The sequence below is a fragment of the Odontesthes bonariensis genome, chromosome 4 (assembly GCF_027942865.1).
Source record: "Odontesthes bonariensis isolate fOdoBon6 chromosome 4, fOdoBon6.hap1, whole genome shotgun sequence".
NCBI classification, from domain to species: Eukaryota; Metazoa; Chordata; class Actinopteri; order Atheriniformes; family Atherinopsidae; genus Odontesthes; species Odontesthes bonariensis.
In genome coordinates this window covers 28070941-28142043 of record NC_134509.1, presented here as the reverse complement: position 1 = coordinate 28142043, position 71103 = coordinate 28070941, and the positions used below count along the sequence as shown (strand labels likewise).

The following is a 71103-nucleotide window of genomic DNA, read 5'->3' as shown; positions in this document are numbered from 1 at the left end:
TGTCGCTCCCATGAGCGCTCTCCACACCTCTCTCCTGCAGCTGATGCACCACGCCCCCTCCACAAGAACGTTATCACACAATTGTTTATTTACCGCGCAAATAACGGTTTTTAGCCCGGCCCGATTGAAATAATAAAAGTAGGGCCCCGAACCCGCCCGAACCCGCGGGTCCCGTCGGGTCCCGTCGGGTACGGGCAAATATTCCCAGCTCTACCTGCAAGTCTTTTGCATAAATGACTGTTGCATAAATGTAAATGTGAAAGCTGGGTCTCTAACTGAAAAAGACACTGTTAAAGTACAACATACATCATTAGAAAACCATTGTGTATCACACAAGAGCAGCAGAATCTCAGGCCAAATAAAATTGTGGCAAAAGCTGAAGAGAAACTTTTATTCTTTCAAGCAGCATGTTTATCTCCCTTGATATGGAGGAAAGTTGGTTTTGATCTCATCTTTTTCTTACAAAAAAATGTGTACTTCCTAAAGAGGGGAAGTCTGTGACATGTCACAGACTTCCTCAAACAGAATCCCTGATCCAAATCAGTCTGGCTTTAAGAGTAGCTGTTTAACTGGATGGCTGTCTGTGACACAGTCACGCAGCATAGTCCTCAGTTCTTGCTAGACCTCTCAGCAGTCTTTCATAAGGTAAATCATGTCATCTTACTATCAGCGTTCTTGAGATGGAGATGTCAGGCAAGCCACACTCTTGGTTCGAATAACTGGCCATGCAAAGACAAATGTCAACGTCCTATTACCTCAATATCAAAGTGACCCAAAACTGTCATGAAGGATGACAAGCTATCCAAGCTATCCATGTCTTCTCTTTCTCTTGATCACGTCGCTTTGCACACTTTGCAATCAAGCTGTATTTGACTCAGCATGCTTTGTTCAGGCCCTAGATGGCTCCCGCCCTGACTTCTCAGTACTCAAACTGAGTACTCTTTGGACTCACGGTGAACTCACAACAATTGGTCCAGAAGGCAGCAGCATGTCTGGTGTTTGTTCAACCAAAAAAAGGCACGTCCCTCCACTACTCATTGAACCCTACTGGTTAATTAAGATTACTTGAATAAAATCTTCAGTTTTAACTCCATTTTGTTTAAGAGTACCTGCACAACACTGTGGATAGCTATGAAAGAATGAACAATCACATATATCTTTTATGTTTCTGCTCAGTTTCTAGTTCCCATATCTTTAGCTTTCAGGGTCTCTTTTCTGCATGAGACAGGAACAAAATCACACCTGAATTCTTTATCTTGCGGACTCAGTGATGATCTAAATATGTCACACAAAGGACCTCAACCACTTTACAGATCCTACAGTGCAATTTAAATACCTGTCTAGCCTACCACAAACAGACCACAGTAATCTTTGGTATTCTAAGTTACTAACTAACTTACAAGTTACTATTTTCTCCCATTCTTTGTTTCCCCCTCACCTTTGTCACAAGGACAGCTGGGGAATATCATTTACAGACAAAGAGGAAGAGAAGGTTGAATGGGGAACCACAATAAGAGTCATGGCCACCAGCCAAATAAAACGAGCCTGTGAGAGTTCCTCAAGCTTGATTGAGGTCACCTATATTTTGTCTTTTTTCCTACAACTGATGACTGTAAGTAGATTTTGGGAATATTCCAAGATTAGTAACCTACTTAGTTTTTCTAAACTTATATTACTGCTGGTTGCTTGTTGAAGACTGATTTTTTATTTATTTTTTGGCTTGTACAGGTATGTCTTTTATTGCATTTGAACAGAGCAGATCAACAGTGCTTTCCCTAATTTGGGCTGAGCAGGCACAGAACACCTCCACCCACCCAGGCATCCTATTTTGTCCCTCCCTTAAATACTTCTACACATGTGACACTGCCAGCCTGTTAACCAATCACAGGCAGTCAAAGAAAAAAAAAGGAAGATCAAGGAGGCTGTACGCTTCTTGAAAACCAGCGACACATGACAAGCTCTTAGAGAGCTCTCTCAGACACACACCCATAGCCTCTCCATCATTTTGCTGCCACTGAACTTCTTATGCAGCAACTGACCCGTCTTTCTACTACCTACTCAGAATTTTCTGATGCAGTGTATTCTGCACACATCTGCCAAAATGTGCTTTCTGACAGCTGCCCTGCTCTTTATTGCACTTGGTGAGTATTTTTTTCAATCATTTGTTAATTTAATTATAGATTGGTTTAAGCTATCTAATGTTCAATTTGGGGTTTTTAAGTTTGTGCCATGGAGAGAGAATGTAGAGCTTTTCACCACTCTGGTTACTGATTAAGAGTACATTTTTCCTTGGGTTGGAAAGAACACCTGCACGCTTTCATTTTTCAACAGCACATGATGAAATACTTCTAGTTTAAGTGTTAACCAATCTTCATGATGTTTCATTTGTTCTTAGACCAATGCAGTATTTACTTCAGCTGCTTAGGTTTATTGACGAAAGCTGAGAAGGTTACATCTCCCCTCAAACATGTTAAGAAGAGGCTTCAAAATAATTATGTGTCACAGTAATAAGAACTACTGGTATGAAATTTTCAGCATGCAACAGCTGCTTTTACAGAGATTTTCTATTGTCACAGCCCGGCTCTAAGGCTGTAACAACAATGGGAGACAGACGAAAGCTTCCAAATTTCAAACAAATTTTATTAACAAAACAATCTAAACTAAGGAAACGTGGAAGTCAGTTGTCAGTCGTGTATGCATGCCTGAGTGTGTGAATGTGTAAGCGATCAAAAACAACAAAACAGCCGCCGCCCTGCAAGTCAAAAGCAAGTCAGGAGGGGTCGAAACTTAGCCTGGGCGAAAGCCGACTGTTGACTCTGTCAAACAGTCTGGGAAAACCCAAGAGGAATCCGTTTCCATGGAGGGCGGGACCTTCCCCAGCAACTTAAATTCATTGGAGTAACGGAGTTCCCTTAACCAATCATAATGTTTAGAAATGACGTTGGTTATGCGCCGAGGTTCATGCTTACTCTCGCGAGGCTCTAGCTCGCGAATCACGCTTCCCACATCCGCTTTCATTATACCGGTACCATTTGATAAATCAAACTTTTCCCAAAGCCAGTTGGAAGGAGAGCTACGACATCCTTGCCACTAACAAAATTGACGAGGCATTCCTCTTGCTCTCGTTTTAATTGTGTAATGATCTCCAGAGTTGAGACAACTTCATGGATAGCTTCTAGCGTTCTTCCGTCGCCATGTTTATTTCCGCTGCGGTTGAACTACAATCATATGGACTACAATGGACTCCGCGGGTGAGTTCTGCGTCACCACTCGCAACTGTTTGCTGATTGGCAAAACACTGAGCGAACCGAGGTAGGGGGATTTGGCCAGACTATGTGCGGAGCCAAAATCTTTGGGCGGAAGTACGTAGGATGGCGTCGCCAGGCTAGTCGAAACTGGCAAGAGAGAAGCTTTTGAAGCACAGGCTCCAGGTGTGCCCAATCAGTCTGACGAGCACTCCGTACTCTCTGTAGAAGGGACAAGGCACTGAAGAGAACCGGGACATCTAGTGGAGCGGAGGGGTCGTCACACCCCCCCCCATAAAAACAAAGTTCCCCCCTGGAACTAAAAGAGGGCACATGCACCATACTGCAAACCCCAGTCAGCCAAGCAACCCGCCCTCTCTGCAACCCAGCAACTCCGGCGCCTGAAGAAGCGAGACACAGTGATGAGGAAGCCTGAAAAACCAAAGTAAACCATAATGGCACAGTACACATTTAAATGCAAGGTGCTCTGGATAGAGCGTCAGCCACAATGTTATCCGAGCCTTTAATGTGGCGTATATTCAAACAATAAGACTGCAAAAATAACACCCATCGCATCAATCTGCGGTTTGGACACTGTAATGAATGCAGGAAAGTTATGGGATCATGGTCTGTAAAGACCACCAGAGGAACACTGCCAGAATCTAGGTACACTTCAAAGTGCTGCAAAGCCCAGATGAGCGCAAGTGTCTCTTTTTCGATAACAGAGTAGTTCAATTGAAACCGATTAAACTTTTTGGAGTAAAAACTCACAGGTCGTTTAACACCATAATCATCACACTGAAATAACACCGCACCTGCACCTACGTCACTCGCATCCACCTGCAGTTGGAAAGGTTGGTCCATGCGTGGAGCTGCAAGCACAGGAGGAGAACAAAGGACGGATTTCACATTGTCAAAAGCTTGCTGACATGAAGGTGACCAGATGTATTTTGCTTTATCCTTTAACAAGTCTGTTAGGGGAGCTACCACAGTGGAAAAGTTTTTACAAAAACTGCAGTAGTACCCCACAAGACCCAGAAACCGTTGGAGTTCTTTTTTCGTTGCTGGTACTGGATACTGCACGATTGCAGTCACCTTTGCCTGCACAGGCCGCACATTCCCCTGCCCCACTACCTTACCCAGGTATGTGACGGTGGCTTTAGCAAACTCACACTTTGCCAGGTTAATGGTTAAGCGTGCGTCAGCTAAACGATCAAACAGTTTTTTAATACGGACCAGATGTTCTTCCCACGTATTACTGTAGATCGCCACATCGTCGAGATAGACGGCACAACCCTCCAATCCAGACAACCATATTCATAAGGCGCTGGAACGTCGCTGGTGCCTTCCGCAACCCAAAACTCATAACTGAGTAAGAGAAAAGACCCGAGGGAGTTATAAAAGCAGAGATCTCCCTGGCTCTCTTGGACAGTGGAACTTGCCAGTAACCCTTTAATAAATCGAACTTGCTCACAAACTGAGCTGAGCCGACCTGATCTACGCAGTCTTCCATTCGCGGTAAGGGATAAGCATCTGGTTTTGTAACCCCATTTACTTTCCGGTAGTCCGTGCAAAACCTGGGACTCTTGTCAGACTTGTCTACCAACAAACAAGGTGATGTCCAGCTAGATGCAGAGGGTTCAGCAATACCATTAACAAGCATGTACTGTATTTCCCTGTCCATGACCTTGCGCTTCTCTTCCGACACCCGGTAGAAACGTTGGCGGATTGGCTGCGTTTCACCAACATCAATATCATGTTCAATTAGGTGAGTTCGACTTGGTACGTCACCAAACAAACACAGATACTCATTTATCAGAGCAAACAGCTCAGAGCTCCCTACCTCAGACAAGTGTCCAAACAGAAGTTTCATTTTTTTCAGAGTTTCAGAATTGTTTAACCTCCCACGTAACAAACTTTCATCAGGTTGGATAACCCCGTCAACCTCTGGTACAGACAAAAACCTCAAACCTCCTACTGCAGCAGCCACAGCCTTACCTGTCCTTGTCTGTTCCTCACCTTTGGATGTGTCGACCTGCCGAGTATAATAAGGTTTCAATAAATTGACATGACAAAGTTGTGTGGACTTCCTACGGCCCGGTGTTGACAGCAAATAATTCTGGTCTGACAGCTGGCGTAACACTGTAAACGGGCCAGTAAACTTTGCCTGGAAAGGGGAGCTGAAAACTGGCAACAACGCAAATACCTGATCACCAGGGCTAAACTGCCGCTGCTCAGCTTTACGGTCATACAGACGCTTCATTTTCTCCTGGGAAGAGGTCAACTTCTCTCTAGCCATCTCCCCCCCCAGCATACAACCGGTGGCGAAAACCATTTACATAATCAACCAAATTACTAGGCGGTTCCGACAGCCCCACAGCATCATGCAATAATGTGAGTGGCCCACGCACTGTGTGTCCAAAACTAGCTCATTTGGACTAAACCCGGTGCTCTCCTGCAGCACTTCTCGAGCAGCCAACAGAAGCCAAGGCAGCCCATCCTCCCAGTCCTGGTTTAGTTCAACACAGTAGCCACGCAACAGAGATTTCAGGGTCTGGTGAAATCTTTCCAGAGCCCCTTGACTCTGAGCATGGTACGCAGAAGCCTGATTATGCTTTACATTCAGTTGTTTCAAAACCTGAGCGAACAAATGAGAGGAAAAGTTTGATCCCTGATCACTCTGGATTACTTTTGGAATGCCAAAGATGGAAATGAACTGCGTCAGAGCCTTTACCACAGACCTAGCAGTAATGGTGCGAAGCGGGTACGCAACTGGATACCTTGTGCTCTGACACATTACTGTCAGCAAATAATTACTACCACCCTTGGAACGAGGCAAAGGACCGACACAATCAATAATCAAATGTTCAAATGGCTGTAATATTGCTGGGATAGGATACAGAGGAACCGGTTTAATACTCTGGTTTGGCTTACCGGTCATCTGACATGTATGGCATGTTCTAATGTACCTTGACACATCCTTTTTTAACCAAGGCCAGAAAAAGTACCGCAGAATATAATTATAAGTCTTATGGACACCCAGACTGATCATGGGAAGCCTTCAGCACCTCACTGCGAAATTTAGAAGGAACAACAATCTGCCAGACCGGGTCACCAACAAAGTTTTCCCCATGAAGCAGCCAATTCCGCACCAACAACTCATCCTTCAACACGTACCCACTTGCAACACTCTCTGCCTCCTTAACAGTGAGAACCTGATCAAACAACTGACTCAGAGAGGGATCTGCTCTCTGCTCCGCCAGCAGGTCACTGCGAGAAACAGACAAAAGAGACTCAGGGATGTCTACGGAGAAAAGCTCACTTTCTCCTGCTCTCTCATCCTCCAGGTCAGTATTAGACTCCGACTCAACACGGCACATAGCTCGTGTCACCGCACAGGCCGTGAAAACTCCAGGAAAACACTGAGCACTCTCATCTGGCTTTCCTGTAACAACAGGTGAAGATGTTACTATGGGTGGAGGTGGCAGACCATCAGCCCACACATGTCTCCCAGCAAGATCATTACCAAGAATAATATCCACCCCCTTAAGGGGAAGTGCAGGACGCACCCCCATGGTAACCTCACCCTGAACCAACCCACAGTGCAGCATCAGTTTATGCAGCGGAACTGGCAACACCATTAGCCCCATTCCCTGCATCAAAGGGATGCTGGGAGTCTCCAGTATTTGTTTCCTCAGAAAAAGGCAACACAGAACTCACAATATACGAGTCAAAAGCCCCCGTATCTCCCAGAATTTTTACCGGCACAGTAGCATCACTCCCAACCAGTGACACATAGCCATCCGAGACAAAAGCTGAGAAATCAGCCTTATCCAAATTGCACGTACCTCCAGCTTCCACCTGCTGGGAGGAGGAAATGATAGGATTAACACGTTTATCAGAGGCAGCAAGAGCAACAGATTTAACCTGGGGACCACTATTCCTACATTTAGGACAATCATCCTTCCAATGCCCCCTGCCTTTGCAATAATGGCATGTTTTAGTTGAGTCAAACTGTACTTGACCATATGCAACCCGTTCTGGTCTGCTGTTACACAGATGACCAATTCCTTCATCTCCCTTCACATGACTTGCCCCACGTTTACCACCTCCCCGGTAACCAAAATCATCCCGAGAGTGGTACTCACGGCCACCCCTGTGTGTAAGCACATACTCATCTGCCAGCTTAGTGGCCTTGGCAGCAGTCTTCACTTTATGTTCACTAATGTACACAGCGATGTGACTGGGAATAGAGTTCTTAAACTGCTCTAGAACAACCAAATTACAAAGGTCACCAAAAGTGCTGACCTCCAAGGAAGCACACCACCGACTGAAATGAGTCTCCAGCTCCCTGGCAAACTCAACATGAGTCTGCTTCCCAGACTTCTCCCAGCTCCTAAACCTTTGTCGGTACGCCTCCGGCACCAACTCATAAGCGGTCAAAACAGCCTCCTTCACAGTGATGTAAACTTTACTCTCAGCTACCGTGAGAGCAGCGTACGCTTCCTGCGCTTTACCTGTTAACACACACTGTAGCAACAGTGTTCGGTCTGAATCTGACCACCCCCTACTGTCAGCCACGCGCTCAAACAGGGAGAAAAATGTGTCTGGATCTCGCTCACCAAACTGAGGAACCAAACGCAGGTTACTGGCAACATCAAACGAGCCCCCATTTGTCACAGCCCGGCTCTAAGGCTGTAACAAAAATGGGAGACAGACGAAAGCTTCCAAATTTCAAACAACTTTTGTTAACAAAACAATCTAAACTAAGGAAACGTGGAAGTCAGTTGTCAGTCGTGTATGCATGCCTGAGTGTATGACTGTGAAAGCGATCAAAAACAACAAAACAGCCGCCGCCCTGCAAGTCAAAAGCAAGTCAGGAGGGGTCGAAACTGGCAAGAGAGAAGCTTTTGAAGCACAGGCTCCAGGTGTGCCCAATCAGTCTGACGAGCACTCCGTACTCTCTGTAGAAGGGAAAAGGCACTGAAGAGAACCGGGACATCTAGTGGAGCGGAGGGGTCGTCACACTATCCATTTAAAAATAATTTGTATCATATAAAGGCAAATGTGCAATGTAGTTTTAGAGCTGCTTAAATCTTATAATGTGATTATTTAGTTTTATTTTGCTTGCCTGATATACATTTTTGGCAATGCTATGTAAGTGGTTGGCATAAGTGCAAACTTCTTGTTCACGTGGTAACTTTCTGCGCAAGCTAGCATACAATAGCAAATCATCCACAGAGGAGCTGTTTGCACAAGACAAGTTGTTTGCACCATATAAGATTATAAATCGTTTGCACAAGTTAATCATTTGCAAAGATTATTACTAGTATTTTCTGCATTGTAAAATTAGAAACATGTTGCAATTTCTACCTTGGAACTTCACTTTGAGATGATGCATCATCTGTCACAACTATTTGGTTAGAGTTGAGCAACAGTTTCCAAGTATGGTTTAGACTAAAACCCTTGGTTAAGGTTTGCAAAAGACCCTGGTTTGGGTAAAAGGATTTTTCAAACAATGCCAACATTATAATACAATTATGCTGTTTTATTGCTTACCGTGGTGGTGTGTCAACATGAGATTCCTGCATGAATAAATGACCCAGTCTCAAACTTTCAAATTGATTATTGTGCTGCCACCACTGGCACCCAAGTTGGCTATTATGAGGCACTCACCAAAAGAAATTGGCTGACATTTTTCAAAAGGATTCTTGAAAACTGTTCTTTGAGCTTTTGACTCATTCAGAATTTCACTGTCATTGATGCAGCATTCTTAGGCCTAATTATTCATATTAGTTTGGCAGTTTTATATAATACCTTTCAAATTCATTCTGTAATCCTTGTTGTATGCTCTTATCCGACCTTTCCAATAAGCTCCATCTTGTTGTATTGCAGGTAGAGTTTGTTCTTACACCACACTAACTCGTACAACTATTTCTGCAATGACGCTTTAGATATTTCAGATATTTCACCCGCACAAACGTGAGACACATATTCAGCTGCTCAGAGGGTGTCTTCAGAGTTTTTTCTTTGTAGAGGTTTGGCAGTATGACACTTTCTGGATTTTTCACTTTATATCGTTGTAAAACCACAAAGGCCAAAAACAATCTATCACATTTGCTATCACAATGTAATTATTTGGATCGATCTATGATTAATAATTTAGTTATTAGCTCAGCTCAGAACGCAAACTACTCCCTTAAGTTTTGCAACAATAACAAACAACTATCTCTCACTAATGTTTGTATAACCATATGTCGTTTTTTGGATAATGTTTTTCATCACTATGTTTTGCTTCATTTAGAAGGAATTAAAATCAGCTGGAACATTTGTTTTTAGGTCAGATAGCCTAGTTGGTGTATGGATGACTGAAAGAGCCATAATCCGAAATGAAAATACAAAAATTTATAAATGTATACATCTATATGATGATAAATGCTCCTAAAATTAAATGAAAAATTTGACTACGCAAAATAACCACATATAATGTGATGTGTAATTTTAAACTGTATTCATTTAAGTTAATGTTGCCATTTGTTTACATTCTTTATTTGTTATTACTCTATTTATTTCTTTATGATATTCTTTTCCATTTTTCCTTTACAGTACCCTATTGATCTATTAATTTCCTTCAAAGGATTTATTGATTTAATTTTCATTTAATTACACATTTTTCCAATTTGATTTTTATATTTACTAAAGGAAATATTTCCTTGTCTCCATTTTACAATGCATTTCCACTTCATTATGCAAATTAGAGGGACAGTTTTTCAGATGATGAACGACAATTTAGGTCCTCCATAATTTGAGTATTATTTTGACACAAGAAAACTTTTTTTTACATTAATCTGCTGAGGAGAAAAAATTTGTTCCTCCTTTGTTTGAATGTCATTGTGAGACATGAGGGCATGTCTGGAACTTACACAAGACTGTTGTGGCAACTGAAAACTTCCTCTGCAGACATACTGAAATTGGACACATGTCATGAGTTAAACTTTTTAGATAACAGACATTTGGTACAGTGACATCTTGGTTCTTGTCGCCCTTTCCAGATTTAATTTCCTGCACACAATTTCTGGCACCTCTGAACATGGAAGGCGTCACAGGGCAAGTGCAGTTTGACTCTACCTCCCAGACAGCCCTTGTCAACGTGTCCGGTGCTGGATCGTGCGGTATAGTTAACGTTTCCCTCAGCGAGTTTCCTGTTATGTACGGCCACTTCGCTCAGCCCTGCTCTGAAGCAAATATTGGCTCCAGCATCTTCACCTTAACTACTGATCCTATGTCAAATTCCACCGTCAACATATCACGCCTCTTTGAACAACGATCAAATCTAGATGACCTCTCATTGTCTTTACAGACATGTAATGGGACTAAAGTATGCACAACTGTAAGTCAAGGTCAGACTCTCTTGACTCAGCAGGCCAGGTTCACAGAGTCTATTGTGGGTAACATCTATATACGTTTTAATCTAGGCAGTACCAACCCTAGGCTACTTGCAGACCTAAAGGCAGTTGGTCAGGTGAGCATCTCACAAACCAATGTCACTCTGTATGGGTCTAAAAGTACTGATACTAGCTGTGATATTCTACTTGAAAGCTTAGATCCATCAACTTTGGTAAATCTGGGTGTAATAAAGGTTGGACACCCTTTGCACCTTCAGAAATCCCGTCTGGACCTTACTAGCTTTAATACCGCATATAGTTTTCTTCTCCTCAAGATTGAATCAAAATATACATGTGCTCAGATATATAACATCTCTGAGAACCAGGTGACAGCTGTTGTGAACATGAGAGGAATAAAAGGATCTTTCAGCTTTCATCAAGCTTCCCCATTTGATGTGACAAAAATTAGAGTACAGCTGACAAACTTAGGGAGGAGAGTTGGCCCTTATCATGTCCATCAATATCCTGTCCCTTCAGTCGGATCAAGCCTGTGTTCAAATGATAATGTGGGTGGCCACTGGAATCCATTTAAAATAGACACAAAGGACTTAACATACCCAAAAGTGCCTGGGTCAACACATGACAGGTATGAAATGGGTGACCTCAGTACCAAGCATATGTCACTGGCAGATAAAGATATGGTAAATGTCAATTTCACAGACTTCAATCTCCCTCTGTTTGGACAGAACAGTATTGTAGGTCGCTCGGTTGTGATTCACGAATTAGATGGTTCCAGATATGTTTGTGCTAGCATCAACTATCCTGGAGAGGTGATGACGGGCAAAGCCATATTTCAGGGCCTTGTTGTTGGTGAGATCTGGTTCACTCAGCTGGTGAACAATCCTCTGTCAGATGTATCCATCTTTATGGATCTGTCATATGGAAATCCCACCATGTCAAAAACCAGAAACCACAACTGGCATGTGCACATTCACCCCATTAGCTCAGAGAGAGATGATGATGAAAAGCGCTGTATCACAACAGGAGGTCACTGGAACCCCTTTAACATCAACACCAGCGACACGAGCTATGTCCGCCACTGCAGCCCATCTGGTCCCCTATGCTGTGAGATAGGAGACTTCTCCAGCAAACACAGTACCATTAATCTTGACACTAGAGTAGGAGGAGTGGATGCAAAACATTTTTTCACTGACGTCACTTCCTGGTTACCTGTGCCAGGCATTATTGGTCGTTCTGTGGTCATCCATGATGCAGAAAAGGGAGGGCCAAGGATCGCTTGTGCCAATGTTACAATGGTACGGGCCTCAAAAGCTAGCATAAGTAGGTGGTTTGGTCCTGGGTTGTACACTGGTCAGGTGAAATTCTCCCAAGCTGTTCCAAAAGGCCCCACAACTATAGAAGTGTCCCTGAGAGACCTGCATTCCTCAGCTGGAGGCTACCATGTTCACATATTGCCCCTCAAACCTGGCAGTGCCGAGCCCTGCTCAGATGCAAACATTCTCGGCCACTTCAACCCACTAGCCTGTAATGTATCATTATCCCCCCCACCTACAACCGGCACTGTGGATCAATATGAGATAGGCGATATCAGTGGGAAGTTCGGCATGCTGACTGGACTAAACAGCTCCGAAGGAGTGTATGAGGACCCTGACATGCCACTTACTGGACCCTACAGCATCTTGGGAAGGTCTCTGGTACTTCACCACACCGATGGAAGAAGGTGAGAAGTGATATTGGTTCATATTTTTCTCGAGAGAGAAACCACAAAGTGTGAGAGCAAAAAGTTACATTATATATCTATTTCGCATAGAGGATGACCACAGGTTCCTGTATCTTAAGAAGCTACTGAAGCCACAACATTATGTCTCACACATTTTTGCTAAAATAAAGGAAGTATTTGCCATTCTAAATGGAAACTATGTAATTATGTAAGATAAAGAAGCTGCTTTGTAAAAATGCAACAACTGTTGAAATTGGAGTCTTTGAAGAAGAGTGTAAAATTAAAGCTTTGTCATCCTCTGCAGCCTCAGAGCTGCAGACTGTGCCAGTCTATTTAGGGCAACAGTGTGGGATGTCACAGAAACAGTAATACCCACCTCATTGTGTTATAAGACACAGATAATATTTCTCATTCTTAGAGAATGACTCAACAAAATACTGTGATGGAGAAAATCCTCAGGGTTTACGCAGTAGGATTTGGTTTTGGTTTGGCTCATCTTCTGTCCGTGTGTGTTTTATCTACAGAATGAGGTGTGCTGACATCTCAGCAGAAAGAAATGCAGATGGACAATGGACTACTGCTAAGGCTGATCTCCGTGGTGGGGTGACTGGGACGGTCAGACTGGTAAGACCAGGGACGACAATGACTTCCCAAAAATCTGTCCAATTTGTCGATCAAATGAAGGAATTAGTAACTACTACTGATCTACATGCCATGTTTATGGGCAATGTTTAAATAACATGTACACTTATTTTTCAAGGTGGAGATATGTAGTGCAGCTCACAACAGTAAGAAAATATCAAGGATCACAATCAAACGATTTCTTTCATAGAGAAACTGCACATAAAGAGTCTTTGTTGATAACGCATTTGGAGCCAAGCTGCCACAAAAACATGACATAGTATTTCTGCTGCGCTAGACAGACATTATGTCTGTGATGGCAAAGGGAAGCAGGGGCGCAATCATTAGCTTAGCTTAGCATCCATCTGCCGGCTCCCTGAACCGAGACTCACCATAGGAACAGCTGTCTTTGTCAGCTGCCCTCCAGAGGCCCCATACTGAGCCCTGCACTACATGTATGGATGAGAGCTCGTGTAACCTTTAAAGAGATATCAGGGAGAAATAAATAGTAACTTATATTAATTTAACAATATCAACTGGTTTGATCAGAAGATAAAGAATCATAAAGTTAGACTCCCTGAACAGTTAGTTAAATTTCATGTATAAAGTACCAACAAATGTTCCGATGTCCATTTTAACTTGCTTATATATTTTAGCAAAGTATACTCTCAATTTTGTTTAAATCATTTTGCTAGAATAACAGTTTTACAGCAAACTTTCAGCTCAGTCTGTCTCATCTTCTACTAATATTCCTCACTTTTATTTTTAATGCTCCCAGCACCAGCAAATGTTTCCTGATGGGAGTAGCAGTGATGTTACATTAGAGGTGGACCTTCAGTCGTTTGATAGTCGAGAAGTAAGTACATCTTCAAACAGCACAATGTAAGAATGTAAATACTCTTACTCTGGTTAATTATCTTCACAAGCCTCAGAAGCCTATTAAAAAATTAAAATAAGTATATTTACAACAACTGCAAATCCAAATGCATTTCCATGTGGCACCATTACTCTAATAAACTTTAAGCCTCCATAGAAAATCCTGAGAAAAAAAAAAAAACGACTAAAAAAAACTGTTATTTGATAGATGACACACCTCACTGGTCAAGAGTGCATTGTCAGGGAGAATGATATAATATAGAATGATATGGGAAATGTGTGAGAAATAAGAACGCACCTTGATTCAGTGCTACACAGAAACAGAGCACTGGAGGTGAGATTTACATCCATTTTATGACAGCAAGTAAAGATACCTCTTAACTAAACTGCAAAAAAACAGAGAAAATATTGACAAAGTGTGTGGCCTGTATTTGTTTTTGTGTGTGACGCCTTGAGTGCATGAGGTTGTGTATCACCACACAAAGAGGATAATTAATGTGGTACAAACCCATTTAAGTACACAGATATTCAATAGTGTCAACATGGTTAATTACTTGAAAGCACCAGGATCAGGATAGTAAATAAGGATAGTAAATCTATTTTGCATTCTTCATTAATATGAGTCATTGTTTCTTAGCATTTCTGTGTGGGAAACATCAATATTGACAGGTTACATGAAAAACATTCATGCTCACTATATATTGTATATTATATTGTGTGCTGACTTGCAGACATCTGTGCTGTCCTTGTTCATCACAAACAACCGCATGGAAGCCAACGACAGCCTTTGCAATGGTGTGGGAAGCACATTTAATCCCTTCAACTTGAAATCATTGGTGAGACCGGTTTAATATGTTTTTTTTCATGTTTTTGTTGAATATATTTATGTCAGCAGCCTATCCTAAAGCTAGATCAAATAGAAACTAATTGAGACAAATTGAGAAAATGAAAGCTGATTTGATTGTAAGAGCTTAAATAAATGGATTTAATTCATAAAAGGAGCTACTTCCCATTATAGTCTAATTTTTTGGGTCTCAATTCTCAGTTATTCCAGAATTAAATAACATTAATCTTAAATTTAGCAGCTGTCCTCTTCCTGTAGTTACGTTTCACTTTTGTTAGATATATAAACAGAATGCATTCACTTTGTGCTTTTGTTGTTTTATCAACCATTCAATCATTCACACAGTTTTGAGTCTTATTCAGTACTAAGAGTATAGTTTTCACAATGATAACCACACTCATCATCTGTTTAGTATCTTGACAGGTTCATCATTCCTGATTGACAGTCTAGCCACAATCTTACAAAATCAGTTCCATCATTAGCTTGTTTCTTCCCACTCTCAATGGAAACGTTTAGGGTCCATCCTGATCCCAAACAGAGGTGTGGCGTTAAAAAGAGAAAACACTGTCAGAACTGAAAGTTTTACAACACGTAGGATGACTGAAGATACCTATTTGTAGCTATAAAGGAGACCATCTTTATTTACAGTAGATCCTGAAAGCCCTTAATGTGACCAACGCTACTTTACACTTCTAATACAATGAGAAATGACTGAAAGTCATGGGGGGGTGGGGGTCTCTATACATCTGCCATGAATCATCACAGGCCAGAGGGGTCAGGCACCAGGTAGTTACTCAAAATAACAAAATAAAACAAAAAGTACGGAAACTGATAAACAAGATGGGGATAGATAACTGACAGTAATTAACTAGAATACAAAACATAACATGACATAGAAACCAATAAAGCAAAACACAACCATGACATGTAACATTAAACTTTTGAAAGGTTCGACAGTAGATCTCATCCTTCAAATTTCGTGCTGACCTTTTGCATTGGTGAAAGTGAGATCAAGCAAAAACCTGACACAATAACCTTTGTTTAAATAATGTCATAGGTGTTGTAATACAGCAAATTATCTAAATCATTCTTAAAAACTGTATCTTCTTTCATAGTCTTATCTTTTATAGTTTGAAAATATGATGCGACTGGCTTACTTTTTATTTGCTTCTTGGTTGTTTCGATTTTTAGTTTTTTACTTCGTTGTGTGTCTGTATAACTTACTGAAGTTAATATCTGCAAAGCGCTAAAACCTTTATATCAGCTCGTCAACACCTCCACAAAGATCATAGAAAGTCTGGATTATTTAACTGACCTCAAACACCCTCAGTAAATGCATGAATCAAAACATATTCTCAAATAACCATGATAAATGATCTTAAATGAAATATCTATTTCTGTAACTGTATAAGCAAGCCCATTGAATGCCAGATGACATGCATAAGCAATCATTAATTTGAGACCTGGTGTGCTTGTGTTGGGAATATGTAACTAACTTCTGTCTTTCTCTTCCTCTTTCAGAGTTCCAGCTGCTCATTAGAAAACCCCCTGAGCTGCGTGGTAGGGGAAATATCTGCAAGACAAGGCAACGTCACGGTGAATGAGAGGCAGCTCTACACTGACAGCATCATCCAGCTCTCTGGAGACTACACAGGTAATTACAGGTGTATGACAGTGGGAACGATCAAAGTTTAAAGTTTACCAGAGATGCTGATCCCCACTCTCTTTCTCTGCCAAACAAAAGGAATGCATGTCTCACTTTATTAGTTTATAGCTAATTTTTTTTTCATGGTTTTAGTTGTTCACAGATCTCTGGTGTTGAAGAATGGCGACCGCATCATCGCATGTGCCCCCATCCTCCCAGAATCCCCATCAGCGCAACAGGTCTTTCCCAATGTGACTGACTTCAGCCGGTGAGTGTCATGAAAACATGCTGTGCAATGGTTTACAGCAGAATTTGATCTTAAATCTCTGATCAGACTGACATTGGTTACCTGAAAGCTTTTGAAAAGACTTTTTGCGGAGCTGTTGTACCTGTACATACAGCGCTGAAGTTTTGACGTTTCATCTTCAACCCTCCGTTTTGTGGGCATAGAAAACAGGCATACAAATCTTTGCAGGTGGACCCATATTATTTTATATAATTCTTGTCAGCTGCGATGTCATTGAACATTTAAATGCAAAAATTCAAAGTACTGACTCCTCTACCACAAAATCTCAAAGTGAAACTTTACCTTTAATCAAATGTTGTCAGATACTTGAGCCCCTTTCAGACAACCATTACTTTGCCTAAACTGGAGGCCAAACAAGTTATCTGACAACAGCAGCGATAGTGGAGGCGGTGTCACAAGCATTGACCTGACTGTTTAATGAACTTAAACATGCAGAAAAGAGATGTTTTTAGCTGCCTCCACCCACCAAATTTCTGCTTTCAACAATCACTGCAATTGGCACACTTTATAAAGCCAAGCAGAAAGTGACAAATGTTTGTTATAATGTGATGTGTTCATACGTAACCAAGGCACACAGTGAAATGACAAAAGAGGCAGGAAAAATGTAATAAAGTTAAGTATCCGGCAGTTCAGAAAAATGCTTTATGTTGCGAAAAAGTTCTGTCAAAGTTAAGTGTTGAACTTTTCCAAAATTCACGTCTGTGTGTCGGAACGAGCCTGTTTGTTTCTTCATGACAGAATTCACAGACTTACCATCCATTGAATGTAACTTTTAGTTTGTGAACCTATTGGCATTTGGTAGGAGGAAATGTTCTCAAATAATGATGTCAGGTCTTCCCTTAGATTTAAATCTATTTGTTAGCAACAGTTAAAATTCTCATTAAAACTACTCACACTCACTCTATTATCTAAGCAAGAGTTTCCATAAGGGCATTAACATTACTGACACAGTACTTTAGCTCGATCTATCTGTGGAAGGGCAGGTTCGTGGATTTTTTTCCACACTTATTAACCACGGCTCTGCATGCACTGACTGACATTGTTGATGTGCTTCCCTTGCATCCAGTTATGTGTAATGACAAGAATCAGGCCATGTGTGACAGACTGCAGAGTGTAGAGACAGGTGGAGATCAATTCACGTGTTATAGTGTTTTTATACCAGCAAAATGATATATAATGGTGTTCTAGAAAGTATAAGAGTTTGACTAGATTGACACGACTACAAATTCTAGGTTAAATCATTGCTTACTTTGGCTGACATTGGAAAAGCGGCAAGTTTTAAGCCACTTGGGAAATAGAAGAGCTGGCTCCTATTGCTGAGATGAGTCAAACAATCTTGAAATTTCCGTCATTGTTTTCTGATTTTGACTAATGTGCCCAGCAATAGATGATCATGTAACTACAATGGGAAGTTTTTGGGGGTTTTTTTATGTCCAGATTTGACTTTCGTCGGAGGGTTGCAGATGTCCTGCAGATGGAAACAGCAAGAGTAACCATTTTGGCCTTCAGTCCCGTTTCTGCCGCAGGTGGCCAGTGCCAGCAAGTCAACTTCATGGTGTCAGGTAAGGCAGAAAAAGATTGATCCAATATGAACATATTAAAACATTCTGTCTGTAACGCACGACTAAACAAGAAATATCAGAAGAAAAATAAACCTGAGGAAACGGGAATGCAAGCATCTACTCCTCTTTCTCAAATTATATTGGTTCCAGAAATAACTTACTATAAAATTATACAATCGCTAATTATATATCCACGTGCTATACATGTGCAGTGGCTAAAATACTACCCGCAGAGTTACTAGTGCAGAGTTATTGTGGGCGTTATGCACTGTGGGACACAGATTTGATCTATATCCTTGTAACAATTAAATTTGAGTGGCAGCATTTCCTTTGGTTAAGTGATGTAACTTTGCAGCCATGCGCTGACTCATCTTACCTCATAATACAAGTTCCTGTAGTCAGGTGGTACCTTAATAAACACTGTGTCCTTGTTAATAACAATAAATACTTTATCTCTGTATCCCTAAATCTTGTCTGAGAGGTCCGCGAGGACATGGATGAGTCAAATAGAAAATAGAAAAAAATGTGAAACTCCTGACAACTGACAAAAGTTCTGTTTTAAAAAAGGCGTCATGCAGGTTGATGTGTGAGGGTATGAGGGTTTTTGTGTGTGATCAAATCTAAATGTATCAAACTCTTAAGTTGTAAGTCCTTAAATGCCTCAGTCTTCTATCACTGAGCTCAGCAAGTTGTGAGTAAGGACATGAGGACAATGAACAATTAAAGGCATTGAAAATCTTTAGAAATCCTGAAAAATTGCTCAAGTAACCTGATGCTGGAGTTGAATGTCGGCGTGTCTCACTTTCTGTCCCTTACACTCTCCCAGGGGGTAACAGAGGGGTTTCTGTAGAGAGGTTTCACACAATATAACACAAGACAGGCAATTATACCCTCAGAAGTCTCCCACAAGGTGAAAAGTTTACTATTGCAATGATACCATAGAGGGTCCTGTTGGTGGGAAGAGCACAGGCAAGCAGACAGACAAAAGCAGAATATGTTTGATGTGTGTAGATTTACCTTCTTTATGGAAATTCTTCAGATTCACATGCTAACTAAAGCCGAAATAGTTGCTAAGCAACTGAACAGACACAGCAGGGGTCTGACCAAATGATGAAACAGTAATATTAGCCTTTCATCTCGCTACTGTAATTATCAAGTAGTACAAATAAACATTCTCTGAAAGTACTGTCTCAGTCTATATGCAATTAAACTATGCCACATTGTTTCTTAAAGGGGATGTCAGCACAGAACGGCTGAGATCTGTCAAAACCAGCGAGAAAATGGGCAAGTTCAGAGAGTCTGAGTCATGTACACGTAAGTACACTCACAAATGTGTTCAAATCAAGTACAATTGTTTATTTATAGGAGAACAATATTTAGGGTTTCTTTGGTATAAGATGTTTTGACTTGTATGAATAGTCAGACAACAGTTTTCTTAGATTGTTTTTTGATAGAGACCGAAAGTGTGCTGCAGGTAACTACCTCAGACTTTAATATATTCATTGTACATTACGGGGTTATTATGTGTGAGCATCTTGTTTTGTTTCACACACGCATAAAAACTATATGCCATTGCAAAACCACAAAATGTAGTATTCAGGATTCAATTATTTAGCAAGGTTAGTTGACTGATGTCAATGTTGAAGTAAAAAGGTGACCACTACAAATCAGTCATTTTAATTCAAACTATCATATATCACTGACTGTTACTACATAGTTTGTTGCATAAACCTAACCAACCAGTGACTGAAAAATCTAAAAGTAATGGTCTTACACAAGACTCAAGAGTCCAAATAACCCCTGAAGTGGTCTGCTTTGAAAAAAACGTTCTGAAGCCTAAGCATTCCTAAAACTGAGGTTTTTCAAAGCAACACTAGAGAAGTTTGTCAACCTTAAAACTATGTGCTCCTGATTTGTTTTGAAGTAGATTGAGATTCCCAGGCCCGAAACTGCCCAAGAGCATTCAGCTGTTAAGATAAAGTTCACAATATTTGTTTCTCAAATCAAATCTAATCAAATTTATTTATATAGCACATTTCATGTACAAACAATTCAAAGTGCTTTACATAAAATAAAAGCATTGCAGCAGGGAGTGGAAGAAGCATTAAAATACATAAAAGAATATAAAGAGAAACAAATAAAATCATTTTAATGAATTTAAAAACAAGCAAAAGTCTAGATAAGTTAAAAGATAGCGTGCAGATTTCATGCAGAGACACATGAGAAAAGAAATGTTTTTAACCTGGATTTAAAAATGTCTCCATTTTCTAGCCGCATAGCATGCTGTTTTTTCTTTGACATTTGACATTTTTTGTGCTTTTGATGTTGTCTTTGTGGCACCTTCCAACACATGATAATTAAAGAAAATATGTATTTAGCTGTATATTTGTAGGGCTCTCACAGAGATATAAGGGGGCAACAAAGAGCAAAAATAAAAATAAAAAGGACAGATTCTCTAGTGCACCTTTACCTGCACATTGACCCCACAGAGATGTTTTATTTGACAGCATTTCAGCCCAGCTTGGACCTTTGTCAGGTCAAAGATCGGAACAACAGAAAACATGCACATGTTTCTTTCTCATTCCCTTCAGCAGCCTCACAAACTCTTACAGACGTTATGTTTAAAATTCAAAGTTCAAAATACAAAATCACTGAGGAAATTAAATTCCAAATGATGTGAGGGGCTGCACCTTTTATTTCTCAGTCTCTGAAAAGAATTATAAATTTGAAAAACTATTTGATGATAACATTTGATAGTTTTTGTTATAAATTACTGACTTTGCCCTCATGTTTGTTAAAGTTTTGAAATAAAAATTAAAAAACATGTTTCTGGTATCTTGAATATCATGACAAATGTAAAAGGAGAAGCACGTAAAAATCTCTACAGATCTGGAGGGGGTTACAGCTGGATGAATTGTTGCATTCTGTCTTTTTGTGATTAACTAGGGCTAAGGTTAGTTGTTGAACTGAAGGCTCCTGAGTCAGATTTTTGTCTCTTATTACTTAAACTCCCATAAATCATTTTACGTTTAACACGTTTACTTTTCGGGTCCAGGCAAAGAAAACTTAGTCCTCCAGCCTAAACAACCTCATACATTGTTTGTTCATTACATTCATTTTGACCCATAAGAGCATCCAGTAACCTAACACCCTTTAGGCAGCAGAACATCTCAGATCTAAACAAACACAATGAAATAGATCTCATGGGAGCATTTACTAATTGAAGCTAACATCATTATGAAGTGTTTACTTCAATAAGCCACAAGTACTTACAAGGAGGATGGGGGTGAGGCAGATTGAGCAATTTTTGTTGTGGAACTCCAGTTGAAGACTACAGAACAACTGCTTTTGATTTCAAATGCCGTCAGTATGGATCCCTGCTATTTTGTGAAGGTTAAGTTAAAAAAAAGGATCTGGCCTAAAATGCTTTCCGTCACATTGTTATGTCACAGGAAGTGATCTCTATAAATCGCTTGTTTTTTACATGTAAATATTCAATTCCTGCTTACTATTCATTTTGTCCTCTTGTTAGATGGTGTCATGGGTGCAATTCTAAATGCAGCAAATTTAATGATGATAATATCAAAATGATCAATAAATAATGATAATACAGTCTGTTTGTTGTTCTCAGGAACACCTTTGGCAGCACCTTTTAATCATTCAATAGCTTCAGCAAGGGGTGTATGTGCATATCATTTTCCACAGAAAGGCAGAAATACCTTATATTCTGACGGAGATTCACTTTTTTTTCAAATAACCCGTGTACAACTCTCCGATTTGATTTCCTCAGGAAATGCAGGGATGCTGTTGGTGCCAGGAAGTTTCCTTCGTGGCTTGATGTTCGCTGCTGCTTGGCTGCTGCCATCCACAGCTAATTTATAGCTCAGAGATTCAGCCGCGCCGTGCACCATCACTGAATCCTCTTGTTGCAAAATTGTGAATATGTTTATGAAATGTTGCCCATCAAATGCTGTGGTGGTCATCAAGCAAATAATAACGTGTCTCTTTGGACAAATGTCATCGGAAAATGAAGATATTCTAGTTTGACATATCACTTTCTATAATAACCAATTTAGATGATTAGAATGTATTACTTGTTGGTTGTATGCTTTTTCTATAGATAATCCTTTTTTGTTTTGGTTACAGCTTTTCTTCTTATGTTTATTCATTTGGGGAGAAGTTATATACTCGACATCCTTTTTTTATACATGTATTATCTACACATATCATCACCTGAAATTATGTGTAAATACTTTGAAAATTGTGGACAAAAGGATTATCAATTGTATTCCAATCTGCTGGTTTTCAATTTGCTTTTAATCATTGTTATAAATCCTTTAAACAACTCATAACACCAGTGACACAGTGAACAGTCTTTTCTATAACTAGTAATTTAATCAAACACTTAAAAGGCTGATTTCCCCTGTGTAAGCAGTAATAGAAAAAACAGAATTCAGTGAATTGCAAATCATTAAACTATATGTTTGACGAAACAGTAAAACACATAATATAAACTGGGAAATTTTAAGCTTTTTAAATAAGAAAACTCGTTTTGAACGTGGTAATTTCATGCCTGCAATATGGAGCAAAATAAATGCAATTAGACTGCAAAAGCTGTGTAATACTGAAATTAAGCAACATTGGCATCAAGTCAGTAATGTGTGAAGAAGTAGTTCAATTCAAGACTAATCTTTCTTCAATAATTTATTGTGGAGATGAAGATAATAAAGATACAGTAAACAAGATTTAAGAAACAAACATACAGAAGTGTATTGCTGACTTATCAGCAAGACGATGTTAAAACACAATCACATATATAATAATACTGGTGCATGGCTCCATTGTTAAACAGTGTAAGTGCTAAACTGGTCTGCCTGTAATGCAGACCTCTCCCTAGAGGGAATATTTTGTACAAATTGAAACTCTAAGACATGAAGAAAGAGACCCCAAAACCACTGAGAAGCTGGAATAAGACTGTTTTTAAGTCTTATATAACATCCTGTCACTGAATTTTCTGCACTTTAATGATCATAAGACTGAGGTTATGGTGTTTGGGTCTACAGATAGCTCCACAGTACCTGTTGAGTTGGGCTTGTTAACTCAACATCTGACACCAGTTGCAACAAACCTCGGTGTAAGGCTGGACAGCAATCTCAAATTTGATGCACAGGTTAGCTCAGTGGTCAAGTCCAGCTTTTTTCAACTGAGACAACTTACTAAAGCTAAACCGTGTCTTTCTTTGCATCACTTTGATTTATTTTAATCTATGCTTTTATCATGACTCCTTTAGACTACTGCAATGCACTTTATTCTGGGCTAAATCAAGCATCACTTACTCGCCTACAGCTGGTTCAGAATGCTTCTGCTCAGCTCCTAACTGGTGCAAAAACACGTGAGAACATCACTCCAGTTCTGGCAACACTTCACTGGCTTCTAGTTAATCTTAGAGTTGATTTTAAAATTCTTCTTTTTGTTTTTAAATGTCTTCATGGCCTTGCCCCACAGTGTTTTTCTGATCTGCTTCAGTCGTACGCTCCTTCACGTTCTCTCAGGTCAGTTATTGTTAGTCATCCCGAAAACAAAGAGAAAACTTAGAGGGGGCCGTGCCTTCTCAGTCACTGCCCTAAAACTGAGGAATGAACTAAAAAACGTTCTGAAGCCTAAGCATTCCTAAAACTGAGGTTTTTCAAAGCAACACTAGAGAAGTTTGTCAAGCTTAAAACTATGTGCTCCAGATTTGTTTTGAAGTAGATTGAGATTCCCAGGCCCGAAACTGCCCAAGAGCATTCAGCTGTTAAGATAAAGTTCACAATATTTGTTTATCAAATCAAATCAAATTTATTTATATAGCACATTTCATGTACAAACAATTCAAAGTGCTTTACATAAAATAAAAGCATTGCAGCAGGGAGTGGAAAAAGCATTAAAATACATAAATGAATATAAAGAGAAACAAATAAAATCATTTAAATGAATTTAAAAACAAGCAACAGTCTAGATAAGTTCAAAGATAGCGTGCAGATTTCATGCATAGACACATGAGAAAAGAAATGTTTTTAACCTGGATTTAAAAATGTCTACATTTTCTAGCCGCATAGCATGCTGTTTTTTTCTTTGACATTTGACATTTTTTGTGCTTTTGATGGTGTCTTTGCGGCACCTTCCAACACATGATAATTAAAGAAAATATGTATTTAGCTGTATATTTGTAGGGCTCTCACAGAGATATAAGGGGGCAACAAAGAGCAAAAATAAAAATAAAAAGGACAGATTCTCTAGTGCACCTTTACCTGCACATTGACCCCACAGAGATGTTTTATTTGACAGCATTTCAGCCCAGCTTGGACCTTTGTCAGGTCAAAGATCGGAACAACAGAAAACATGCACATGTTTCTTTCTCATTCCCTTCAGCAGCCTCACAAACTCTTACAGACGTTATGTTTAAAATTCAAAGTTCAAAATACAAAATCACTGAGGAAATTAAATTCCAAATGATGTGAGGGGCTGCACCTTTTATTTCTCAGTCTCTGAAAAGAATTATAAATTTGAAAAACTATTTGATGATAACATTTGATAGTTTTTGTTATAAATTACTGACTTTGCCCTCATGTTTGTTAAAGTTTTGAAATAAAAATTAAAAAACATGTTTCTGGTATCTTGAATATCATGACAAATGTAAAAGGAGAAGCACGTAAAAATCTCTACAGATCTGGAGGGGGTTACAGCTGGATGAATTGTTGCATTCTGTCTTTTTGTGATTAACTAGGGCTAAGGTTAGTTGTTGAACTGAAGGCTCCTGAGTCAGATTTTTGTCTCTTATTACTTAAACTCCCATAAATCATTTTACGTTTAACACGTTTACTTTTCGGGTCCAGGCAAAGAAAACTTAGTCCTCCAGCCTAAACAACCTCATACATTGTTTGTTCATTACATTCATTTTGACCCATAAGAGCATCCAGTAACCTAACACCCTTTAGGCAGCAGAACATCTCAGATCTAAACAAACACAATGAAATAGATCTCATGGGAGCATTTACTAATTGAAGCTAACATCATTATGAAGTGTTTACTTCAATAAGCCACAAGTACTTACAAGGAGGATGGGGGTGAGGCAGATTGAGCATTTTTTGTTGTGGAACTCCAGTTGAAGACTACAGAACAACTGCTTTTGATTTCAAATGCCGTCAGTATGGATCCCTGCTATTTTGTGAAGGTTAAGTTAAAAAAAAGGATCTGGCCTAAAATGCTTTCCGTCACATTGTTATGTCACAGGAAGTGATCTCTATAAATCGCTTGTTTTTTACATGTAAATATTCAATTCCTGCTTACTATTCATTTTGTCCTCTTGTTAGATGGTGTCATGGGTGCAATTCTAAATGCAGCAAATTTAATGATGATAATATCAAAATGATCAATAAATAATGATAATACAGTCTGTTTGTTGTTCTCAGGAACACCTTTGGCAGCACCTTTTAATCATTCAATAGCTTCAGCAAGGGGTGTATGTGCATATCATTTTCCACAGAAAGGCAGAAATACCTTATATTCTGACGGAGATTCACTTCTTTTTCAAATAACCCGTGTACAACTCTCCGATTTGATTTCCTCAGGAAATGCAGGGATGCTGTTGGTGCCAGGAAGTTTCCTTCGTGGCTTGATGTTCGCTGCTGCTTGGCTGCTGCCATCCACAGCTAATTTATAGCTCAGAGATTCAGCCGCGCCGTGCACCATCACTGAATCCTCTTGTTGCAAAATTGTGAATATGTTTATGAAATGTTGCCCATCAAATGCTGTGGTGGTCATCAAGCAAATAATAACGTGTCTCTTTGGACAAATGTCATCGGAAAATGAAGATATTCTAGTTTGACATATCACTTTCTATAATAACCAATTTAGATGATTAGAATGTATTACTTGTTGGTTGTATGCTTTTTCTATAGATAATCCTTTTTTGTTTTGGTTACAGCTTTTCTTCTTATGTTTATTCATTTGGGGAGAAGTTATATACTCGACTTCCTTTTTTTATACATGTATTATCTACACATATCATCACCTGAAATTATGTGTAAATACTTTGAAAATTGTGGACAAAAGGATTATCAATTGTATTCCAATCTGCTGGTTTTCAATTTGCTTTTAATCATTGTTATAAATCCTTTAAACAACTCATAACACCAGTGACACAGTGAACAGTCTTTTCTATAACTAGTAATTTAATCAAACACTTAAAAGGCTGATTTCCCCTGTGTAAGCAGTAATAGAAAAAACAGAATTCAGTGAATTGCAAATCATTAAACTATATGTTTGACGAAACAGTAAAACACATAATATAAACTGGGAAATTTGAAGCTTTTTAAATAAGAAAACTCGTTTTGAACGTGGTAATTTCATGCCTGCAATATGGAGCAAAATAAATGCAATTAGACTGCAAAAGCTGTGTAATACTGAAATTAAGCAACATTGGCATCAAGTCAGTAATGTGTGAAGAAGTAGTTCAATTCAAGACTAATCTTTCTTCAATAATTTATTGTGGAGATGAAGATAATAAAGATACAGTAAACAAGATTTAAGAAACAAACATACAGAAGTGTATTGCTGACTTATCAGCAAGACGATGTTAAAACACAATCACATATATAATAATACTGGTGCATGGCTCCATTGTTAAACAGTGTAAGTGCTAAACTGGTCTGCCTGTAATGCAGACCTCTCCCTAGAGGGAATATTTTGTACAAATTGAAACTCTAAGACATGAAGAAAGAGACCCCAAAACCACTGAGAAGCTGGAATAAGACTGTTTTTAAGTCTTATATAACATCCTGTCACTGAATTTTCTGCACTTTAATGATCATAAGACTGAGGTTATGGTGTTTGGGTCTACAGATAGCTCCACAGTACCTGTTGAGTTGGGCTTGTTAACTCAACATCTGACACCAGTTGCAACAAACCTCGGTGTAAGGCTGGACAGCAATCTCAAATTTGATGCACAGGTTAGCTCAGTGGTCAAGTCCAGCTTTTTTCAACTGAGACAACTTACTAAAGCTAAACCGTGTCTTTCTTTGCATCACTTTGATTTATTTTAATCTATGCTTTTATCATGACTCCTTTAGACTACTGCAATGCACTTTATTCTGGGCTAAGTCAAGCATCACTTACTCGCCTACAGCTGGTTCAGAATGCTTCTGCTCAGCTCCTAACTGGTGCAAAAACACGTGAGAACATCACTCCAGTTCTGGCAACACTTCACTGGCTTCTAGTTAATCTTAGAGTTGATTTTAAAATTCTTCTTTTTGTTTTTAAATGTCTTCATGGCCTTGCCCCACAGTGTTTTTCTGATCTGCTTCAGTCGTACGCTCCTTCACGTTCTCTCAGGTCAGTTATTGTTAGTCATCCCGAAAACAAAGAGAAAACTTAGAGGGGGCCGTGCCTTCTCAGTCACTGCCCTAAAACTGAGGAATGAACTAAAAAACGTTCTGAAGCCTAAGCATTCCTAAAACTGAGGTTTTTCAAAGCAACACTAGAGAAGTTTGTCAAGCTTAAAACTATGTGCTCCAGATTTGTTTTGAAGTAGATTGAGATTCCCAGGCCCGAAACTGCCCAAGAGCATTCAGCTGTTAAGATAAAGTTCACAATATTTGTTTATCAAATCAAATCAAATTTATTTATATAGCACATTTCATGTACAAACAATTCAAAGTGCTTTACATAAAATAAAAGCATTGCAGCAGGGAGTGGAAAAAGCATTAAAATACATAAATGAATATAAAGAGAAACAAATAAAATCATTTAAATGAATTTAAAAACAAGCAACAGTCTAGATAAGTTCAAAGATAGCGTGCAGATTTCATGCATAGACACATGAGAAAAGAAATGTTTTTAACCTGGATTTAAAAATGTCTCCATTTTCTAGCCGCATAGCATGCTGTTTTTTTCTTTGACATTTGACATTTTTTGTGCTTTTGATGGTGTCTTTGCGGCACCTTCCAACACATGATAATTAAAGAAAATATGTATTTAGCTGTATATTTGTAGGGCTCTCACAGAGATATAAGGGGGCAACAAAGAGCAAAAATAAAAATAAAAAGGACAGATTCTCTAGTGCACCTTTACCTGCACATTGACCCCACAGAGATGTTTTATTTGACAGAAACTCTAAGACATGAAGAAAGAGACCCCAAAACCACTGAGAAGCTGGAATAAGACTGTTTTTAAGTCTCATATAACAACCTGTCACTGAATTTTCTGCACTTTAATGATCATAAGACTGAGGTTATGGTGTTTGGGTCTACAGATAGCTCCACAGTACCTGTTGAGTTGGGCTTGTTAACTCAACATCTGACACCAGTTGCAACAAACCTCGGTGTAAGGCTGGACAGCAATCTCAAATTTGATGCACAGGTTAGCTCAGTGGTCAAGTCCAGCTTTTTTCAACTGAGACAACTTACTAAAGCTAAACCGTGTCTTTCTTTGCATCACTTTGATTTATTTTAATCCATGCTCTTTGTTTTTAAATCTCTTCATGGCCTTGCCCCACAGTGTTTTTCTGATCTGCTTCAGTCGTACGCTCCTTCACGTTCTCTCAGGTCAGTTACTGTTAGTCATCCCGAAAACAAAGAGAAAACTTAGAGGGGGCCGTGCCTTCTCAGTCACTGCCCTAAAACTGAGGAATGAACTACCTTTGCACTTCAGCAAGGCTGACTCACTTGATGTTTTAAAGTCCTCTCTTAAAACACGTCTCATTGGCTTCTAATTCAGTCTGAGGTGTTGACTATTACTGTGGCTTTTTTTTATTATTGTTTCATTTTTAGTGTTTTTGCTTTGTTTTTATTTTCATGCTTTTTATGAAAACCCAGTCCACACAGGGCCCAAGCTAGAAAAATGAAAGCTGTTTCCATCTTGTGCTAATATAACAGGGGTCATGTACATCTAGTTCCAAATACATTTACAATATTAACAACAAATAACTTTTTTGGCATGAATTCATTACCTGATTGAGGCTTTATATCCCATCTGAACTTTTAAGAGATCCAAAACATATTCTTTAGAGAAATTGTGAGTAGACAAAAACAAACAAACAAAAAGAACAGAGGGACTCAAAATAAACTAGAATGAGCTCACTTTTAAATGTGCCAATAATAAGATGCATTCTCACATTGTATTTTGTCTGTGTGTGAACTCTTCTCTGAGGAAGAGGCGAGTCCGGATCTCTCTGCGTTTACTGGAAGAGACGGCAGTCATGTGACCACTGACGACAACAACGAAATGGCAGCCTCCTGTTTAGTAAATTGACACAAGGTCCAAGCTGGTAAACAAAAAGAGAGAAAAGAATAACCCAAGAATCACATCTTAAAGGCGGACGTGCGGGTGTGTATTCAGTATTTTCACTGGCTGTATGTGGGGATCCTTTATCGTTGGCTAGCGATGCTTTGGAGAGCAAACGTTTTGTCTTCCTACGGCTCATAGGAGCGAGTACCGACGGGTGTTGACTGTTTTCAAATGAGAGAGACGGTCGGTCTTCCCACGCCTGTCTCTGTAGCCTCCTGTCGGTTATTAAAGCTGTAAGAAACGCCTTAGGTCTGTAAAGCTGTGTGATAAGCGATTAACTTACCCTACTGGCTTACCGCCACACCCACTACTAAATTCAGCGACGACACCTTTAATTTGGCAATGTGTGTTATTGTTAGCCTGTTGATAAAAAGCCATGTTTCGTTGGAAAAAAAATCCCGCCCAAGCGCTGTGGTGTTGTTGATTTTTATTGAAAATATCACAATTATTCACTTAAATCTTGGCTTGTTAGTTTGCAAGTGATCACACCTCATTCATGTAATGCCAACTTGTAAACAACAATCGCATGCGGAGCTTTTAACCAATAGGAGAGTTCATCGATGCAGAATACTGCAACGTGATTGGTCAATATATGGAAGTTTTTTTTTCATCGAGTTATGCCAGCCTACAGTGGGTGAGGACAATGACACTGAGTCCACCACAGCGCACTATCTCCTGATAATTGTTTTATAAGGTTATTGCGGTGGAAATAAGTCACATAATATGCCGAGTTTAACCTGTGAGACTTTTCTTTTAATATTTAACCCTGACTGCTGTGACAGTTGCTTAGTCAACAGGTTAAAGAGTCAGGTGTTGGCTGTGACTTTGAGCTCCACGTATAGCCAGGTAGACTTTAGTCTGTCACTGGCTAGTTCTTGTCATCTGAATTCAGCATGGCTTCCCAAAATTCAGGTAATATGCTGATAATTAGTGTATGATTTCAAAACCTAGAGGAGAATAGGAACAATTGAGAGCTTTTTGATAAAGTTGTCAGATCATCAGAGTTTAAGATTTGTGTTTGTGGAGCTTAGATCGTTTCCTTTCACATTAGAATCACATCTGTTTGCAATTGTCATCAGAAATCTTTATCTTAACTGTTCATATATAACTGCTCTTGTATTTTCTAGCATACTGATGGCATTGCAGCTCCGAGGATGTGCATTACGTATTATCAGCCTGTTCAAACTTAATCATCTTTATGAAGCATGTCCGGTTCTTTGTCCATGTAGACATGTCTCCAAAGATCACAGGAGAGCTACTCCGGCTGCTTCGACAGGGGATGAAGAGTTGTAAATACTTCTCAGAGCCTATACATGCCTACATAATCCCATCTGGAGATGCACATCAGGTAGGTCAAACATACAAGAAACACATTAGACGTGTTTACACAATGAAAGCCACCTGTAAACACACACTTATCACATACATGCACAATCTCAGAAACAAAGCTGCTAGTTCTACCTATTTTTCTTTGTGCCTGTCTTCTCACTGTCTTGTTTGACCTTCCAGCACCTTTTCCAGCTGCATCTCTTTTTCTCTGTACAGGGTATGGTGTAAAAAGAGTAGCACAGGTGGCATTAAAAATGACGTCACACTGATTGAAAATGAAGCTGACCTCTCCCTCTCTGGGTGTTTTTTCTTTTTCCTCTGTCCATGTGTCTCAGAGTGAATACATTGCACCGTGTGACTGCAGACGTGAATTTATTTGTGGATTCAATGGCTCTGCAGGTATGCTTTCCCTGTATGTGTGTGAATGTGCAGGTGTTTTTTTTTTTAAAGTTCAGCAAAGAGATTTTGATTAAAAGTTTCTCTTGAGGAGTGTAGAAACCAAGAAATAAGATTAATTACCTTCCAAGAAAAGAAACTTGGAACAATGTTGTGCACAAACTGGTTGTGACATTCAGCTTTGATTCAGTTGAAATGTTCAGAAAAGCCCCCACATCTGGGACTGTATCATATCAAGTTTATTCAGTATAACAGATGATGTTACTTTTGGGTTATGTTTAAGGAGTTCTGCTTTTGTTGAGGTGAAACTCACCTTTCATCTTGATATCATCACATTTTGTCATTTGAGATCTCATTCATTCTAAGACTGTTTGTTTACTGCTATATTGCTTTCAGATGTACAGTCTAAACTGTATAATGTTGCACCTGAGAATTGAATGAACTGGGTTTGACCCAACATCTGATAACACATTAGAGATGTAACAGACCCAAAGTCATTAACTATTTTCTCACTTCATTGTTCAGGTACAGCCATTGTCACAGAACAGCACGCTGCAATGTGGACTGATGGCCGATATTTCCTTCAGGCCAGCCAGCAGATGGACAACAACTGGACTCTTATGAAGATGGGTAAAGTCCTCATTGATGTTTAATTTGTACATGATGTTTTTCTAACTTGTTTTTGAAATATAAAAGCTGCCCTAAACATTCTTCAACATAGTCCATTTTTACACACGACACAAACAATCATTTTCTTATCAAACATTGTTGAACACTGATAGTGAGGCATGCATCACCACTAGACTGCCAGTCAAAATGTTTTGAATGGAAAATGTTTCAGATTCCTCTTTTAGACACAATTTACATCTGCAGAGGTAAAGATAACTCCAAATTATAGCATGGTATGTTTCACAGTACTCAGTCAAAATCAAGTTGAGAGTAAATCACTGTCATCAGAATGTGATGGATTGTTTTCAATTATTACATAAAGGACTGAAGGAGACACCCTCTCAGGAGGACTGGCTGATCAGCGTCCTGCCAGAGAATTCCAAAGTGGGAGTAGATCCTTGGATCATTGCTGCTGGTAGGTTATGGAGTCTTTTTTCTCTCTCTGTGCTTCATATTTCATCTCAGTTTTACTGGAAACACCATACTCACCCAGCAATAGAAAACAAAATGTGAGTTATTATGAAGCCACATGCAGTGCATTTTGCAGTTTTCAGATCCACGTCGTAAAAATCCAAGTTGTCAAAAACAAATGTAACTGCCCTTTGTCATTGAGATATAGTAAATCCTGCACTTAGTTTGCTCACATTGTAAAGTAACTGAAAATAATCTGAGATCAATAAAGTTTTGTGTTTTTACCAGATTTTTTTTATCTTAACAAGTGCATATTTTTATATTTGGTGTGATGTTGTGTTTCAGACCAGTGGAAGAACATGTCGAAAGCGCTGTCCGGTGCTGGCCACTCGCTGGTGGCAGTGCAGGATAATCTGATCGATATTGTCTGGACGAACCGACCAGAAAGACCAAGCACACAGCTCCGCGCCCTGGGAATAGAATATACTGGTCAGTGCTCTACTGCACTGACCCCGGTTATTTAATAGCAGCTGAGAAAGGTTATGCTTTAGAAACATTAAAAAAAGCACTGGCATGTTAAGACCAAACAACAAAATCATTACCCTAATTTCAATCATTCTGTTTAATCTTTTGGCTTTATCTTTCTGATCTGCAATAATTCTAATAATAATTTGTCAAGACAACCATAATTTGCAGCTATCTGTGTCATGCCATGTTTGTTGCTGTCTACCTGTAGGTATTTCCTGGCAGGACAAGATCAAAATGCTGCGAGCCAAGATGACAGAGAGAAAGATCACCTGGTTTGTTGCCACAGCACTGGATGAGATTGCATGTATGTTAAGTCTTCAGAAATGCGTTTGGTTTTAGCAATTTTAGTTGCTGATGTGGCAGTAGCCATAGCTAAAATGGCATGAGTCAGTTTGATATTTAATCAAAATCCAAGGACCAAGGGATGCACAGCAGTCTCCCCTAGAGATGACTTTATGACCCCCCTGTTCAGTTTATCTAATGGGCATTTATTTCAGGTTGTTTTGGACTGAGGGTTTGCATTAATTAGAAAAATGCTAGCTTTGATTGTCTTCAGGCTGCATTTAGACGATATGAACAGGGATGTATTCAGGCATCCACAAAAGATAAAGATAACAGTTTGGCAGTTAGACCGATTCTTAAAGGTGGGCTATGAGCTCTTTGAAAAACGGTTCCTGCTAGCTATATTTTTGAAAATACACAACCTTGCCTCTCTCTTCAGCCCACCCCTCGAAACCACGCCTTCAAAACACATGAACGAGTCACGAGTCTGTGAACGCGCAGGGGGGAGGGGGGAGGGGGGCTGACGGTTGATTGCCGTGTCAGAATCCAATAGAAGTAACTCTCATCATTACTTCTATTGGTCAGACATTTCCTCTTGCTACACCCTCTACAATGGACTAAAATATTATTTTTTTCCCCCAAACATTCTATTTTAGTGGGTGCAATGGGGTCGTGAGGAGGTTTTCAGACAATATGATAAAAAATGCTCCAGAAAACATCTCATACCCCACCTTTAAAGCTAAACTATGTAACATTTCTACCTTAAAATAACAGCTTGAAAAAAATTGTACGGCTAGAATGAGTTTTAATATTACGATTGGCCTGTCTCCTATGCACTTCGGGGGTCTGAGTTGGAAAAACTGCGCTATGTAACTTTGCTGGAGCGGCCCGGTGGCGGCCCGGTAGCGGCCCGGGAGCTGAGCGGAAGTACTTCGACTTGCTTTCTGGCACACCTACCGCAAAAACAAATAGACCCCTCTCACGCTCCCAGGTACATTTGATTACTCTTACCTTCTCGGTCGACATAGCTTGCACCTTCTGACTCCTCGCCAGTTCGTCAACAAACGTGAAAGTGAAAGTGAAAGGGTGTTGTATTTACGACAGTGTAACTGTACATTACCTCCAAGCCTGTAGGGGGAGCTCCATAGTGGGCTTTTTGAGAAGTTACATTGTATTGCTTAAAGTCAACAAGTTTGCAATTAGGCTTCATATAAGGATGACGTGTGCCCAGAAGGAGCGAGTACCGACGGGTGTTGACTGTTTTCAAATGAGAGAGACGGTCGGTCTTCCCACGCCTGTCTCTGTAGCCTCCTGTCGGTTATTAAAGCTGTAAGAAACGCCTTAGGTCTGTAAAGCTGTGTGATAAGCGATTAACTTACCCTACTGGCTTACCGCCACACCCACTACTAAATTCAGCGACGATACCTTTAATTTGGCAATGTGTGTTATTGTTAGCCTGTTGATAAAAAGCCATGTTTGGTTGGGAAAAAAAATCCCGCCCAAGCGCTTTGGTGGTGTTGATTTTTATTCAAAATATCACAATTATTCACTTAAATCTTGGCTTGTTAGTTTGCAAGTGATCACACCTCATTCATGTAATGCCAACTTGTAAACAACAATCGCATGCGGAGCTTTTAGCCAATAGGAGAGTTCATCGATGCAGAATACTGCAACGTGATTGGTCAATATATGGAAGTTTTTTTTTCATCGAGTTATGCCAGCCTACAGTGGCTGAGGACAATGACATTGAGTCCACCACAGCGCACGATCTCCTGATAATTGTTTAAGGTTATTGGGGTGGAAATAAGTCACATAATATGCCGAGTTTAACCTGTGAGACTTTTCTTTTAATATTTAACCCTGACTGCTGTGACAGTTGCTTAGTCAACAGGTTAAAGAGTCAGGTGTTGGCTGTGACTTTGAGCTCCAGATCTTTGAAAAACGGTTCCTGCTAGCTATATTTTTGAAAATACACAACCTTGCCTCTCCCTTCAGCCCACCCCTCGAAACCACGCCTTCAAAACACATGAACGAGTCACGAGTCTGTGAACGCGCAGGGGGGAGGGGGGAGGGGGGCTGACGGTTGATTGCCGTGTCAGAATCCAATAGAAGTAACTCTCATCATTACTTCTATTGGTCAGACATTTCCTCTTGCTACACCCTCTACAATGGACTAAAATATTATTTTTTTCCCCCAAACATTCTATTTTAGTGGGTGCAATGGGGTCGTGAGGAGGTTTTCAGACAATATGATAAAAAATGTGTGCAATGTGTGTTATTGTTAGCCTGTTGATAAAAAGCCAGAAGGGTTTATTATATGTTGATGTATTATTATGTGACAAAAATGCATTTTTTTGCTTAGATTTTTTTTCATTTATAATTTTGAATATATTGTTCTGTCTTTTTTTTCAGGGCTTTTCAACCTCCGTGGTGCAGACATCGAGTACAACCCTGTTTTCTTTGCGTATGCCATTGTGGGGATGAACTCAATAAGGTAGTGGCATTCAGCGTGATGCAGTAGCATACTAGTTTGCAACAATTTTCTCCAAGTCTCATTGCCACAGATTGAAGTGAATGACAGTCCTGGCTGGTATGGATACAAAAATAAGGCATTTTTTTAGATTTAGAATTTTAATTCCTAACATTTACTGGATTTATCATCTGTAAACTAGACCAAAGTATCAAATAATATAGTAAAAGAACATAAAAGTAATGGCTTTGGTCTTTTCAACCAGCAAATAACTGCTGTGATTTACTAAACCTGTGAAAACGAACAACTTACTTGTTTGTCAAACTGGTGCTCAGTCACGATGCATTGATCCTCTTCAGGCAGTTTGGTGCTGTGGTTCCTGAAATGAACTGGTGTGTGAATGAGAACCCAAAAAGTTGTATGTTGGTCAAAATAAGGGGGACAGAGAGCCAAAAGCTTAGGTTTTAAAGTGCTTTTAGTGAAAAGTTTCCAAATATTTTGGCTACTTTTACAGATTTCTTTAGACAGCCCTCTGTGGTCGACAGCCATAGGCTCAATATATCTGAAGTACGGATGCTAAGATTTTAGTGCCCCCCTCTGCATGCTTCCACAACCCAGAAGAATCAGGAACTGAAATTAGTAAAGTCCAACAGATTGGTCTGTGCAAAAAGGAAACGTCCTGTTTGGTTGTTCAGACGGACCAAACGGGGCAGCGTAGCGCTGTTTCAATGTGCGCTTAAAGACAGCGAGCCTGCATGCTGGAATAAGCTCATTGACGTTGTCGTTGGGTAGGGGGCTGCGTTTCGGCTGTCCGTTACACACTCATTGATTCAGCTCTGTGACTCTCAACTTTGCTGGCTCAGAGGTGCATACACCCCTACCCCTACACTCACTATCTGGTCTCCCAACATTATAAACAGGAGGTTGCAGTGCTTTGACATGATGTGTGAAAAGGGCTTTATTTATACAGATAATGACATGTCAGACTGCGTACATTTTTACTGGTGAGTCATACAAAGTCACTTTACTTTCTGAGACTTGGCTTGTCTGTTAGTACAGTTCATTTGAACAAGTACCCTAGGGCGGACTGGGACATCTATAGAAACTAATGGAGCTTAGATATAAATGCAGCACAGACCAAAAACATTCAAAATGAACTTGATTTTATTTCATAGTGCTATGTTGCTTATTACAGTTTGGTAGAGGCATCAGAACCGTATTTATTTGTCATCTTTGCTTGTAAAAATATACGCACAGATCCAACAAGTGCATTCAGCCCAATATGCAGCATCATTTTTTAAGTTTGTAAGCATACTTACAAAATGAATGTCAGAAAAGCTGTGACATGAGTTAAAAAAAAAAATGCTGACATGAACATTAAAGAAAACCAGATCTAAATGTATACATGTCTGCTTTCTGTGAACACATCCTGATAATAGGATCCCTTTAACTATTATTACCTGGAAATTGGTTATTATAACTTGATCGTGGTTTATGTACTATCACATATTAATTGATGTGCCTATGAAATTATATATATATATATATATATATAAAAACTTTAGGAAAGAAACAACTACCTTTAGCCTATGCAATTATGCAATATGCAATTTTAAGTATAATCACTATTATTTACCAGAGAGGATGATTTGATCTTTTGGTTTTCCTAAAATCCCTAAAAGAGGTACACGGTTTTCTTCTATGTTTACCTACTTTACTTCTACAATCAACCCCTCCCTCTTTGCAGGCTTTTTGTGGACCTAAAACGTCTTTCTGACCCTGCATTGAAAGACCATCTGCAGCTGAACTCCCCCAGCTTGCCCGAGCTGAGTATCCAGACTTTCCCATACGAGTCGGTCTACGCTGAGCTCCAGGCTATCTGCTCTGCACTCGGCCCCAAAGAGAAAGTGTGGATCTGTGACAAGGCCAGTTGTGCTCTCACACAAGTCATCCCCAAGGTGAGGAAGCAGCCAAATGACACGCCCATATGTGGTTTGCCTTTTGAAGAAAGTTATCATTCTCTGAAGTTTCTGGAGCTCTATCACCTCTTTAAGTAGGAAAGATTCATTGCTCATTGTTCTGCCCTCCACTTCATGTCATGCATTAGTTTAGTATGACTCCCGTAAATGGTGAATGAATGTATGGTGAATACCGCCATCTAGTGGACTTTACGCGGTACTGCGCCTTCTGCGCAAAACTACTTCCTGTGTAGTTTCCGGTTAATATTAAGTTTCATCTACCGTAATGACACGGATTTCAACCGTCCTGCCTCCGTATCTTTTCACACCTGAGCCTTGGACATTATTTGTCTGTAAGTAACCCTTTTGTGTTGGATTTAGTTCAGTACAGCTACATTGATATTTGGTTGTATATTTCGATTTATTTGGCTCGAGATGATGTTTACTTGCCTGTAATGTTTGGCTAGTCAGGTCTACTTAGCTATGCTAGGTCTCGTTTTGTGTTGGCAGACAATAGATCGCCCTGATTGTGCTGTTGACACGTGTTATATGTAAATGATTTATTACAGGAATTCATGTATGTTATTTCTTATTTTATTTACAGTTTTACAGTAAAGTAAAGAGAAGTGTAAAAGAAGTGAAAGTGCAAGTGCAACTGAAAATCAGCAAGGAAATGAAAGAAAGAAAATAAAAGGACAAAAACACACTTCAGCTTGCCTTCTCTTGAACTGTTCGCTAGCTGTCTAGTCCTGCACCAGTAACGCAGTCCGAGGGCGACATAGTAAAAAGACAACAGCGCAGCGGGCCCAAGTCAGAAGATTAGGGAGGAATAGAAATCATGAGTCTACACTCCATCAACCCAGAGCAGAATGCCTTCGAACGGGCACTTGGTGGAGCTGCATTAAAGCCAACCACAGCAGATGTTCACCAGTCAACTGAACAGGCAGAGCCATTCCAAACACCAGATGACCGGTCACAAACATCCCATCACCCCTCACACTGCTCCAGCAGGAGATCAACGTCAACAGCCAGAGCCAGAGCACACGCCAAACTTAAAGTGGCACAGACAGAGCTAGATTTTGCTGAAAAGGAAGCCAGCATGATGAGACAGAAAGCCGAGCTTGAGGCTAACGCAATGAGGCAAAAAGCCGAACTCGAAGCCAGTCTCCACCTCCTCAACTGCCAAAAGAACGCTGCTGCACGCAAGGCCGAAGCAGCCGCATACGAGGAGGAAGAGGAGATTGAAAGCGGGGAGAGGCGTCACGGGCCATATCTTTCAGAAAGGCCCCTCAATGCAGCTGAACGAGCCGGTAATTATGTCCAGCAACATGCAGAGCTGTTTCACAGACAACCACAACCACTGAAATATACGCCAGTGGAGCCCCAAAGATCACTCAGACACCAAGATGTCAGTGCCGGGCCAGCTGTTCGCCAACACCCGACACCGAATGTCACAAACATAAAAAGGGAACAACCCAGTGTGAGGCCCCTACTCAGGGCACATCCTGACAACCTACAGCCGCCCACCAGCCCCCAGAGAGTGACCTCACGCGAGCCACAACAAGCGCAAGATCTCGCCAGGTATCTCATGCGGCGAGAGCTCGTCAGCTCTGGCCTTCTCAAATTTGATGACCGCCCCGAACACTACTGGTCATGGAAAGCATCCTTTGTGACCGCCACTCAAGATTTAAACCTCTCCCTTAGAGAGGAGCTGGACCTGTTAGTCAAATGGCTTGGTGCCGAATCAGCCGAACATGCAAAGAGGATCCGCTCAGTGCACGTCCTCAATCCCGCCGCCGGCCTGAGCATGGTGTGGCAACGCCTAGAAGATTGTTACGGCACACCAGAGATCATCGAACACGCGCTGCTTAAAAAGCTGGAAGAATTTCCTAAGCTAACCAACAGAGACAATGCCAAGCTCCGGGAACTGGGCGACATCCTGCTCGAACTGGAATGCGCGAAGGCAGATGGATTTCTCCCCGGCCTCGCTTTCCTAGACACGGCCCGGGGAGTAAACCCCATCGTGGAAAAGCTGCCCTATAGCCTTCAAGAGAGATGGATCACCAAGGGGTCCAGGTTCAAGGAACAACACTGGGTAGCCTTCCCTCCATTCCCGATCTTCTCAGAGTTCGTCCGCCAACAGGCTAAAGTCCGAAATGACCCCAGCTTTGCCTTCGCCACCTCCACGTCGTCCAAACCCGACAAGGCCATAAAGGCCAGCCAGAGAGCCACGGTCACCGTGCACAAGACGGATGCTACATCCAAGTCCAGCGACAGTCATGCCGGTTCCACGGAGAGGAAAACCAGCGAACCAGATCGTGAGTGTCCACTGCACAAGAAGCCACACCCACTCAAGAGGTGTAGGGGTTTCAGATTAAAGACTATCGATGAACGTAGGGCATACCTGAAAGAAAACCACATATGCTACAAGTGTTGTGGGTCAACTCAGCACATTGCAAAAGACTGCAAAGCGCCCATCAAATGCACCGAGTGCAACAGTGAAAGACACATAGCAGCTCTCCACCCTGGTCCTCCACCTCCTGCAGAAAACGCCAAAGCAAACAAGGAGGAAAGCGGGGAGCCAACCGAGGACACCCCGGCAGCCGTGTCCAACTACTGCACCGAGGTCTGCGGTAATGCCAACACCCCACGCTCATGCGCCAAGATCTGCCCGATCAAAGCCTTTCCTGCAGGGAAAAAAGAGAAGGCAATCAAGATGTATGCAGTGCTGGATGAACAGAGTAACAAGTCTCTCGCAAAAGCAGAGTTCTTCAATCTCTTCGGTGTCAAAGCCAGCCCAGCACCGTACACACTGAAAACCTGCTCGGGGACTACAGAGACCTCCGGCAGGCGAGCCAACAACTTCGTGCTCGAGTCCATGGATGGAAAACTGCAACTCCCGCTCCCCACGCTGATCGAGTGTGACATGGTGCCTGATGACAGATCAGAAATCCCGTCACCAGATGTGGCATACAACCACCCTCACCTCCAGCCAGTCGCGCACAAGATTCCCGCTCTGGACCCTGACGCACCCATTCTCCTGCTCTTAGGAAGGGACATCCTGAGAGTCCACAAGGTACGGGAGCAGATCAACGGGCCACACAACGCTCCCTATGCGCAACGGCTCGACCTAGGCTGGGTCATCGTGGGTGAGGCATGTCTGGAGGCTGTCCACAAACCAGCCGAAGTCAACGTGTACAAGGCAAGCGTGCTACCCAACGGCCGTGCATCTTTTCTCCGCCCCTGTCCGAACAACATCCAGGTGAAGGAAGACTACAGTGGCAAGCCACACAGTCATCAATGCCTCTCCTCCACCCAGCCGGATGACCTGGACAGGGCAACGAGCACAGATGGGCTGGGACACTCCGTCTTCGAGAGCTCAAAAGACGACAACAAACCAGCGCTGTCGATGGACGACAAAGCGTTCCTGACCATCATGGACAAAGAGGTCTATCAGGATGACGACCACAGCTGGGTTGCACCTCTGCCATTCCGTTCGCCACGACGACTCCTCCCCAGCAACCGGGAACAAGCAGTGAATCGTCTAGCCTCACTCAGGAAGACTCTGCAGAAAAAGCCAGAAATGAAAAGCCACTACACCGAGTTCATGCAGAGAATGCTGGACAACGATCAAGCTGAGCGTGCACCACCACCGGAGCCAGGTAAAGAACTCTGGTACCTGCCCACGTTCGGTGTGTACCACCCGAAGAAGCCGGGTCAGATTAGAGTAGTGTTTGACTCAAGCGCCGAATGCGAAGGCACCAGCCTGAACAACGTACTCCTCAGCGGGCCCGATCTGAATAACACGCTGCTAGGGGTGCTCCTTAGATTCAGAAAAGAGGCAATCGCTGTTACAGCTGATGTGCAGCAAATGTTTTACTGCTTTGTGGTCAGAAATGATCATAGAGACTACCTCCGCTACGTCTGGTATGAGGACAACGACTTAAGCAAGCCCGTGGTGGACTACCGGATGAAAGTCCACGTCTTTGGGAATACCCCTTCCCCAGCCATCGCCATATACTGCATGAGGCGAGCCGCCGAGAGAGGCGAAGCGGAATACGGCTCTGATGCAAGACAGTTTGTGGAGCGCCAGTTCTACGTCGATGACGGGCTGACCTCTGTCGCCACACCCGAGCAAGCGATAGACCTCATCACAAGAACCAAGGAAATGCTCGCAGAGTCCAACCTAAGGCTGCATAAAGTAGCATCAAACAGCGAACAGGTGATGGAAGCCTTACCTGAACAAGACCGTTCCAGGGACCTGAAAGACCTGGAACTCGGCGTCGATCCTCTCCCCCTCCAGCGAAGCCTGGGCCTATCCTGGAACCTGGAAATGGACAGCTTTACCTTCTTAGTGTCTCAGGAAGAGAAGCCGTACACACGAAGAGGTATCTTGTCCACGGTCAACAGCCTATACGACCCCCTGGGGTTCGTCGCTCCCGTTGTAATGCAAGGAAAAGCATTAGTGAGAGAACTGTCAACAGAGCAGGGGTGGGACACTCCACTTGACCCGGAGAAAAAGACCCAGTGGAACACGTGGAAAGACTCACTGAAAGCTCTGGAAAACCTGCGCATAAATAGGTGCTATATCCCTGTGCTACTGACCTCAGCTCAGAGGCGAGAACTCTGCATCTTCTCCGATGCCTCCACCATAGCCATAGGCGCCGTCGCTTACCTGAGGGCAATCACCGCTGACGGCAAACCACACATGGGCTTCGTCATGGGAAAGTCCAGGCTGGCCCCCCGTCCTGCCCATACCATCCCCCGCCTCGAGCTCTGTGCGGCCGTGCTAGCTGTCCAGATGTATGAACTTATCAGAGACGAGATGGACATCGATGTGGATGCTGTCAGGTTCTTCACAGACAGTAGAATCGTGCTTGGCTACATCCATAATTCGTCAAGAAGATTCTATGTCTACGTAGCCAACCGGGTGACCCGCATCAGACAAGCTACCCATCCAGACCAGTGGTCCTACACCCCCACGGACCTAAATCCTGCGGACCATGCTACTAGGTTCATGCCGGCAGCAGAGCTACAGCAAAGCAGTTGGTTCTCCGGTCCCAACTTCCTCACACGTGAGACCACAGAGGAGACTCCAGAACCCAACATCTTCACCCTCGTGGAACCCGAAGCAGACACAGAGATCCGGCCCGAGGTTGCAGTTCTGGCTACCAAAGCCCTGGATGCTCGTCTGGGCTGTCAGCGCTTCGAAAGATTCTCTAGCTGGAGGAACCTCTGCAAAGCCACAGCCAGGCTAATCCATGTTGCCGCATCCTTCAGAGGCAATCCAGCCAGCTCGGTGCGCCACAGGTGGGGCTCTTTCAAAGACGCACCCACCACAAGCGAGCTGTCCCACGCAGAGAGTGTCATCATCCGTGCTGTCCAGCACGACGCCTATGAAACTGAACTAGAATGCCTCAGAGAGGGAAAAGCACTTCCCAAAAAGAGTCCACTCAAGAAGCTCAATCCAGTGGCCGATGAGAGAGGCCTGCTGCGGGTCGGAGGTCGTATCTCATCCGCCCCGGACCTGCCAAGAGAAGAGAAACATCCTCTGATTATCCCGCACACTCACCACATCGCTACACTGCTGGTGAGGTACTACCACGAACAGGTAGTACACCAGGGGCGTCACATAACAGAGGGTGCCGTGAGAGCAGCTGGATACTGGATCGTCGGAGGTAAGCGCCTGGTGTCTTCTGTCATCTACAAGTGTGTGAGCTGCCGCAAGCTACGCGGGCGTCTGCAAGAACAGAAGATGGCCGACCTGCCTCCCGACCGGCTTACTCCAGAGCCTCCCTTCACCCACGTAGGCCTCGATGTCTTCGGGCCATGGGCCATTATGACTCGGAGGACAAGAGGAGGAAGTGCGGACAGCAAGCGCTGGGCAGTGATATTCACATGCCTGTCAACCAGGGCTGTCCACTTCGAGCTCATAGAGTCCATGACCACCGACAGCTTCATCAATGCCCTAAGAAGATTTTTCGCCATCCGGGGCCCGGCCAAGCTTCTCCGCTCCGACAGAGGAACCAACTTTGTCGGTGCCTGTAAAGAGCTGGGCATCGACACGGAAGACTCACCAGTTACAACTTACCTCCAGAGCAGGGGGTGCTCCTGGGTCTTTAACCCGCCCCATTCTTCACATATGGGGGGGGCTTGGGAAAGACTCATCGGCGTCGCCAGACGCATCCTGGATGCAATGCTGCTCCAGACCGGACACACTCGCCTGACACACGAGGTGTTGAGCACTCTTATGGCCGAAGTCATGGCTATAATGAATGCGAGACCCTTGGTGCCTGTGTCCTCCGACCCTGACGAGCCCACCGTCCTTACCCCGGCAATGCTTCTGACCCAGAAGATGAGCACCGTCTCCGCGCCCTCTGGAAACTTCCAGATGGCCGAATTGCATGGGAAGCAGTGGAAACACGTCCAGTGCCTCGCAAACACCTTCTGGAAGAGATGGAGGAGAGACTACTTATCCACGCTGCAGGGCCGCCGAAAGTGGACCGAGGAAAGGCCAAGCGTCAGGGCCGGCGACATTGTCTTGCTCAAGGACAGCCAAGCCCACAGGAACGAATGGCCTGTGGGAGTGATAGTCAACACGCTGCCGAGCGGGGACAAGAGGATCCGGAAGGTGCAAGTAAAGATTATAAGAGACGGAACTGTGAAAGTCCTTCTGAGACCTATCTCAGAGATCGTCGTTCTGCTTCCTGATGAAAGCTAGAAGACCATATCCTTTTGATTCTTAAGTGCGTTTTGTGTTTAAGTATAAGTTTGTAGTGGCATATTAGTTATATGCCAAGCGGGGAGTGTTCTGCCCTCCACTTCATGTCATGCATTAGTTTAGTATGACTCCCGTAAATGGTGAATGAATGTATGGTGAATACCGCCATCTAGTGGACTTTACGCGGTACTGCGCCTTCTGCGCAAAACTACTTCCTGTGTAGTTTCCGGTTAATATTAAGTTTCATCTACCGTAATGACACGGATTTCAACCGTCCTGCCTCCGTATCTTTTCACACCTGAGCCTTGGACATTATTTGTCTGTAAGTAACCCTTTTGTGTTGGATTTAGTTCAGTACAGCTACATTGATATTTGGTTGTATATTTCGATTTATTTGGCTCGAGATGATGTTTACTTGCCTGTAATGTTTGGCTAGTCAGGTCTACTTAGCTATGCTAGGTCTCGTTTTGTGTTGGCAGACAATAGATCGCCCTGATTGTGCTGTTGACACGTGTTATATGTAAATGATTTATTACAGGAATTCATGTATGTTATTTCTTATTTTATTTACAGTTTTACAGTAAAGTAAAGAGAAGTGTAAAAGAAGTGAAAGTGCAAGTGCAACTGAAAATCAGCAAGGAAATGAAAGAAAGAAAATAAAAGGACAAAAACACACTTCAGCTTGCCTTCTCTTGAACTGTTCGCTAGCTGTCTAGTCCTGCACCAGTAACGCAGTCCGAGGGCAGCATACTCATCATTATGTTCCTCATAGCTGTCAGTTGTCACAGTTGGCTATTATTGGAAATGATTCAAATGGCAAACTTTTTTTATTATGATAAGCCTATATCATAATAAAAAAAGTTTTCACCTGAGTGTTTAACTGAGGAAGTTTCATATGTTCGTAAAAAATGTTACCCTCAATCAGTCATTTGTTTTCTTGGGATAAACAGTCAAGACAATGCATTAAGTTTACAATGTAGAAATTTGAACACATTACCACATTTTTTCAAAGGCATTTTCTGCCACCTTTTGAACATTAAATGTTTCCTCTTAATGTTTTCTTCAGGCCCACAGGACTCCGATTCCCTACACTCCACTCTGCCTTGCCAAAGCTGTAAAGAACGCTACTGAGATTCAAGGCATGAAAATGGCCCACGTAAGAACCCTTGAATTTTTAAATATTTTTCAAGCACCTAATTATTTTGATTTCATTTTGAGTTGTGTCCTGGAAAAAAAAAAAAAAAAAGAAGAAGTCAAACTGATCATCTTCTCTGCTTTTCTCACCAGATCAAGGATGCAGTTGCCCTTTGTGAACTCTTTGCTTGGTTGGAAAAGGAGGTAGTTATGTCTTTCTGGTATTTCCAGTTTAAGAAGAAATGTTTTCTGCCATGTGATTTACAAGGAAATATAGATGAGAATAAATAAATTAATAGATGAGAATAAATAAATTAATAGATGAGAACAAATTAATAGATTAAAGTTATGTGTGAAAGTGAGCATCTTTGATTCTTTTTCAAATCTGATACTTACAGGAAAGTTTTATCTCTTTAGGCATTTTCATCCTGCGGTTTATGCACTTTATGTCAAGCTCACAATAGTTACAGTTCTGTTATTAAATCTTATCCTCTCATTCCCCTTTTTGTTTTGTGCATCTATTGTCCCAAGAAAACATCTTTAGTATTTTATTTCATCTCATTTTACCTGTTCTTATTTCACGTGTCTGATGGCTGTGTTCGGGTGGATGATTTTACGTCACTCCACGCACACTTAAGCTTCAGAGAGTTGCTGTGTTTTTTTTAAATCCTGTCCACTGGACTTTGTGTTCGCGGTTGTCATTGCTATAGATACCAAAAGGCACCGTGACTGAGATCTCTGCTGCTGATAAAGCTGAAGAATTACGCAGGTGGGTTTTTTTTGTTTAAATTGTTTTTATTTGTTTGGTTGAAAAGCCCATCCAGTTGAACTTCATGTCAGCTTTATTGCTAAAACAGGTTGTGCTTGAAAGATGCTGTGTGAAGTGTTGCCAAAGGCACTGAGTAATAGCCCCCTCTGCTGGACATGGAGGGAAACAGTGTGCGCTCTGAAGGCCTGAAATGTGTAACCCTAAAGGTTTTGTTCACTTAGTGGGTTTATTTTTGATTAAGAAGTTTAGTATACCTGTGAATCATTTTGACAGAGAGTATACAGCATTTTAGTTTTATAATAATGACTTTAATTTTGTTTCTTGTTTTTATCTTGGAGAACCACCCTCCTCCTCCATGAATTTTCCCAAATATAAAATAATATTTTTCTCTCACTACATAATCTCACATTTTTGTCATATTTCAACATGTTTTGGCCTGTTTTTTATATCATTGGTATTGTCTTTTTCAGCCAACAGAAAGATTTTGTTGGCCTTAGCTTCCCCACAATCTCCAGTGTGGGTCCAAACGGAGCAATCATACATTACAGGTCAGCTGACGGACAAAACTTACATGAGTTTTTCTGTCATTTTGGTCTCTGAGTTGTTAATGTTGCTTCATTTTTTAATGTTTTCTTCTTATAGCCCACTGCCTGAAACCAACAGGACTCTCACTGTAAATGAGGTTTACCTGATCGACTCTGGAGCTCAGTATATGTAAATATTTGTTGTTGTTATTGATAATGTACAGCAATTATATTGAGGCTGATCAGCCATGTAATGGTATGTAGTGGTATGCTTTATATATTGTGATGCAGAGAGTCGTCACATTCACGTGTTTAAATATACTCAAATATCTGCCTCTTTATTCTGTGTTTGGCAGTGATGGAACCACAGACGTCACACGCACTATGCACTTTGGGACACCATCAGCTTTTGAGAAGGTAAATTTATTCTTTACTATCCAAACAAGTTTGAATAACAGGTTTGGGTTTTATTGACTGAATCTGTTTGAATAACTCTTATTTTCAACACTGACCTGACTGAGAATAGTTACAAGTTAATATATATTAACATTGCATTTATTTATTGTTTGTTATATTCTCTCTTTTCCCTATAGGAATGCTTTACTTACGTACTGAAGGGACACATAGCTGTCAGTGCTGCCATTTTCCCCAATGGAACAAAAGGTGCCCACTACTTTGCCATGAGAGATTACGCTTAAATCATAAATAGTATTCCGGTACTAAGCATTTTTACTTCAAAAAGGCATAAAAACTTGTAAAGGGATCTATTATTTCTGATATTTATTCAGTGTTTTCTTATATTTAGTTTTTTTTTTCTTTCTCTTTAGAGTTTAGAGAGGACAGACCTTAGTTGCAGCATAACTACACTACTGAGAACCTGCCCTTAAATAATAACACGATGCACAAGGCCACTGGATTTTTTAACACTGGAAATACAGGATCAAAAAACTGCTGGTCATGATGGTTTGGCAAACCTGCGACATGGTTCCTGGCAAACATCTAATGGCAACAAAGAAACTGTAGTTATGCATGCAAGCATTCAGTTTCACTTTCCCCGCATGCATGGGGTGAGAGGAACAAAATGGAGCTCCTCGGACAGGGTTTTAAACGTTTAAATATTTTTTTGTAAAATTCTGACATAGGATGTGTTCTGGATTGAGACGGCCTAAATTGAATCCAAAAATCCAAAAATAAACAATGATGTTCAAAATCAATTGAGGCAGAGATTATCTATTAAAATCTGACATAAATTAGCATTTTGTTTAAATTTTCAGCATTCATTTAACTTTGCATTAACTATTATCCACTTCTATTTACTTTTAATGAAATTGGTCGTTTAATTTATTTCTTCATACTCATTTATTATCTCTTTATTTATATGTTGCTTTTTCTTTGCATGTTCTGCATGCTTATTTCCTTAATGTGTTCATTTATTTAATAATTGTGTTTTATTTTTATTGTAGAGATGTACATATTTCAGTATTGTTCCTATTTGCATTTCCCCCTCTTTTTATTTCCCCAAGTGTATTTATTTCTATTATCCACTTCTGCCTTATTTGCAAAAAAGCGGATCTGTCTTTAGCTGTAAATCTCCATGCCTCTTCCAGGCCACCTCTTGGATTCGTTTGCCCGTGCGGCCCTGTGGGAGTCGGGATTGGACTACCTTCATGGTACCGGCCACGGTGTTGGCTGCTTCCTCAATGTCCACGAGGGACCCTGCGGCATCAGCTACAAAACCTTTGCTGACGAACCTCTGGAGGCCGGCATGATCGTCAGTGATGGTATGGACAAGGGCAGGAGAGGAGTGTTTAAAGTACTTCTTTTCTTCTACAATGTGATTCAGACAAAAAAACACACAAACAATCAACCAGAGCTGCAAACTTTACAAGATGCTCCTTTGAAAATAGCAATACAGGATCAAGCTGCATTTGAGCCAAAGTTGAAAGATATGATATTTGCATTAATTAAAAACCTTTTAAATACTGTGTGTCTGTGTAGGTTGTCAGTAATCCAGTTCATGGTAGTGTTAAGAGTTTAAACAGAAAGCAGCTAGATTTGGTTTGGCTCTTAAAGATGTTTCGCCTCTCATCAACGAGGCTTCCTCAGTTCAAACTCACTTAAGGGGTCCTGGACAGTTTACCTCTTCTTGTTCCAATAGCCCTCTGAGAGATGTTGATGTCTTAAACACATGTTTAAGTCCACCAAAGCACAGTCATCTTTCCTCTCTGTGTTCATGTGTCATTTCTCTAGAGCCTGGGTACTATGAGGATGGATCTTTTGGAATTCGTATTGAAAACGTGGTCCTTGTTGTACCAGCTAAGCCCAAAGTAGGTTCCCCAAACTTAAAACCACATCCGCCAATGATCAATCTCTAAAAAGCATAAAACTTATCAAGATATTATGTATAACGTCAAACTAGTTATATGAGTTTTTAGGTTGAAAATCTTTTTGTGTGTGTGTGTTTTCAGTACAACTACAGAAACAGGGGGAGTCTGACATTTGACCCCCTCACTCTGGTCCCTATCCAAGTCAAAATAATGAACACAGACCTGCTTACTCAGAAGGAGGTAAGAGCAGTGATTTATATTCAATATTTTGAATAACGTAAGATGCGTTCACCCTTGTGAAATATATTAGTCGTCTCAAATATTTTATTATTAAAGTGATAAACATATCAAATACAACAGTACATGAAACATCAGATGTACACTCTGTCAGAGCTACATTAAAATGATGCATTTAAGTGCTCTCTATTATTCCCAGCTATCTCTTTATAAGATTATGCACTGCTTAAACACAGCTTCCTCAGAGTTTGATAAGCTTGTCCTTTATGTCCCGCAGCGCGACTGGGTGAACGAGTACCACAGGAAGTGCCGGGAAGTGGTTGGAGCAGAGCTGGAGAAGCAGGGCAGGATGGAGGCACTGGAGTGGCTGATCAGAGAGACTCAGCCAATTGTCTGAGGACTGACTCAGTGCAATCCAGTTTGCCCAGAACTACCTTCTGATTGCCCTGCCGTGATTATCATTTGTACTTTTCTCATCTTTCTCTCTATGTCTCATGCTCAGCTTTTTGTAAAGCACATCACATCAGCAGTTTTATTAAAGATCGTTAAAAGGCAAACTCATTCATGTTTTCTTTTAAAAAAAACAAGTTTTTGAGCTTAAAGAGATTTGATGGATCTACTGCATGTGTGTAGGTTCTGCATCCACGTCTGTTGCGAATTATGACACTATTATGACTAACATTGTAACATCACATGATTTCTCTTTTGGCACGTGTTCTTTGCAGAAACACTGTAAAAGGTGGCGCCACTTGTAAAACTGTTGGTGGCACTTACTAAACATGTGGAACCTAAATGAATTTGATGCACAGAATGGGGAACAAACAGTGGCTGGTTTCAGATTTACTTTGCAGTCAACAACAGACACTTGTTGTTAGATAAACTCCAAATTGATGTACTTCCCTTTTACTGAAGAAACAAACAGATGTGATAAAAATGAACCAGCCCCACTCAGTCTAATGGCTCATCAGATCAGGAAGAACATGAGAAAGATTTTGCACTGACTGTTAAAGCTGCCCTTTTCAATTGGTGATGCTTTCTTTGATTTGTCACAATTGGAGATCAGAGATTCACAGTTCCCAGTTGCCATGAATGCAGCATTCATCAACCCTCATGAGAACAGTGTTTTATCAGGATTCATGTGTCTCACTCTTCCAGAGTCATACAAGACCTCACACAACTTCTGTTACAGGCTGAAAAATGCTCCCCACCACAACCCAATTGAATTTAAATTGTAAAACGGTTTAAGTATTCATTACAAATCTGTACATGCTGATAACCTTTGAAAGGCATAATTGCAGGACTCAAACCACAGACCTTTCAGACGTGTGTTTCCACACACCTCATTACAACTTTTACTTCCAGCCCTTTAAAGCTGCATGTAAAATATTGGAGGGTCCAGGACGAGGCCACTGTTGGGGTCTTTTGCATAGTCTTGCAAAGACAGAGGTGGTAGCAGCACTTTTTGCTCCTCTGGTCTGTAGCTCGCCGTATTGCGCCCCTTCTCTTCTTCCTCCTTCAGGCCTATAGGCAGGGGATTGCTATAGATGTAGTAGATCCTGGAGTTGTCCTTTGCTGCTTCTGGTCTCCTGAAGAAGGCGAGGGGATTGATGAAACTGGTTGACCGCTTCACAGCTTTGACCTCCACGGGGTAATCCGGCTCCCCACGGGTGACAGCACTCTCATATACCTGGGCTCTCTTTGATTGCCTGGTGAATAAAATAGCAGTAATTGCACCACTGATTTTCAATTTCATTTGTTTTTTATTGGATTTATAGTCACTCTTATAAGATCATCATAAGATTTCATGTAACTAAACTACTTCTCAGTAATCAGACATAAGTTATTCATACATCTCTAGATGTTCCAAATAGGTTTAAAGTTTTAATGAAAAAAGTTATTTATGAAATATCATAAAGGTCAAACAAAACTGGTTTCTTATGAAACCAAGATGAATACTAATCCTAATATATTCTTAAAGAGAATAAAAACATTTCTTAACATCTGTTTAAGAAATTGTCTACCACGGGCGGCCGTGGATCAGTGGTTAGAGTCGGTCGTCCAATAACCAGAAGGTTGGCAGGTTTGATTCCAACTCTCGCCACTCCAAAAAGATTGGTGGAACTGAAAGCTGGAGGGCTGTCAGTTCCACCTCCTTGTCACGGCTGAGGTGCCCTTGAGCAAGGCACCGTACCCCCATTCTCCCCGGGTGCTGTGAATGGCTGCCCACTGCTCCAGGTTGGCATCCGTCTCTATGAGTGTGTGACCCTGTGCATGTGTGTGTCAACAGGTGCCAACCTGAATGGGTTAAAAGCGGAGGACAAATTTCATGTGTATGCATGACCAATAAATAAATCTGATCTTAAGTGTGTTTTCCTTTGGTAGTTTTTCAAAAACCTCAGCACCACTCTTAATAACCTCTGGAGTGCCTTTGCAGCTGTTTGCTGCATTCATCAAATGTTTTTATTCTGTTTTGAGTAACAGCTATAAAAGAAGATCTGAGGGACACTTTGGCTCGTGAATAGATGCGTTAGGCTGACACAAGGTTTTGCATTAATGAGAGCCTTACGCTCCTGAACCCAAAATTACCTATGTGTGCATCTCTCTGTTTTGCTCGGGGAGATAAGTCGTCTCATTCTGATGCGCTGCACTCGGCCCCAAAGAGAAAGTGTTGTTGTGCTCTCACACGAGCCATCCCCGAGGTGAGGAAGCAGCCAAATGACACGTCCATATGTGGTTGGCCTTTTGAAGATAGTTATCATTCTCTGAAGTTTTCTGGAGCTCTATCACCTCTTTAATTAGGAAATATTTATTGCTCATTATTATCTTCCTCATAGCTGTCAGTCTCAGTTGGATATCATTGGAACTGATTCAAATGGCTTAGGCTTTCATAATAAAAAAAGTTCTCACCTGAGTGTTTAACTGGGGAAGTTTCATATGTTCGTTAAAAATGTTACCCTCTATACCTTCAGTGTATCGGATTGAATATTTTTTCTTCCTGTTTTTTAACACAAAAGTGTTTCTGGTGTGTTGGCCAAATATTCGGCAATCAGGTCTTTTCTTCACCAACTGTTTTAATATTTTTTGCTGAGTCATTTGTCACTGAGACAGGAATTTTGATCATCGCCATTAATTTTCTTGGGATATACAGTCAAGACAATGCATGGAGTTTACAATGTAGAAAGTTGAACACATTACCACATTTTTTCAAAGGTATTTTCTGCCACCTTTTGAACATTAAATGTTTCCTCTTAAAGGACAAGACCTTTTTTTACATTGGGCCCTTGATTTCACATTATAACATGATGTTCTAATCACCCCTGCTTGTTGTTGGTAATTTGGAGCTGTTCCGAAGATATTCGAGAGGCGTCTGGCTGCTCTCTTGAGATATTTGGCCATGAAACGGTTTCCTATGGGCAACGTTATACAGGCACAAACTATGCTGTTTATAATCTATTAATTACTGTACACTAGCACTGATAACGTGGAGGTGCGTCGCTTACTTAAAAAAATCCGGGTTACTTTAATTTTGAATTTTTGTCGTAAAGTGTGTGTTACTGACGTCATCGTCGTGCTACCACCACAGACAGCCCACAGACCTGCTGCCTATTTATTCATTCAGTTAAAATTCAAAATTAGTAACCCGGAACCCGGAGCAGAGAATGATAACTATCTTCAAAAGGCCAACCACATATGGACATGTTCATTTGGCTGCTTCCTCACCTCGGGGATGGCTCGTGTGAGAGCACAACAACACTTTCTCTTTGGGGCCGAGTGCAGCGCATCAGAATGAGACGACTTATCTCCCCGAGCAAAACAGAGAGATGCACACATAGGTAATTTTGGCTTCAGGAGCGTAATGCTCTCATTAATACACAACCTTGTGTCAAAATGTATGTATGTATGTTTAAAATGAATCGAGGCAGAGATTATCTGTTAAAATCTGACATAAATTAGCATTTTGTTTTAATTTTCAGCAGTCATTTAACTTTGCATTAACACATATGCACTTCTATTTACTTTTAATGAAATTGGTCATTTAATTTATTTCTTCATACTCATTTATTATATGTTTATTTTTTTTTTCTTTGTTTGTTCTGCATGCTTACTTCCTTAATGTGTTCATTTATTTAATAATTGTATTTTATTTTTATCGTAGAGAGGTACATATTTCAGTATTATTCCTATTTACACTTCTCCCTGTTTTTATTTCCCCATGTGTATTTATTTCTTATCCACTTCTGATGTTCTTCAGATAGAAACTGACTTTGTAACTTCCTGGTTTCAATTTAAAATAAAAAACCTTTTTAGGTTCGGGATCAGTTTCTCTCAGTGACCTTGAAGAAATTTTGCTTTCTTCTCAGATCAACACAGCTACAAATCATCATCGTAGCTGCAGAAAGAGATGCAGTGTCTCCTAATGACACTTTCCAGAAGTGCAGGCAGTTAAAACATGTTTAAAATAGTTAAAACTGTGAAAATTTGTACATGTGGTTTGCCCTGGGGACTGGTCATACAGTGATGTCTCTACAAGTTTAAAATTCTAGACGAGCTCACTTAATGTGTCCAAAAGAAGCAGCACCACAACGAAAGGTTTGTTCCAGTCCAGATTTGTTCTGACTCTGTCTTTGTCTAGAAGCTGCACATACAGTATGAAGACACTCTAATGGATCCTACAAAAGATGGCAATAAAATCCAATTGTTTTTTTGTTATCATAGCACGTGTGATGTATCATCCTCACCTGGTGCGGTGGTAGCAGACAGTGATGCAGTACAAGGCAGTAATAGTGAGAATACACAAGGCCAGGGCAATGATGACGATATTAAATACTCTGAATTCTGGGTAGCAGGAAAACACAGAGCAGAAAAACAATGAGATTTCTTGCTGACTGTACTGATAAACTGAATGATATCGGAGCTTTACCCACCAACGAGAGGTGTGTTCATCTCCCCGTCTTGCAGTTCCAGAGCTGCGGTTCTGTTCAGACGGAGGCTGTCTGCCATCAGGGCTCGGTCCTGTTGGGCTCCGCTCATGTTGCTGCCATTGGCATCCAGAACATGAACTACAGGCTGCTTCAAGGCTATTCTCAGTGATTTCAAGAGAAACCCTGGCCATGTGACTTAAACAGCTTGACCGTTGCCGAGGAAACACCGTCCATCTTTTGTCAACGCTCAGTTCAAGTTGGACAGCCCCTTTTCAGCCTGACTGCTGTCCCCCTTGTTTACTGCTCATTATTCTGTGCAGCTTTCTGGGGGTACACTCAGGGGAGGAAGATGTCAACTGAGTGGTGACCCAAAAGCTTGCATTATCGAATGTTCCACCACTAAAGAAGTGCAATTCATCTATAAAAGTTTGTGTACCACATGCATTTTTAGCTCTACTTTTAAGACATGCTTCATCAGATAGCAACTATTCACTAATCCACTTTGTATACCTGCTTAATGTTATTCGGGGGGAGGGTGGGGGTGATGCTGGAGCCTATCCCAGCTGCCATTTGGCGAAAGGCGGGGTGTACTGAGACAGGCCAGGTCAGCAGTCCATCACAGGGCCACACACAGACAAACAAGACAAACAACCATGCACACTCACTCCTAGGCACAATCAGTTTTTAAAATGAACCTAACGTGCATGTTTTTGGATGGTCGGAGTACTTTTAGAGCGAACCCCCACATGCACAGGGAGAACATAGAAACTCCCCACAGAAAGGGACAAACTCAAATGCACCAACTCGCCAGCCGGGATTCAAACCAAGAACCCACTCGGTGTCAGGCGATGATGCTAACCACTAAACCGCCCTTAGCTGAGATTTTAGCTGTTCATCTAGTTTGTAAAAAGCAAAAAAAGGTTCAAAACTTGTGCTTCTGATTTCCTTGTCACCTCTGTCATATTTTCACTCCGATTGTCTTTATGTTCACCACCGCTTGCGGACCGGAGTACAGTTGAATCGTGGATATAGGACCAGTTTTTCACAAACTGTCAGGATCTACGGGTCAGTGCTTCCAAAGAGCCATCTGAACCAAGCCAGCAAAAAGGCAACAAAGGCAGCTTTCTCCTTTTCGCTTACGCTTCACTTCATGCAGCACCATGGGGGATATTATGCAATTAGTGGAGCATCTGATTAAAGCAGGTTTTGTTTCTCTTTGTGACGAGATGAGCTGCCTCACAAAGTGAACTTGGAGAGAATTTTCCATCTTTGTGACTTTCAGTGACCTTTGTGTACAAGCATGAAGCCCAACCTCCCAAAAAAATGGCATGTTGTGTAAAATCTGAATAATTGTGAAGATTTAAACATCTTTTGACCCCTACGTTCGTTTGTAACAAAAACGGAAAAATCTCAGTTTATTATTTGTTAACTGGCAACAAGTCAGTAACAAGATTGTGTAAATGTAAGTATGAAAGAGCATATCAAAGTCTTTGATGAATAATTTGTCAATATTGTGATGAATTCAGATCACCCAAATTGAGAGATAACATTTCAACATTAAATGAGCTTAATTGAGGAAAAGTGAAAATGACGGACTATCTCTTATCTAGTCCCTTTAAATCAACAGAGAAATATCCACCTTTACAAGCTCTTTTTTTTTAATCACCAGACATCGATTGTTATGAATAGACCCTGGATGAATATGGCATCATGCTGTCAAAACCTTTCATACATTATCATCACCGATACTATATTATAACACAATAAATAGCAGTTCTGTCCGAGCACAGCACAGAGTAAATGCAGCTTGCAACTACAAATCAGATCTATTTTTGTGTTGAGTTCCTCCACTAGGTGTCAGACTTTACCTGCTTGTCTGTGAATCCAAATACAATCAGCATCACTCAGTAAGGGGCGGCATAGGGGTATTACCAGTGTGGTAGATTGGTGTCATATGACAGCTGAGGCTTTCTATTCTAAGTCGGTGTACCGTAAAGAAAAACAAAGCTGATGATAAGGAAATATGCCATTACAGAGACGCTGAAATATCTGTTTATTAGCCTCCTAAATGTCTTTAACAGTCATTATATTTTCACATCCATCCCGGCTCTCTGCACAGCTAAGCTGTTTTGATTTCTGCGGTATGTGGGTGGCATTACATTGGTATGGTTTATTTGAGCAGGGCAGTGTGCATAAACCAACTCTGTCTGTAGCAGTTAACATGGGAATAAGACCGGGAATAATCCAACTCAATGTTTTTCAGTATGAACCACAACTAAAATGTTAACACAAAGAGAGAAATCACTTCTTAACACTCACTTTTGCTTGAGTGTATGAACTTTCCAAGAGTGTTTTGAATAATTTTACTTTACACATGTAGCTCCAAAACATCAATTTACTGAAAAAGTAGTAACTAATGATACTATTTAGGTGTGTGTTGTTTATGATGTTATTCTTACATTTTTAGAAATACATTTAAATACTTTTAAGCATGCTTTCCTGTAAGGGACTCAGCTTGGCATTATCAGGTGATAGCGATTGAATAAAGCAGATATTCTAAATACAGTCTGATCCATATGTCTCTGTTTGCATGATTTGACTTCCAGGAGTCCTGGTACTGGAAAACCTTTTTTTTTTCCCGTCTCAATTAAGCAACGCTCCATCAACAAAAAGAGATGAGAGGCATCTGGTTTTGCTCTGTGAGCTTTATTAAATTGATATCAAATTAAAATAGTCCAGTTTGAACTCTTGGCCTCTTGTCCTTTTGGTAGAGTGTGAGAAAAAGTTGTTCTTCGGTTTGAAATGTTAGTGCATACCCTTTAAGGACTGCACTTGTTTTTGCATTCACTGTGGTAGAGTTTTTTTTTACAGCATTGTCTCGGGTGAAAAATTACTGACATATTTAGATAAGCTTAACTATGCTTAACCTGGAAGTGGAAGCAAGATACAGTGAACTAGATTAACTCCGAATCCTGAAACAAGGAAAGATCAGTGCCATAACATCCCAATACAGAAATAGTTTGAACACAGATGTAAGATGTAAAGAAAAACTGAATGCAATCATTTTCTATCTTAAAAACTGATATGCTATTCACAGTAGAATATAGAAAGCATATTAAAAATTGTAAAATTGCATTATTTCATGAAAAATATTATCTCATTTTGAATTTAAGATTAGCAACACGTCTCAAAAAAACTGGGATAGGGCCAAGTTTACCATTGTGTAGTATCCCCTCTTTTTTTTCAACAACAGTCTGTAAACGTTTGAGAACTGAGGAGACCAGTTGCTAGACCCATTCAAGAGGAATCTTGCGCCAGTCTTGTCTGATATAGGATTCCAGCTGCTCAACAGTGCCGATACACGATACACCAAATGTTTTCAGCTGGTGAAAGTTCTGGATGGTAGTCCAGAACCCAGACTCTTCTACTATGAGCCCATGCTGATTTAATAGATAAAACAATTGTTTCATATATTAAAGCTATTAAAGCTATCTGTTAAAGCTTTCATCTATTAAGCTCTTTAGCATTATCTTGCTGAATTAAGGAAAGCTTCCTCTTTAGTCTGGAGTATACAACATCTGTGATTTTCAAGAAGGAAATTTTGAAATAATCCAACCACAGAACAGTTTTCCACTTTGCATCAGTCCATTTTAAATGAGCTCTATCCCCAGAGTAGACAGTAGACTTTCTGGATCATGTTCACGTTTAGCTTTTTCTTTGCACAATGGAATTTTAACCTGCATTTATGGATGGCACAGTTAACTGTGTTTGCAGACGATGCATTCAGGAAGTGTTCCTAAGCCTGATGCAGTGATTTCCATGACAGAATCCCGTCTGTTTTTAATGCAGAGCTGCCTGTGGGCCCAAAGATCAAAGGGTTCCAATATTGATTTTTAGCCGTGTCCTGTTTTCACAGTTTCACAGTGAGGTACATTATTCTGAAATTACTTCACAATTTCTAGATGCAGTTTTTTTGCAGATTACTGAACCTGCCTATCTTCACGTCTGAGAGCCTCTCTGCCCTCTAAGGTAGTGTTTTTGTACGCAGTCATGTTACTGACCAGTTGAAGATTAACCTAATTAGTTTCAAGATGTTCCTCTAGCCGTTTCTCTTTGCTTTAACTTGCCTTTTAGCCTTTTGTTTCCCTTGTCACAATGTTTTGAGAAGTGTTGCTGCCATCAAATTCAAGATGAGCTAATTTTATAAATATAAAATGTCTCGCTTTCAACATTTGATGTTTTCTGTGTTCTCTTCTGAATAAAATTTTGGTCTGTGATCTTTACAAATCCCTGTGCATTCTGTTTGCACCTACATTTGACACAGTGAACCAACGTTTTGTGGAATTTGGGGTGCAAAAGAGCAGCAACAAATAAACTGAAACGAGGATCGTAAAAACTCAAGCTCAGAACATTAAAACTCAGAAAATTGATGTATAAAATGATGAACTGGTACTCATCAGATAAAGACTTTAGAAACACTTAAAACTATAATTTTGATAAAACTTGGAATCTAACTTACACTGCCTTTGCATGCTGGGGGACAGAAATTAAGCACTGGGGAGGGGGAAGTATCTGAAAACATGTCGGCTTTAGGACACAGAGGATAAAACACTTGACGTCACTGTAAATGCTCACTCTCATTCTCACACCCTATCTACCAGTAGCACCTCACTTATCACTGCGGTACACTGTTCATACACTACACAAAATGTTTGATCTTGGTTCCCTTATCAAGCACCGACTCCATTTTTACAATGAGCTTTTCAGCGTTCATATCTGGAGGCAGAGGTTGGCCTGCAATGATTTTTTTCAACCTAGTGTAGTTTTTTCATCATTTTAGGCATTTCTTAAATGTTTTTTTGCTGTGGAAAAACTTAGCTATTACACACTCTGAATTAAGACTGCATTACCAGAGGAGGGAGCTTAAAGAGACTGAGCAGGTAAGATTTTTAAGGTAAGTCTTGCTCACAGTTCTTTACGACACATTTATTTCACATTTATTTCTCATGATCCCATTCTATACTCTGTTAGCTCCAAGAGTAGATTTATTTTCAGAATTTTGGCATGTGCATCTCTCAAAATGGATCACAATCCTGGCCTCGTATGGTATTAGGGCCTAGATTGAGCCCAAGTATGCTTTTACATTTATGTGGAGGAGCTTTTCAGTAGAAACTTTTATTTAATATTTTCTTTGACTCATACAAGTCAGTCAATTACCTCTGTCATAATCTTCCCCAAAACCTTCCCCACATTCTCTGGATGGTGAATTCTTGACCATCCTTCATCACTCAGCCCCACCCCCACCCTCCACTCCACTCTACCTCTCTGCCTCCACCTTTTTGTGTTTATACAGAGGTTGGTGGGGAATTAGGGTTCTGGTGAGTTTCATTTGTTCTGATGTGGTTCAGTGGGAAGGTCCTGCCTTGATTTATTGCACTTGTCAGTTAAATGTCTGGAGGTGCACTTTAATACACAAAGGCTAGATAACATATGGATTTCTGATTTTCATCTGTCTTTGGATTGGTGATCAAGCCATTGAGTATGGTGACTTGTCTACATGGTGAAGACTCACAGTTGATGGAAGTTTATTATGTACAACACAAGGAGAAAATATAAAACTAGTATTACGAGAGGCCAGATTCTAAACTATTTAAAAAAAAAAAAAGTATTTATTTTTCAAATGAATCATCAAGATGAGTGTTTTGTGTTGTGTAGTTTTGGTAAAAGAGTACGTAATTAATAGAATAAAGTGGAAACCCTGTGACAAAACTAGTCTCAAAATTAGTGTCCAAACAACTGTAAATGTGTGATTTAAAGCATCAGGTGTCTTCATTTATAAATAAAACTCCTGACCATACAGAGGAAAAAGTGATGTAAAATGATATTAAGAGCTTTACATGTGCAAAAATGATTTTTACAAGCATGTCCTGAGTATTCAGTGTGCATACAGTTACAGTGTGTTATTATGAATTTTAATTCATTGAATGGTATAAAATTGGCCTCGGCCCACATACATTGATAGAGACTGTCGTCTACTTCAATATGTCTTCATGTGGCCTTTGCTCATGCAGACTGAAATGACCTGGACTTGTGTTTGTAGAATACGTGACCTGAAGTGGTCATGAGAGGAACTGTGAATAAGGTGTGAAAATAGCATCCATGAGGATGACAGTCCCATGGTTAAAATCAGTGTTTTTAAGTTCTAATCATGACTGTTTTGTAACCCTAACCCAGTAGTTTTGATGTGTAACCCTAGCCAAGAGATGTTTTAGCTTAATCCCAAACAGGAAGTAACAGAAGTGTTTTAGCATTTTTTTTAGTGTTGTGATTTTATTAACTGAACATAACTTAATAGGGAAAAAGCTGTTGTTATTTGTTTGTCTTGAACTCATGTCATTAATACATGCGCATTACCCTGTCATCCAATTAAGCAAACACTTGAGGATGAGGTTTGCCCTGACGCTTGTAAGGATGGTCTTACTTTACGTGAAGTAATGACTTACTTTACAGGAAAACATTATGAGCTATATTGATGGTATGAATGAACAAACTATGTGATCATTTCAAATGAAAGACGTGTTGGTAATAAAGACTAAATAGAAAGCAATCAAAACAGATTGAACAGCGATGCTGATATTCCAGTAACTCCTGAAGCTACTTGTTCTGTAAAAAGGATCAAAGGCTGTTTTTGAAACTAAACTACTGATCATGCAGATGTTGGAATGATGTGTTCCTTTTGCTGCATTAAGCCGAAACCTTCTCCAGCCGTGGAAGAACAGAGAAAAATCCATGCAAGATTTGTAATAATCAAAGCGCCAAACACCAAGGAGCTGTGAGAAGCACTAAACTCTATTTATCATTGTTCTGTCTGATTCGAAATGAACACAGAAGATTGTAGCTCTTAGTGGATGCCTGCAAAATCTTACAAAATGTGTTTTTATCAAAGAGAGGCTTTGTGCATGACACATAAAGTATGAGCAACTTTCTTGACCCTGAACTCCATTCTGTACCACACAGGATATTACCAACAAACACAGTGCTGGATGGGACAACACAAAGCTACCAGGCTTATATGAATCACAGAACTGTGCCAGTGAGTGTGTGCGTTTTCTCTGTGCTGTAGCAGAAGGCAGTAATATGGTCTGTTTAAGCTTTACATACTTCCTGCGCTGACCTGAAGATTTACAACAGGGATTTGACCTTGATTATTTATTTCCTCTTTTATGCTCATAATCTCTTAATATTGTAGAATATTCTGTACGGGTTCCAAAACTCTCCACCTCAGCTCAGAGATTCAATGCTTCCAAGTCTGTATGACTCCTGGACCAGGAGTCCTGGTGCTGTCAAAGGTTTGCTAATCATGCGATAACTCAGACGAGGCTTCAGCTTGTGCCAGGATGAGCAGAAGAATGAGCAAAGACCTGCTGTCAGATATGAAATTATGTGTTTCAACATACATGCATTAAGTAGAACATGCGTTTTTTTGGGAGAAATTATTAAGACAGTCACAAGATTCAGATTCAGATTCAATAGAGTTATACTTATGATATGTTGGGAAACAGATTTTCATATTTGTCTCACAATTCCACAATACAGTTCTGGCTAATTAGGCATGTGCTGGATGGAGCTATGTTAGTTACATCATTAGGTCAGCACACTTGAACAAAGTGATATAGGTGAGTGGTGTTAAAAAGAAAGGTATAAATTCTTCTGGAGAAGCATGAATACATCCATCCATTCTCCATACCTGCTTAATCCAACTCAGGGTCACAGGAGTCTATCCCAGCTGCGATTGGGTGTGATGTAGAGTACACCCTGGACCCTGGTGGGTTTTGAACCAGGAACTCTCTCACTGGGAGGTGACGGTGCTAACCACCACACCACCTTGCAGCCCAGCATGAAGACATGCATGTGCAAATTAGAAATGTTTCAGCAAAGAGGAAGAAATGCACAAATCCTGAGACTTTATGAATTGGCTACAAAAGAGAGATAACAAGTAACGGGGGAGGGAATGAACAGAAAGACATTCAATAGATTACATGTGCCACTGTAATGAAATGTAATCTATCACCTCCTTCGCTACAACATGGCTCTCCTTTTTTTTGTTTAGTGTGTGTATGATTTGTGCATTAAAATTGCATGGCTACATTTAGGAATTGTATTAACAGCAAAATAAGTAAAATGTGTCCTTGGCTCATCTAATCTGTCAAATGTCTGTGGGTGGTAAATTTGAATAATAACTAGTCTTTAAAATATTTTTAATCCCATGGAAATGCCTTAAGGTCTCCAAACTACCACCTGCAATTCACTTCTATCACTTGAATCATGAACAATCAACAAACCCCCATAACTCACAATTACTGAGCCAGACAGCTCATCCCCCACACATCTTTGCTCAGTCTCACCCCAGCTCTGAGCACTGTTGGCTGGACATCAGCAGCCCGCTGCATCCATGAGTATATCCAGGCCTAATCTTCTGCTCGCCAGCAATACATATAGTTTGGCAAATTAACTGAAACACTCTTGCTGTTGGTTTTCTATTTTATATATATATATATATATATATATATATATATATATATATATATATATATATATATATAGATATGTATATCTATATATATATTATTTTCTATTTTCTCTGATCAGATTTTGCATCTGAGGTTTACTTAAAGCCACGACTGTCATGTGAGAAGGAATGCCGAAAGAAGCTAGATGTCTAGGAACAGGAAGGAATTTAATGTCTAAACAAAACAGAAGATGTGTTCCATTTTCCTTTTTTGTAGTGAATGAATTTAAGAATGGGCATGAAAAGGTTAGCAAGTGTTTGGAAAGTAGATTCTGGAAGCCATCGCAGGAGGAGCTAAGCAGGAACTGAGGAAATCCTGAGATGGGTGTAATCTGAAAGTCGTCAGGCCTTGTAATTGCCCATGCCTTTGGTGGTGTAGTTTTCTTGAGCCTTTTTAGAGGGTCCCCAGGAAGACCTTGTCTATATAAATTAAAATCAAACATCCCCATGATAGATATCTGCTATGTTCATAAATGATCCAATTCAGACATTGTTATTTGTCTTTAATAGAAGGATAGAAGCATACATTTTGTCCATCTGATTCAGGTGTTTACATTCTGGCAGTTTACAAACTGCTGCGATGGAGAAGGTCTAGAAAATGTCAGAGCTTTGGTGCATTTGTTAAAACCAATTCACTGTGAAGTCTGAGGGATGTTTCAAATCTGCTGTAACTGAAGAGTAGGACAGAGTTTATTGGTAGATCACTGAAGTCATGTGGTCACTCATCACACACTTTACACCCCTTGCATTAATTTGGTCACATTTAGATTAAGTAAAAAAACAACACAAAAAGTTCCCACGACCTTCCTTCACCTGCTGTCTTTCTCTGTCTCTCTACAACTGAGTGGGATGAAATGATTGCCTCATCACTTCCCTTCAACCTCTAAAACAACATGGTTTTACAAATATTCTGTCAGTTTAATATACTGTTATGATTATAACACTGAAGTGAGTGTTTAATGAAAGGTCGAGATAATGATTTTAGGAAAAAGTACTTACTGAAGAAGAAAAAAATGGATATGGGAAAAAAATTTAAATCATATTCCCAGCAATCAAAGGAGAATCACTTGAAACCTGTGTTTCTTTGAAAACTGTATGCAGAACAAATTCATATTGAAACTGGGAAAACCCATTCATATCAACATGATAATGTATAACCTAGTCCTCTGCAATATAAATTGTAATTTTCAGTAAACCACAATTCAACCTGCAGAGACTCACACGGAGAGAGAGGGAGACAATTGCAAGGTTTATTGTCAATATTTCTTTGGCGCTTGGGCCCGGCGGAGGACATGAAAGCTGAACCGCTGTGAGCTTGAAAGTCCGGCATAGGGAGATAGATGCTGGATATTTCCCCCCCCGGGACCCGAACCTGGTGGCGGAGTCGTACGAAGGAAGGAGATACCGAGGACCTTGAGACACCGGGTGGAGATGGGGAGGTGGTGGGATGCAGCTTGCTGGGAACAGGGAGAGCCCAGGAAGGAGAGCCTTATATCTGGATCTGGACGGTTGATGAGCGATTGGTCACACCTGGTGAGTCTGCCATGTTGAATTTGCGGCTAGCCTTCATTTACCAACAGTATCTAAATTCCTAATGAAGCTTTTTAACTTTTTTCTTTTTTTTGATGCATGCATGACATCAGTTTTTTTTAAAGGCAGCACTTATCAGGAGTCAAGCTGAACAACTCTTAAACTGCTTTCACCTGGAAATTCCAACTTTGACTCCTGCATTAAAGTAATCCTTTCCTTTTCCTTTTACATTTACCTGTTTTCCATCTTTTTCAAGCTTATCTTTGGGTGCATGTTTGCATCAAGGTCTCAGGGTTTGGTTTACTAAATCATTTTAGAAAATATGCTCCTGGTTACAATTAGGAAATAGAATACATGGTTAGGTTTTTACAATAGGTAGTCTTTTAGGGAACGTTTAAATGTTCCTTGGCTTTCTTTTACTGTTTAATTTGATGTGTCTGTTTAGTATTACAACTCCCGGCTGGGGCCTTCCTGTGTGGAGTTTGCATGTTCTCCCCGTGTATGTGTGGGTTCTCTCCGGGTACTCTGGCTTCCTCCCACTGTCCAAAAACATGCATGTTAGGTTAACTGGTGTCTCTAAAATTGTCCTTATAGTGAGTGTGAGCGTGTGTGGTTGTTTGTCTTGTTTGTCTCTGTGTGGCCCTGTGATGGACTGGTGACCTGTCCAGGATGTACCCCGCCTCTCGCCCGATGACTGCTGGGATACGCTCCAGCCCCCCCGCGACCCGACCGACGGATTCAGCGGGTATAGAAAATGGATGGATGGATGTTTAGTGTTACAGTAACTGTCCACATAACCTACAGAAGTGGAGAAATTACATTTGCAAAATTTTAGGTTGCTCAAGCTGTTGCAGGTCTTGTAAACATCTTGTGTAACTTAAACTTTAAATGAACATGCGTTGTACACTGCAGACAGTAATAATCATGCTGCATTAGCTTGACATACCCATTCGCAGCTGCTGGGATGAACAGGGTGACATCAGCTGTGTGCAATCTGACTACAGGAGTTAATGAGATTGACTGTTTACAGTGCTAATGTGTCCTTTGTGTAGAGTCAACTGGTTCCATCACTGCCAGGTAAGCCAGCTCATAAATGTGTGTTAACTGGATTACAAGAAGGATCGTTTTCTAAAAAATCTTTAAGTTTACTATTAAAAAAAAAATCTAAACCAGTGCTGCACCGAGGTCACCGTGGCTGAAGGAAAATGTTAAAAAACAGATGAAAAAAAAAACTTTTTGAACAACTGATCATTAAACATGGTTATCACTTCACAGTCCAATTATTGTTGTGTTGCTTCCCATCACTGATGTCAAAATGATTGAAAGATTAAAGACGTCTTTATACATTTCAAAGTAACTGCTGGTTAATTTCTAAAATCCAAACAGAGATATCATTAAAAGTGCTCACTGAAAGAGTTCACTGGGTCCTCCAGTTAGGCTTATCTTATTCTCTTTGTTTAAGAAATTGTTGATAAGAATAAATTAGTTTTAAACATTACATAAAATCCTTTAAAGAATCAAATTCTTTTAAAATTTATTGAAAGAACATTGTCCTGTTTCTTTAAAATCTTTTCTAATTGCAAGCTTCTTTGAAAATATTCTATAGCATCTTTAAGCAAGTCGAGTAACTTTAAAAATATACCTTTAAATTCTTTACATTCTTTGAATCACAACCAACTTTCTCTTTAACTGGCTTTACCTGTGAGCTGCTGCTGTGCGCCATGGTTCATCAGCTTGTTTGCAGCCAGATACGCTTGAGGAAAAAAAGGACATAACTCTGGATTTCATCATCATAGAATCTGGGATACAGGGTTGGTAAAGTAATATAATTCCAGCTTGTTTTGTGTAGTTTAGTTTTGAACAAGTAAAGCCCGACTTGAAAATGTATTTTGTATTTTTTAGATAATGTCTTAATTAGGTTCAAATTCAGATCGTAGATTCATTATTCAGTCAAAGTTTATATCGTACATAAACATTGTATCTAAATTTAAAAATGATTTATAAACTTAGACATTCGTGAACTAAACAAAATCTACATTTGTCATATTTCTCAGATTAGAAAATAAAAGGAGAGAGTGTAAAAACAACATGCTTATGGTTCTTTGCAGCTCTGCCATGCAACACACACACTACGTTCAACGTGGTCTGTTTGATGGTGAACTGGGTATCCACTCATTCACTCATGTGCAGGGTCACATCAAGTCACTTCTGTTATCTCAACAAAACCCATCAGTGATCTATTCAACTTGAAATGTGTGACAAAGCAGAAAGGGGAGTAGAGTTAAACATTTTCCTCAAAACAAACTCCTTCTGCCAAAGCTGCTGCTGCTGGCCAGAAGCCGTCTGAAGTGGACTGACTGCAGAGGGAAGCTGAGGCCAAACAGCCGTTCTCTTGGAACGAGTGGTGTGAAGAGAAAACAGCAGACGCATATTTAACAGCTTTACAATGATATGTTCATGCAAGGAGTCTGTTACAATTTCATGTTTTCAATGCAGAAAAGGAGATGAGCAAGAGTGACATGAAAGGATGTCCATTTTTTTTTTCTGCTTGTGATGTTCCTGTTTCATAAATTATCCTTTATCGTTACACTTCTCTCATTTCATCCACTCCTCCAAAACATTTCAAGCATGCATGGGCACGGACAGCCTCAGCCTTGATCATTTACCTCCAATATTGCTGTATTAACCTCTGGATGTGATAACACAGTTACTACCTGCAATCCATCAAGTCAAACAAGGTTATCCATTCTGAATTGCTTCCAGATGAGATAAGGAACTTTTAGAAAAGCAGCACTGGAAAATGTACAGTGGTTGTGTCAGTCCGTGAGGCAACAATCCAAATAACATTAATAATGATTGTATTTAGATTAACAAACTATTTATCATAAATCTCAGGAAAGATAAATGACCGGTGCACTTTGAGAGGCAATATGTCGTCAGCTGAATTTCACTGGTGACCTTTCGCCAATCTGTTTAATGTCAAGGAAAGAAAAAGTGACATAGTGAGAGTTAAATGATATGTGGCCCCATTGACTGAGAAAAACGATGATGTATTTTCACACTAGAAACACTCGTGCATGTACACTAGCTGTACATTTTGGTGAAACTCTTTGTTAGCATGCAGGATGTAGTTTGTACTATAGAAATGTGTTTGTTTTAAGTTTGCTGATGTTTGGGTTTGCTTGCATCACATTTTCAAAATGCAGCATGTCAGATGGTTGCTTCAGATTTCTATCAAGTGTCACCCCAACAGAATGACCAAGCTGCTAGCTGCACAAGTGAATTTTATTTTACTTTGACTGTGCTGGGATCAGTGGACGTTTTCTGTGGGGATACAGAAGACATGCCAATACTTGGGTTTACCAAGTCTGCAAGATTTCAGCACTCAGCAGAGGTCAATGCCACTTGACCCAACAGAGCTCCATTCAGGTTTCAGCCCCTCATCTAAATGTGAATTTTCTGGCTTCACTTTCAGATAAACTGACTTAATTGGGAAACCCAACTTTGCAATGTTTCACTTAAAATCTATCATGTTGGTGGGTTTTTAAATCAGTGTAAAAAGGGCTGATATGTGACAAAAGAGACCAAATTCTTTTGGTTAAGAAAAAAATTGAGATCATACATGCAGTATCTGTGGTTCAAAGAACTGTACAATGCCAACATTTTATTCTTCTTCTATTGCTGTTTTTCCTGCAGCAGGACTGGTGGCTCCTGGTAGAAAACCAACCCTTTTTTCTCACTCTCCTGTGAAAAGGCAAAGGAGCCGTCCAGAGAAAGACACGCTGGCTTCAGTGAACTGTCAGGAAAGACTGCAGCGATTAGAAAAAAGAAACATCTGTAAAACGATCTGTTAAAGTAAACCATATAATTCAGCCAAATCAAATTGTTTCCATGTTGCCGTTCACAGATCGGCACAACGATTTATGACCAGAACCCCCAGCCTCGCCGTGCCTCATGGCTCAAATTGTCAAAAGAAAATATTGCAGTCAGATTTAAGGACATACAGAAATGAATAGGTTTCTGATTGTGAGGGAAGAATCTGCTTAATCTGACAGGAGCACACACTGCTACTCAAATCCCCTTTACACACAGCATCCTCATTATAGAAATAATGAAGATAAGGAAATAAAATGACCAATAATATTAATTTAATTGTCTTCCTTACCAGCAACTTGACCTAAAAAAAAATCATATTCAGTACAACAGTAAATTATAACTGAAAATGATTTATTGTTTTTTTTTTATTAAAAATGATTTCTTCTTCTGACTGTTGACCCTCTTGTTGATAAATGGCCGGGTGTGAATAACACAGGTTGGACCATATTACTCAGAGGATTCTGTCTGTGTTCCGCATCATGCGGTCATTTTTCTTCTCTGTGCAATATCTTACTCATCTGTAAACTATTTCTATGTATGCAATAAATCATCTCTTCAGAGAACCCCATGCCACTGAACCCTGAGAATTTGCTACAGGTTAACTTGTAAGTCTAATGAAAGTTTATAAACTTTTAGTCAACAACATTCATTGACACATATAACCATAAACTTGTGATGCAATTTAAAAGTGAAACATCACAAACTCTGAGACGACCAAGTCGCCAGTGATGCATATATCTGTCAAGTAACCAACAAAGAAAGCCTATATTTTAATGGAGGCAAGTGGACAGCATGTTTGGTCAGTCTCATGTTGTTTATGTAGGTCAGTTTAGAGGTTTGGTTATCTCTGCATCAAGGACAGAAGGGGAACATGTCTGTTCTTAAGTGCTATTAAAATGGAGACTGGTTCTCTCTTATTCAGCCAAGAGAATAGATGTTGGCAGCAGTGCCAGAAAAGATTTGTCATGTTTGAACAAGTCAGATGGATGTTCTCAGCACTGCCAGCAGCTTCACATCACCTCATGTTTAAATGTACTGTATGCAGGTGGTATTCGGCCCAAGACAGATTAAGGCAGTGGATTTTTTTCAGCAGATGTTGTATCTGTAGAGGTGTGATGAAAACAAAGACCATTTGTCTGTTTAACTTGAACTTGAGTTGAGAGCCATATCAATGACTCTGTGAAACAGTGGCGCTTTGTAGACGATGAAAAAGATAGTTAAACCTCTTTCCAATTCATGGATTTACAGGACATATCAAGAAATCATCTGGTCCTTATCAGGTCTTTACAATATGTAGATATTACCTCAGATAAATGGCATATAACCTATTATACCCTTACTTATTTTACAAAAAACTAAATCAAAATGCAGAAGAAAAGATCAACTAAGTCCTCCCTTACTGCTTCCGTAGGAATTAAAGGGGAACTGCGGTATTTTCAACAATAAGCCTCTTTTCTGAGTCGTCTGCAATGTTTTAGAACCCCCCTCACCGCTTTTTTGATGTTTACTGCTGTCTCCAGTATTTGCCTAATTTTGATTCTTCTCAACCTGCTTCAGAATGGCAAGTCATGCGCATGTCTAGAAAGGTCCGTAAAAGCACAATAAACGTCCGTTTTCAAAATAATCAACTCACCGGAGTGGTTACTGGTGTGCACTTTTAATCCATTACAAATTCGTGGCGAAATGTTGCTTCTGTCGATGTTCGTTGATATTACTCCGCCACCGCTAAGAAAATAGTGCGAGCATGAATGAGCAGCCAAATAAAACACGACAGAAGCAACTTTTACGGACCTTTCTAGACATGCGCATGACTTGCCATTCTGAAGCAGGTTGAGAAGAATCAAAATTAGGCAAATACCGGAGACAGCAGTAAACATCAAAAAAGCGGTGAGGGGGGTTCTAAAACATTGCAGATGACTCAGAAAAGTCAAGTCAAGTCAAAGTTTATTTATATAGCACATTTCATATTGTTACATAGACTCAATGCGCTTTAGTAAAAGAAAGAACAGTTAAAACATTTAAAAAAAAAAAAAAAAAAAAAAAAAGAGGCTTAATGTTGAAAATACCGCAGTTCCCCTTTAAGAGGGTATGCAGTATTCAGGTTCTGGTATTCTGAAGAGGATGCATAGTGACCTACTATAAAGATATTTTTTAAAATGATACATAATGACTCATTTGTTCAGAACTAGAGTGGAAATCTAAAATGGATCAAGAATTCATGCTGTAACATAAAAGGAAGATGCTTTTCTGTACTACTGCACATTAGATTCTGCTTTACAGACTAAATTTCACTGTACCTACTAGGTATACTTGTCTCATCTTTGAAGGAATTTGGCTATATTAAATATTAAATCCCTCTGATTTATGTTTAGGTTAAAGGGTTTCTGTTAGTTTTCTCACCAAACCTTAACAAACCATCGTTCTCTGGGAACCACATCCTTGATCTTAGAGTGCCCACATGACAAATAAAGATGACCCAGGATACATGTACACAGAGATCTCTGGGAAAAAGATGTCACCAGACACTCCAGGGGAATCATGAGTGTGTGGGATGCAGGAGCTGTGCCCAAAAATAGATGGGGACCTCTTGTATGGACATGGCCGGAGGAATGCAGCTCCCCCACATCAACTTGTTTTCACAGGATGGACACGGGAAAGAGGCAAAAATCCTGCTCAAGCACCAAGCACATTTAATCTCATCATTCATAATGTCTTGTAAATTTGGGAATTTTCTTCAGGCTTCGTACTGTGAGAATCAAAGAGTCTGTCAGCAATCACAATATTTCCCAACAAGTCAAAGACGGGGCATATAGGAGAACTGCCTCACAAGCATCACAAGCAAGCTTTAGATGTTGATGTCAGATGACAAAATAATTCTGAAATGCGCAACCTAATCAAAT

General features: G+C 40.5%; 4 protein-coding genes across 4 annotated transcripts; 3 read left to right on the top strand and 1 right to left on the bottom strand.

Moving 5' to 3' along the window:
• Positions 1-10927: 10927 nt before the first annotated feature.
• cusr (Copper-only SOD repeat protein) lies at positions 10928-22405 on the top strand. The gene is made up of 9 exons (XM_075464530.1): positions 10928-12371; positions 12896-12995; positions 13771-13848; positions 14600-14704; positions 16234-16366; positions 16511-16625; positions 18102-18226; positions 19460-19540; positions 22017-22405. Exons 1-9 carry the CDS (start codon positions 11035-11037, stop codon positions 22106-22108), a joined length of 2166 nt encoding a protein of 721 aa, XP_075320645.1. The 5' UTR covers positions 10928-11034; the 3' UTR covers positions 22109-22405.
• A 7044-nt stretch (positions 22406-29449) lies between these two features.
• xpnpep1 (X-prolyl aminopeptidase (aminopeptidase P) 1, soluble) lies at positions 29450-49863 on the top strand. Its single transcript, XM_075463824.1, has 20 exons — positions 29450-29590; positions 30781-30899; positions 31216-31279; positions 31802-31906; positions 32268-32360; positions 32702-32845; positions 33093-33188; positions 35579-35660; positions 37384-37594; positions 45382-45471; positions 45603-45653; positions 46160-46218; positions 46689-46766; positions 46861-46932; positions 47099-47159; positions 47336-47405; positions 48350-48523; positions 48993-49069; positions 49211-49309; positions 49584-49863. Exons 2-20 carry the CDS (start codon positions 30783-30785, stop codon positions 49701-49703), a joined length of 1863 nt encoding a protein of 620 aa, XP_075319939.1. The 5' UTR covers positions 29450-29590; positions 30781-30782; the 3' UTR covers positions 49704-49863.
• LOC142378875 (uncharacterized) lies at positions 37612-45375 on the top strand. The gene has a single exon (XM_075463823.1). The coding sequence runs from the start codon at positions 38433-38435 to the stop codon at positions 44313-44315; it is 5883 nt and encodes a 1960-aa protein (XP_075319938.1). The 5' UTR covers positions 37612-38432; the 3' UTR covers positions 44316-45375.
• On the bottom strand, positions 49376-54366 carry LOC142378877 (uncharacterized). Its single transcript, XM_075463825.1, has 3 exons — positions 54232-54366; positions 54046-54142; positions 49376-51012 (listed from the first exon to the last, which is right to left on the bottom strand). Exons 1-3 carry the CDS (start codon positions 54335-54337, stop codon positions 50673-50675), a joined length of 543 nt encoding a protein of 180 aa, XP_075319940.1. The 5' UTR covers positions 54338-54366; the 3' UTR covers positions 49376-50672.
• Positions 54367-71103: the final 16737 nt, after the last annotated feature.

What these genes read in the sequence shown, in the direction of transcription:
- cusr (XM_075464530.1), top strand. Translation starts at nt 11,035, where the DNA reads ATGAGAGGAATAAAAGGATCTTTCAGCTTTCATCAAGCTTCCCCATTT. An exon ending in CACCACACCGATGGAAGAAG is followed by an intron (nt 12,372 to 12,895) that starts GTGAGAAGTGAT and finishes TTTTATCTACAG; the next exon opens with AATGAGGTGTGCTGACATCT. An exon ending in GCTCTCTGGAGACTACACAG is followed by an intron (nt 16,367 to 16,510) that starts GTAATTACAGGT and finishes TCATGGTTTTAG; the next exon opens with TTGTTCACAGATCTCTGGTG.
- xpnpep1 (XM_075463824.1), top strand. Translation starts at nt 30,783, where the DNA reads ATGTCTCCAAAGATCACAGGAGAGCTACTCCGGCTGCTTCGACAGGGG. An exon ending in CGGCATGATCGTCAGTGATG is followed by an intron (nt 48,524 to 48,992) that starts GTATGGACAAGG and finishes TCATTTCTCTAG; the next exon opens with AGCCTGGGTACTATGAGGAT. An exon ending in ACCTGCTTACTCAGAAGGAG is followed by an intron (nt 49,310 to 49,583) that starts GTAAGAGCAGTG and finishes TATGTCCCGCAG; the next exon opens with CGCGACTGGGTGAACGAGTA.
- LOC142378875 (XM_075463823.1), top strand. Translation starts at nt 38,433, where the DNA reads ATGAGTCTACACTCCATCAACCCAGAGCAGAATGCCTTCGAACGGGCA.
- LOC142378877 (XM_075463825.1), bottom strand. Translation starts at nt 54,337, where the DNA reads ATGAGCGGAGCCCAACAGGACCGAGCCCTGATGGCAGACAGCCTCCGT. An exon ending in GATGAACACACCTCTCGTTG is followed by an intron (nt 54,143 to 54,231) that starts GTGGGTAAAGCT and finishes CCTGCTACCCAG; the next exon opens with AATTCAGAGTATTTAATATC. An exon ending in GTCTGCTACCACCGCACCAG is followed by an intron (nt 51,013 to 54,045) that starts GTGAGGATGATA and finishes TTTATTCACCAG; the next exon opens with GCAATCAAAGAGAGCCCAGG.